Raw genomic sequence first — 72089 nt, 5'->3', positions numbered from 1 at the left:
AATTCATACGAAAAAACTATTAGCCTGATTGCTTTTAAATACAATGCACGAAAAAGAATATGATTTAAAGAAACTAACGACAATACTGATTGATAAGTGATTAGCTTGGGCACATACAGAATGAGGTGCTAGAATTTATGTCATGAGCAACACATCAAAAAACCGAAACTGTTAAGTGTTCCCCAGGCCTTGAAGGCATAAAACTTTGCTCAGTGCTCGGAGCACAAAAATCATGATCGAAACGTGAAATCCAGCAATTTGATTGGTCGATTTTCGAGTCTGAGTACAAAAATCATGCTCGAAAGTTTTATGACCGTGAGGCCAGAACTGAACACCAACTTGAAGTTTAGTGGGGTGGTCATTTGGCTGAATCGTTAGTTTCTCATCATGATTTTTTTATTATTGAATTATTTTCTTGATTTGAAGGGTGTTTATTTTTCTATGTGAAGAGTTATTTACTCCCTTGATGTCTGTAAAAATACATATGGAGTGAATTTGCTGGTAGTATCTATAATCTTTATTGACTTACATTGCTGGATTTTATTATGTCGGTAATAAAGTACACAAACCATACAAACAAAATAAATGACAGGAAAATAAGTATTAATAGCAGCAAAGAATAAGGTTGAATCATTCTCTAAAATAAGTTGTAAAATTTGTTATGATATGTTGGCCAATATTCTCTGACAGTGTATTATGTCGTAATGGCTTTCAAAAAATAATGGAAATCTCAATTTTACCATAAAATATTTTATCGATTGATTGATGCCGTTGACTTCGATCGTGCAATTTGTATAAGAAACACAAAGAGGAAGACAAAGTTAACATATCATATTACAGTGGAGCATTGAAAACACATTGCAATTTTTGTAATCCTGATACTTGCATCTTTACATGATAAACGGTCTGAAACGGTTCTGACTAGATTAAACTGCTATCTTAAAATTATACTATGCAACATATAACAGGCTTGTTTTATATATTTAAAAATAATATAAAGACCCAACGTGATTGAGTATGGCATAATAATACAGAAAGAACAAATGTAGACAGAAGACCTATAAAACTAGATATCAAAGAACATTTTTTATTCCTATAAAATTTACAGACACACATTTTCTAATTGATCAAATTTGATTTAGATTGTAGTTCTAATCCTTGTCATGGGCGTGGTGATTGTTATAATGGAGTAAGAGGACACCTTTGTCAATGTCACGCAGGGTATTCTGGCACCAATTGTCAAACAGGTAACACTAAACTTTTACTGTTATATTTGTTATTCAATTCATATTTATAGTGCTTTCGTTTAGAAGCTTGCAGTAGAGGATTTTCAGTTCAATAGGTAGCTAATGAGGTGGAACTGGTAATATTTTAAAGATGTCTTTTTGCAAGAAACTTTTATTAAAAGATACTTTGTTACAATTACCGTACAAAAGAGGGACGAAAGATACCAGAGGGACAGTCTAAGCAAATAGATCAAAAACAAACTGACAAAGCCATGGATTAAAAAAAAAAGACAAACAGACAAAAAATAGTACAGAAGACAAAACATAGAAAACTAAAGACTAAACAACACAAACCACACCAAAAACTAGGGGTAATATCAGGTGCTCCAGAAGGGTAAGCAGATCATGCTCCACATATGCAAATGTGCTTATGTTATTAGAAATCCGGTAAACAGTCTAATTCGGTAAAGTTATTACAATTAATAGTTATTGTTATATTTCGACACTGTTGGCTTTGATTCTCTAATTATTCTACAAGTACATACATTTGTGTAATTGCAGTTTTAAGTTCAACGCTACAGCCAACACGTGATGTTGGCATTAAACAATTGTATATCATGTTTTCCATTTAACAGCTACAACAAAACAGCCGATCGTTGGGTCAGGCCGTAAGTATACTCAATGTTAGTCCTTGATTGTTTTGTTCTTAAAACTGCTAATGTCATTTATCTGATTGAGGATATGTTTAAATCACAAAAATGAACATGGTTAATCCCAAATTTTACATTTCACATTTCTTCATTAGCATTCATAAAACATGTAAACCAACAAAATAAATCAAATTAACACATGTAAAACCATTTCATTTTTTAAAATACCACACACAGAAATTTACAGGTTTTCCTGTCTACAAATGTACATACGACCTTTATTTATATATTTTTCCATTACAGCAATTTTACCTTTTGGACCTCAACCAACACCCAAAGGTAAAATATATGACGTATGTGTATATATTAATGAAGATCTTGTATTATTGCCAATGTGAAAACTCTCTACAAGAGTCGAAATGAAGAAGAAATAAACAACTACAGGTCATCATACGGCCTTCAAAAATGAGCCAAGCCGAAATGATATACGTAAAACAAATCAAACGAGGAAACTAACTGCCTAATTTATGTACAAAACAATGAACGAAAAACAAATACATTACACATGTGTGTATTATTTTTTCTATATCCTTCCTGATTTAATTCTGAATGTTAAAATCATCAGAGGCACAGTATCTCGGTGTTGTCTACCACTATGAAATTAAAAAAAACAATTCTTAATAAATATACAAATCTTCATCTGATTCATCTTATGTTTCGAATCTTTGTAAGAAAAACGGAAAGGACTGGCTTATTAAGATTAGGGTCAAACGTACCTGTCATGTACCGGAATCGAACCCACAACCTCAGTGTTGACATTCTAGTGATACATTAGTTCGACTGCAATACTATTTGTTCCTATCTTTGCAACGTATGGTGCAAGTTGTGTGTGATAAGTAAGGTGTTAAATGAAAGATATAAATCACGATTAATCAATTTTCTAAAAAGGATAGAGCGCACCTGTTTTTCTCTAATTTACAATTTTAAAGTAAAGGCAGAATGCTCAATTTCAAACGACAAAATGTTTACGATACAAAAAATATCAATAAGTCCACAAAACACTGACAAAATCAAGCGCACGCCCACAGAACCAACGAAAAACAAATGTTACACTTTCGACATGGTACATATAAGTACCCCTTGTTTGTGAAAAAAATTAATTGATCTCAAACTGGACTGTTAAATGTCAAGTGTCGATCGAATATGTAAACTTGTGTATTTTAATGTAAATTTATGTCAGTCATGCACATCTTTTCTTCTTTTGTAAAAAGTAAAAATATATTTGCAGACCATATATGTGATAAGGTGGGACTACTTATGGATCTTGCTACAGGGAAAAGTGTAACCATGCAAAACGCCAACGCTTGTGGTGGTAAATCGCCTGATGCATTAATTCTGAAACACTGCCAAGCTCCAATATTTTCAAAATGGAAAAAGGGAATACAGGTATGAATGTATCCGTTTAAACATAACACATTATCATCATGGAATTTCAAATGGGAGTTACACTTTGTAGGTCTTCTTTTTTTGTGTGGACATTTTGAGTTTTTCTGCATATTTTAATACGGAAAACATAGTACTGTCGCCTTGATTTAGCAATATTAATTTATTACCTGACACAAGCTATATTAACATGGCGATTTTACAAACAAATCTAACGGGTGCTTAATAACAGTGTTTTAATTTTTCTAAGTATTGTAAATATCTTTTGATACATTTTGTACCCTGAAATAATAAATAAAATGGACAATGAAATATTACAGATAGAAACACTTACATTTTATTCTTATGAGGCTGACGCAATACAGAAACTTCTTAGAAAGAAACAAAAGAAGTTAAAATATACTATAACTTTAATTTCCGCTATATAAATGATGTTCTCTCACTAAATAATTAAAAAAATCGGTGACTATGATGAACGCATCTATCCCATCGAACTAGCGATAAAGAAGACAACAGATATAGTTAAGTCTGTCGCATATCTTGACTATCTAGAAATGGACAATGAGAATCGGTTAAATTAAAAACTTTCCGACTAAAGAGATGACAATTGTGAACTTTTATTTAAACAAATCATATTGTTAGCACATAAACAATTATATTTCAACTAAAAGGTGAACAGTCATTGCAGTCAACTGAAACATTATATGCCCATAGCTGAATGGACAGGTCATGGATTCAGTGATACCATTGGTATTTTAGTATCCTGCCAAAATGGTGTTATTGAGGTATGCGTTTTACTACATACAACATATGATTTGTATTACTTTATTTCTTATACTTTCATCGCGTGAAAACTAAATATGTTTTACAATTTCGTTTATTATTTATTGTGTAAAATATGGTGATGCAGCATGATCGCAAGTAAGGCAGCATCATACTGGACCAGGAAGTATTTGTCTTTTGTTTTCTGTGTCAAATTTGTTTGTTTGTTTTAACATCAATCATTTGATTAAAAAGAAAACGAATGGTTAACTGTTGGATTGTCTGTTCGTGTCATTTCCTGGACGAAAAATTTAAATTACAAATATACCAAACTCCGAGGTAATTCCTAATTGAAGACTCTCTAAACAAATAGCAAAATCAAAAGCTCAAACACATCAAACAAAAGGTCAACAAATGTGATATATCTGACTTTGCACAGGTATTTTTTTATGTAGAAAATGGTGGATTAGAACTGGTTTTATAGCTAGCTACACCTCTCACTTGTAAAATAATAGCATACAAATCCATTAAATTGACAACGATGTACATTTAAAAACAATTAAGAAGATGTGTTCAATTACATTTACATTACATGTATATGTTTATGCGTTTACTATATTTGTTTCTTTTTTCGTTATATAGAGATATAGGAAGATGTGGTGTGGGTACCAATAAGACAACTCTCCATCCAAATAACAATTTATAAAAGTAAACCATTATAGGTCAATGTACGGCCTTCAATATATGCATTTACTTTCTTTTTTTTGTTGTTGTTACATAATATGCATTTAATATCTTTGATTTTTGTTCACATATGCATTTTTTTGCTATTGTAGATGATGTCTCAGTCCTGTTCTGGTTCCATGATGGTTCACAATGTAACAGCACCGGCTTCTGATCTTATGTACACTGTTGATTGGATGTAATTAAATGTGATGATAACTAAAATGATGGCTTTGATTTTTCGAAGCTTAAAGGCTATATAGAGTACTGAACTACGAACCAAAGTTCACCTTTTTCTATCATTTTTTAAAATGTCAAACATATTATCATAAAAATCTGCCTCTTCTCGTGGAGGTTTTTGCCCACTGGTATGACCAGCCAAAAATCAGCAATTCTGTGTTAACATGAGTTATCATTAATATCACCATAATTATAAATAAACTGCTTAAAACCGCCTTTGATTGCTCATATATGTTTTGGCACTGAAAAGGACTGTATTACACATACGAAGTTTTGATATGTAAAAATTAAACTGCTTAAATTAAAAAAAAGTGTCTTCCAACTCAATAAATAATGTTTTTCTTGAATCAAATGATCATTGTCAAAACACTTTGAAGAACAAATTGATCTTCATTTGTTTTATTAATTCTCTAAGTTACAATTTTGGTCTCCTTAATTCAAGTACTAATTTTGATGTCAATATTTCATCTTTTCTATCATACTTATGTAATACAGAAACCATAAAACACTACAACCATAACTAATTTAATACACTTATTTGAAAACTGTTCACAAAAAAATCCCCTCGAAAGAGAGATTAAGGTGTCAATGCATTTTGAAAATATGTTGTTTTTAAGAAAGTGTACGGTTAAATGCAGTAAAAATGATAATAATGACAATATTATGTGTTGACGATTTCTTTTGTGTTTTTGTGTTGCTGTATATTTCGACTGAAATTCTTATTTCTGATAATAAAAATAAAATTGTAATTACATCATAATAGTCCATCGATTGCAATATTAAGATATCACTTATAACTATAATCAAATTCCTATGGCAGATAAATAGTTGTTTTCTCAACCAACTCCTAATAAAAAACCCATCCCATACCAAAATTAAAAGATGAATGGTACTGACATTTTATCTTGAATTCTCGTAACTTTTGCATATATTCAATCATTTAACATTTGAGAAAAACGAGTGCAAACATTAAAACTCTAGGCATTTTTGTTGTGCATATCTGTTATGTGGACGCATAATAAGGACACCAATTCATGTGTACATAAAGGGTTTATGACAGTTATATTCATATACCTGATGCAAGAAAAAGTTGCGTTTGGTTCAAAAGGTCCAAAAATACAAGCTCTATAATCATGATAATCTGTCTTTTACAGAAGGTTTCAAAGTTTTTATGCGCAGTTTGTTTTTTGTTTACACACAGTTTTGATTTAGAAGAAAAACCAACATGGTTAGAAAATATAAATATAAATAATTACACCATGACAAACACATTTCCATCTTGATATTCGTATGTTGTTTTCATATTTCAGTTGATACTTAGGGCATGTTATGTTCGTGCATGCTAACACTATAGAGATTTAATATACAGGAGTGTTTTCTATACGCAGAAATTGTTCAAAATAAGTTACGAGGAGGATAGATTGAAAATGACTTGTTGTCGCTTTGACACATTCCCCATTTCCATTCTCAATTTTACTCCGTACATTTTATAGACACCATCACGAATAGCTTGATTCATATTTTTTTTGTGTCTATACTAACTAAGGACATTTTACCACGTCTTAGATTGTGGTTTACCATTTACGTCGTCTGGTCTTTCACATACCAAACGTGACCTATTCCAAAATATGACTGTTTTGCAGAGTGTTAATTTTTATAAGACGTTATCCAACATTCATGTATTTTGTTAGAATGTTTTATTTGTAATTTTTGATCGTATATTATTTATGTCTGATCGTTCGTAGTTCTATTTCTTTTTTTTGAAATTTTCTATTCGTATGCAAAAATAAAGTTAGTAAATCTAACAGTTCATTCAGATGGTTTAAGTTTAAAGCAACTATAAAATACACATGATTATTTGTTTTACAGTTGGATTTAGAAGAAATACCGATATAGTTAGATAATACAATTAATTACAGAAACATAATAACAAACCTAATCTCGATTTATATCCATTTTTTAAAATTTACCTGTGACGTTACTTTTTGTGGCGTTGTCGTTACATTAGAGACGCACAGCTCGTGATTCTATTATGTTTTTGTGGTCAGTAAACTTTCCTAAATTAGTTTAGGTATTCGTTGTTATTCTGAGGCTAACATGTCTCAATGTACTCTTATATTATTTGTGTATGTATGTATCTGACCTTAGTGCTCTTGAATTTATTTGTACTGTATTCCTGTAATACAATGTTTTTATTTTCACGTTTTATTTAGCCCTGCCATAAAACGCGAGGTTTGGCTAGCCACAAAACCTGGTTCAATCCACCATTTGTTTTTCAAATGTCCTGTACAGAGTCAGAAACATGGTGGTTGTGTTGTTATCTAATAGTATCTATGTATATTGTCTAGTTACATTTTTGTAAAGTTGAATGCAATCCTTTTATAATATTGATTTTTCTTATATTAAATAGAACCACAGAACTATGAAAATATCTCTGATTATGGTAGTATGTGTTTCTGCGGACAATCAGTTTTGTGTTAAACAACGTTTACAATAACATGAATAACATTCTTGTAGAATTCTTTAAATAATACTGGATATGCACTTAAGAGGGTGAAAAACCAGACAGTGGATGGCACATGACATATTTTGTTTTCAAATTTTTTTCATCTATTTCATTTCACAAATTCATTCTTTTTCAAAGTTGAATTTTGTTGTTTTTTATTAACTGCAACAAATAAAGAGAAAAAAATACATAGAAAGCACTGAAAATTCATTGAAAAGGGGAGATAACTCTTCATTTTGTACAAAATTTTGTTGCGTTGTTAATGAACTTTCATATCATTTTCTGAGCCATCCACTGTTGATTCAAAAATATCTTTGACATACATATCCTTTGTATGATATAAACATTGCATTGGAACCAAAAATTCAGTGGGAAAAAAATTATGTTGTGCCACCATATCATAGGATTTGCCTGATATTTACTTGGACAGCCTCTTAATACGAAGAGTGATGACCATCCACCAATTGATCAATCAATCTGGTCATCGTTGTACAAATTTATATGTAGTCTTTGTGATAAATTGTTGTTAAAGATTTTTATTTAATTAAAGAAACTTATGTTTCATATTTTATTATTACGAATGTTCTTACAGAAAATACACATAACATTTGATTTGTTATTAAAATGCTTACTAGTATAAGTGGACTTGATTAAGATGAAAAGTCCATTTAACATTTTTCTAGTCCATCAAAAAAGCAAATATAATGACAATAGTGTATTGCTGTGGTGTTGTTTACATATGTAAAACTATCTTATCATATTGATGCTTGGAGAGGTATAATAGATATACATTAAAATACAAAAAGGCGTATTTGATATACTGAAACAAATTTAGAACATGATAATCAATGCGGATCTGAAAGGACATCATGATTCAAAGTACCTTTGTGTGTCAGATGGATAGTATCATGAATATATTTCAACCTCTCGATTATATTTTCTGCATCAGTTCTATTTTTGTCTAGCAGTTTCCTTAGCTGTAGAATGTCGAATTTAACCTCCCTAGGAAATGAATCCGGCTCTAGTAAATGCCTGAAAAGTATGTTATTGGCATAATATATGTTCTGCTTAGCATTATAACCAATGCATATACCAATGTTACAGTCATCAACAGAATGACATTCGCTTATTTGAAAATTCCTTTCATTAACTTTTTGACAAGTTAAATTGAATTCACATTCCTGAAATTTTTCTGTTGCAATGTTACTGCAACCCTTCTCAATATTATTAAAATAATCGAAATCAATGATTTTTATTTTATTGTTAATCATCAGAACATGTTCAAGTTTCAAATCTCCCCATCGCAGAGGTCCCAAAGGAGAATGTTTCAAGTATAAAAGAAAATCAGCAATATCCATGGCATGTCTCAAACGAGATTTCATATCCGATGTAAGCATTTCCATTGTGACTTTTTCCCCATATTCATAAACAGCTGTGAGATCACCATGATTCCACCACTGGTGTTCTCGGTGTAAATGTCGTAAGCAGTACCCGAGTAGGCGTATCAAATTGGAATGTTCTATTTGGTCACGCATTAAGATATCTTTCATGAAATACATATGTGCTGTGTCATACCCTATTACGTTCTGAATATCAGAAAGCCTCTTAATGACAACTTTTGAACCATTGAAAATGCCAACATTGGACGTTTTAGACCTTCCAGATCCAGTATGTGTTTCAATAATTTGGATCTGATCAATATTGGCACAGCTTATTGGATATTTACGAACAGTTAGCATTGCAGGCAGAGTTTTACCCCTTTCGAAGAAGAGTATGTTCCGTTTGTGTCCTTTATGGCTGTGTAACTCTAAGATATCTGGTTTCTCCATTACAAATATTATTATTTGTATGACTAAAAGCAGGAACAACAACTTTTCTATCATTCCAGTATATATTTACTAAAATTTGGTATTCATCAAGTTGTTATGAGGAAATCTTAAACAGCAACTGTAAAAAAAAAACCACATTTATGTCGTCATGCAAGATCATGACAATTGCTTGCAAACAATCGCTTACTGCAATCACAAGTATTCATTGTCTTAGACGTTGTTTGAGTGTTTGATCAATGCATCAAAACGTTGTTAGCATTAATATATTAACATGTTAGAAATGTATTACAAAATTATTAGATTAATGACAATTATAAAAAAAGAGCATATCATTATTAAATTGCTCATTGATGTACATGTGATACAGATGACAGGGATATGCTATGGTGTATTGATAGATAACACCTGTTAACACTCGAAGATCACGTTATAGACTAAGAATACATAAAGAATGAATGATAATCTACTACATATTCAAGTGAACTTATCATGTCATTTTCATATAAACGGCAAAGACACAACATAAAGTTTTGTAGTGATCTCAAGTGCACCGAAAAGGTTAACATATCCTGCTGGTCACGTGGAACACTCGTGTATACTGACATATGCATTTATATAAGACGTTTGTCGGAATCAGATACATAAACGTTGTTGTCAAACAGAATTAAGTTTTTCATATCAACTTCAATCGTGTCTTTATTTCTTTCTTTTATATACGAATGTCATCGATTCGAATAAAAAGATACCATGCACACTGCAAGTATGTGCATGTCTTCGTAAAAATAAGGCATCACTATCTCAATTGTAGACTTCGTCGTCTATATATATAGGCAGCAATAAGTTGACAAACCAAACAAAATGAGTGAATCATATGATCCACTAAATGGAGCGTAATCGGTTACATCACATGATATTCTGTCGAGAGCAGCAAAAAAAAAAAAAAAACTTACAAATTTGTAAAAATTAGATATTTTTGGAAAATTTATCAAAACAATATCATATTAAAAAAAGATGGATTATGCCAGAGAATCCTTTCACGAATGTAGTCTTTGACACAGAAGCATACGTTTATGTGCTTTTTGTCTTATTGCTTTGTTTGAAAGATAAAAAAATATGTTTGTAGAATTTCATGAGAAATAGTTGAATATAAATATTGTGATAAAACTATTCAACATCAAAATTTTAAGCTTATTTTTTAACACAAAACCTGGGAGGGCAATAAAAAAAGTCACATCATATGACATGACGGAGTTTTACAACGATCAATATGTAACAGAGCTGAATTATTATAATGACAGAATTCTAGGAAGAGCACAAACCTTACCATAAGCAACAGCTACAATTCCACTGTTGGTGCAACATGTAAATCCAAAGATTGCATCTCGTATTACCAACAAAACAATCCGATTAAACGTTGAATAATTTCAAATAAGTAAGCAGATTCAAGTATAAACGTGATGACCTTTTTTGTATATCTACAATTAAATTAAGTCATGCTACGGATGTTTCCCCTCTTTAAATCTGCTTTTTCTAGACAAGTAGATTTTAAAATAAAATCAAATAAAAAGATTATGCAAAGCATGCTTAAAAATAGAAAAAAAGATATATGAAAGCAGTATTTACCTTAGGCTACATGTATCAACTATTTCTGATAACATCAACACTAATGATTAACCTTTGTCTTACTATACTTTTTTTCTTACAGATGAAACATGATTTATTGATCCACATTTACATGGTTTTTGTTTTATTTAAATGATAAGAATGTAAATCAATATAATATGTACAATAAGGTATATTTTTGTCACAATAATTTAATCAGCTACATCAGATTGTGTTTGACCCAATCGATAATTATCTATCTTCAAAAAGATTGTTTTTTATTTCTCAGAAGCCCACAAGTACAATTAACATTAAGCATTTTGTTGAGAGAGAAAACCTTAAAAGCTCTATCGAGAATTTTTCAAATGCTTTGTTTGAATTTGTTGTATCTGCTAAGTGTTGTTGTGTTTGTTTGTACAGTATTCCTGTCAGATAGTGTTGTCATTTTAAGATATTTTTCAACATTGCTATATAAGCGGGAGGTTTGGCTTCATAAAAACAACTTCTACCAACAATTCATGTCCTATACTTAGTCAGAAATGCTTTTGTAGCACTTAAATGTTTCTGTTGTTCGATGTTTTCTTCTTTAAGTTGGTGGTTTTATTCGGTTTTGATTAATTAATCGTGTTCCCTTTATCGATGTATAACTTTTGAACAGCAGTATACTACTGTTGCCTTTATTTAAAATCAGGTTTTATGTCTCAAACTTATATGGTTAATTTTCCTTATTATTTTCGCAGTAGAATATTGACAAGGACTATAATCATATCCGAGTGTTCAGATATCAACTAATGTGGATTATTTATTAGTTTTCGAGGGTACCCATTTATGTGGAATTATGATATATTTTTATTTTCTTGGATATTTGATTTCGTTGTTTTGCTTAAGTGTGCATTAATTCTTATAGAATTTTTTTAATTTGTTGGACAATTGAATTCACAGAATTTATTTCACACAATTACTATGTACACATAATAAACCATCCTTCGCTTGGTAATTGAGCAATCCTTCTACTATGATGCCATAGTTAAGGGTTTAAGGTTTTTAAAATTAATTTCATTTAAGTGAGGTTATTTCTATTTCGAAAATTTACAAATAAATGTCTCTACAGCGAATCAAAAATATTTGAAAAGGTTATTAAAGAAGCTCTGATTCCTTTCACGGATTTGGCTATACTTTTTGGACCTTTTGGATTATAGCTCTTCATCGTTTATATAAGCTTTGGATTTCAAATATTTATGCCACGAGCATCACTGAAGAGACATGTATTGTCGAAATGCGCATCTGGTGCCGGAAAATTGGTACCGTTTATGTTATTACTACAACTGGGTCGATGCTTTTGCTGGTGGATGTTAGTACCCAAGGGTATCATCAGCCCAGTAGCCAGTACTTCGGGACTGGCATGAACATACGGATGTTTTTGTGTTATTAAAATTTGCTGTAACAAAATGTTAGAATTTATTATAAATTAAGGAATGTATCTCCCTCATGCTAAGCTCTGAGTCCTTTCACGGATTTGGCTATACTTCTAGACCTTTTGGATTATAGCTCTTCATCTTTTATACAAGCTTTGGATTTCAAATATTTTGGCCACGAGCATCACTGAAGAGACATGTATTGTCGAAATTCGCATATGGTGCAGGAAACTTTGTACCATTAATGGTATTATTAAAGATATGACGAGCCTGTAAACCAAAAAAAAAACACAAAAGGGACAGTCTTAGTCAAATCTTTAGGATGAGGAGACACCTTCCTTTATTTAAACTTATTCATTTTTGTCCAAAATAGCAAATTTGGATAAAACATATCCATATTTTCATGCCATGACCTAAGTATGTTTAATATACGCTTTTTTTAACTGTAAGATTTTATATTTTACAAAATAGTACGTATAATACATTCATTTTGTCACATGTGTAACTCTGATACAAAGAAAACAATTTTATTGCAAAACGGTTGAGCGGACATTATTTAAGTATTGAAATAATGTTCAAGACATAAAACAAACAACAAAGTATTATTACAAAAAATTAAATAAACACTATAATTTTCAAATACTATATAGCAATTGAAATCTATGAAGTATGGGCAGATCTGAAATAATATGTGATGCTTGATTAAGGCGAATGTTGAAATGGACAACATTCGTTTTGATAATAAATCATTAATTTCAAATAATCGAATACACGTGTAAGACATTAAACTATTAATGAAAATTAGTATGCTTTGAACTTTCAATAAAACATTTATCAAACGTGACAGCTGCTTTGACAGAACCTGAAATTAATTTTTTGGCTTTCTTATAATTTAAATCATGTTTAAAAAAAGATGTGGTATGATTGCCAATGCGACAACTCTCCACTTGAGACCAAATGACACAGAAAATTAACAACTTTATGCCACCTTAGTGCCTTCAACAATGAGCAAAGCCCATAACGCAAAAAGGCCCCGAAATTACAATGTAAAACAATTTAATAGGGAAAACTAACTGCTTAATTTATGTACAAAAAATGAACGACAAACAAATATGTAACATAGAAAAAAAACCAACAACCACTGAATTACAAGCTCTTGACAAGGGATAGACACACACGTACATAATGTGGCGGGGTTAAACATGTAAGCGGGATCCAAACCCTCTCCTAATCTGGACAGTGGTGTAACAGTACAACATAAGAACGAACTGTAAAAGTCAGTTGAAAAAGGCCTAACTCATCAGATGGATACTTATACCAATACCACACAGAGTAGACGCGGAAAAAAACATTTTTAAAAGTAAAGAGATATTAGCTGTCGATATGTATTGATGAAGTCCCTTATTCAAACTTTTCATGTCAGTAATAAAAGATAAATATCCGGGAAAATCATGAAAACTGCGTAATTCATGTAATTAGTAATGCATCATTGATAGATTTACCAATTTTATATTATATTTCAAATTTATTAAATCGGCATACATACATTTTGAAATGGAAAACACATCACGAGTTCCATATTACTAATTGTTAACTCAAGTGTTAATACATGTTCATGTTTTTGTATTACGGATATTTTTTCAGTAAGGTTAATGAGTTTTAAATAGTAACATTTATTTGTCACAGTTCTTGTACATCAGATAGTGCATTAGGACATTTATAGAACAATGTGAAGATAACGATTCAATAAATTCGGCATATAGTGTAAATGTCATAAGAAACGCTCATCTAATCTAGAATGGAATTAAATCAAACAAGTTTATTTGACAACCGTAATCGTAAGTTTTGTAAAAGGAGATATCAATTGTTTGTCTTGTTATCAATACCGAATAATGTCTTTCTTAAGAAAATAAGTAAAAATCTCAAACTTAATTATTAGTTCAGAAGATATGCTATCATTATCTTTACAAATTTAAAAGTCTGAACAACTGAACTACGACTTTGTGGTGTAAAGATTATATAACGTACAGAGTCTACACCATATATGATTCATAATATTGTAACGCTGCCTCCCTCGTGCTAGAGTCGGCAACCAGAGAACAAAGAAAAAGAGGGAAAAGAATCTATAAAGTGTAAGGTTCGACGTCCACTGTTTACCGTCGTACCAAAATACGTTATAGAAAGGGAAAACGTATACTTGTGTTAATATATATTCTCAGTTGTGAAATAAAATATCTGAATGAAATAAAGTTTCATATTTCATGTATTTCATTATTATCAAAAATATTCCACGTCGGAGAAAATGGGTCTAACAGGTTCCGTCACCGGTCTGGTCAGGTCCCCGGGAAAGTTGGTCTTACATAGACAAACAAAACTAGTACATGTATATAATTCAACAGTTAAATAACAAGGTTGTCACTTATTTTGAATCGTTCTATAATCCCAATTTAAGGATGTATTCTTCTGACTTTTCAGTCTCGTTCAGTAACGTTGAAATCTTGTTCTTGAATTATTCCCAAAACATGAAATACAAGTGGAAAATATCAATGAATTTTAAAAATATTATAATCAAACATAACATAAAAAATTGTGTATTTACAATGAATGGTTTTTGGGTAATCCAGTTTTCAAGTTCTACGACGAATCAAGTATGTATTTTTAGCCAAAATTTTGAGACAATGGGTGAAGAATAGAAACAATGATTTTACCAGAATCATGTTCATCCCATATCATTTTGGTGTTTTCAAATTTCTTAGATATGTATTTTTTTAATCATCTATAACAAAAAAGTTGAAATAATATGCATTATGCAAAACTGAGAAAACTTACAAAAATACAAAATTTGGTAAATTTTTACACAAAAAAGCGTCAAAAAATGATAAAACTTTCTTATATTAATACCTACCTACAGTTTTTTTCAGTAAAATTTATTCAGATTGGTTCACTTCATCTTTATAGAAAGTATGAAAAAAAGTTTAATTATGGAACTGTAATTGTTTTCACAATAATAGCAAAAAAATAGGTAAAAATCGATAAAAAATGGAAAAATCATCAAAATTGGGCATTTTCAAAGGGTCGTAGCAAAAAAAGTAGTGCACCACCATATAATTATGTACTTCACCGATTTTTTGGTTACAGTCTTCTAAACCCAAATATCATGTTAAGAAAAAAAGTTGAATTGTAGAAATTTTTGGTTCCTCAGAGGTGTACAGCCTTAAGGATAATACCTTCTATATTATAGAAGACAACAACTAAGTGTAACAAATTGAATGACATATTAATCATATCATAACTGCCGACAGAACACTATATGTGCACCTACAATGTCACTTCAATAGTACCATCACAGGCACAGTCACCGTCACCGGTACAGTCACCGTCACTGACACAGTCACCGTCACCTGCAGTCACCGTCACTGGTACAGTCACCATCACCGGGACAGTCACTTGTACAGTCACCGTCACCGCCACAGTCATTGTCACTGGCACAGTCACCGTCAATTAACGATACAAATTTTCTTGCACAAGATGCGCATTTCGACAATACATGTCTCTTCAGTGATGCTCGTGGCCAAAATACTTGAAATCCAAAGCTTATATAAAAGATGAAGAGCTATAATCCTAAGTGTCCAAAAAGCAACCGTATTTAGCACTGTCACCGGCACCGTCACTGGCAGAGTCACTGTCACCGGCAACCGTATTAAGCTCCCTCACCGGCACCGAAAATCTTAAATAAAAGCAAAGTTCACTCTGTATTTCATAGAAATATTCCAGCTTCTACAAAAGTTTGTCACTTTCCATTCTTTGTCAACCCAACACTCCTTAGGTTCTGTTGTTGTTTTTGTCTTTATACTTTCGACTGATCAATGGCAGAGCTTGTTACATATTGTTAACCAATCGTCAACCATGGATCACACAAGGGAAATTCTCGTAATATTGGTATTGTTTTAAACAGATGGGTTTCGACTTAATTGGTCAGTAGATAATAAGATGAGTTTTTGTTGAGTTTATAGACAAATAAGGTAACTACCGCAAAAATACGGAATCAGTACATGAAATAAAACTTCATAACAAACTCACATACACAAATCTGTCGTATCATTGAAACCACAGCCAAAAAAAAAAACACCAGATAACAAGTCTAACATTACTTGCAACATCTCACTAACATTTATCGGTTATCCTAAATAATTTCAAGAAAATGTACATCCATACGTTTACTATAAAAAGGCCGGCATTACAAAATTGCGTTTATAACTTTTAACTCGAACTAACTTTCTACATTAAATGTTTGTATGACATACAAACCTATCTACAATGGTAATATTTAGCATAATGAGTGTTACAAGAATGAATCAGAAGTAAGAAATAATAATGGTCATTTGTATTACAGAAACACACACACACACACACATACACACTCAATAAAGAGCATTAACCATAATCAGCAGGAATGAATGAATAGAAAAAAGCTTGTGAAGATCATTATATGGCACTTACACACACAAACACTACTCTTAACAGGATGATTTATTTATCGTCAGCTACTACATGAATGCTTCAGAAGAAAGAAGACGTTGAAGGTCATTTTTATAACAAACACACACACCCACACCCTGAATAGAAATATTTTAGCATAATCAGTGTTTGACAAATGAATCAGAAGAAAGAAGGTAGCTGTTGAAGATCATTTATATGACACTAACACACACACTCACATCATTAATATAAAGATGTAAGCATGAACAGCTACTACATGAATGAATCAGAAGAATCAAGTTCTTGACGATTATACCTGTCAACTCTGTGACTTAGAAAGAATCAATGAAAGTCGATGATTTTTTTTAGACTTGTTTTTCCTGTTCAATGTTATGGTAGAAGTATCGGCATACTTATTAAATGAAATGATTATAGTACGTCATGAAGTTAATGTTTTTCCTGTGTCATTTTATTTGTTTCGTAATTGCAGAGATTGTTCGTCTCGCCATAGAACCAATTAGGCTATTCATAATTGATAAATATAACTGCAAAATATTATACATTTTATTGTCACGCTATTCTTTTGAAACATACTTTACTTGCTTCTATTTACATGCTTTAGTGAAATGGAGTACCGTGGTATATTTCTTCATAGAAATGATTGGTTTGTCTGAAGCGGTTATCCAATCATGTGTGTTTATTCCAAACGATTCCCAAAGACATAATAATGCATGTTTGAAATACTGGACAACAAGAGATATGACACATGGCTGTATTTTCACACCAGCAAACCTAGTGTTCACTGGTAGGACCAAGACATTTCAAGATGAATATTTAATAACAGTTAACACAACTGACCTTATAACCGAGGTAAGATATGAATGATAAAGGCGTTTAATCCCCCTAAATATGTAGATCATAAATAAATTATTATGTGCATTTTTTTTATGTCACATATTTTTGGTGCCACTTTTATTAATCATCATTGTTTATATCAAACCGAAATTTAGTTCATTTTGACAAATGTTTTAAAACAAACGCTTCTTCAACAATATTCTTCGTTCACGTTAGAAGTGTAGAACCTGTTGTCAAGAACAGTTACATATAATATCCATGTGCTTATATTTGCAGGAGGCTATTGAAATATGGGTACAGAGAAAAGATGGCATTTGTTTAAACAACTGTTGCCGTAAGTGCTTACGTAGTTAGATGATCGCAATTCTGAAGATCTCAATAACGAAAAAACAAAATTATCCATGGAAAGGTAGATAAACGGATATTCAATCTGCGACAGTAAAATCAAGTTTTACGAAAGCCAAGCTTAAAATACAATATATTTCTTTATGTCAAATGGTGGATTTTACCTTAATTGAGGTATAATCCACCAACAATTATTCCTGACCTGTTAAAGCAATACTCGTCTTCTGTGTGGTCTTTTTTTTTAATAATTTTACCTTTATATACTGATATTACATATGAGTATTTTAATACCAACAAGTTATTACTAGCCGATTATCTTTTAAATACATGTACTTGAGATCAAACCACTGTTGATCTGCACTTCTGTAAGGAGACACATTGATAAGGTTGACATTGTCCAGTTTAACAGACATATTATGTCTGTAAGCTGCAACACAAATATATTACATTTCGTTGGATTATGAAATGGAAGATAAAGTTTTTATGTATTTACAACTTTAGATCAACCACCTTTTGAATGCTAAATATTTCTTATTATTTACAGATGTTCCTGTAAAATCTACAAGGTTTCTTTTGGATGGTAAGCAAATACACTTACATGATGTAACGGTAATGTCTCTAAATAACCGATAAATTGATCGACAAATTACTGTCCAAGTATATACCTCATGAAATTGTATAACAAATTAACTTAATAATATCAGTTTATAAATTGCAGTCGTTTTTAATACCGGATGTCAAGATCGTAAAACACGAAGACAAATATTGATGTTAAGTGTTCTTATTTTTCTGACGGTAAGACCATATAAGGGATTTTTTAAAAACAAACTGTATCTGTAAATTTTCAAAGTAAACGTATTTAACGAAATGCTTGTTTATTCTAATCGTAAACAAGTGGTACATGCTAAACACCTTGAGATTATCTGAAGAAACTATAGGTTTAAAAAAAAAGATTATATCATGTCCACATGACACATCACAATCATATTTGAAATCTGATATGACAAAAATACCTGTTTGCGTCCACACATTTTGCAGATTAAATGTGTATTTGTTAATCTGGGGTCAAACCATATAAGGTAAATGCTCAAATAACATTGGATTTGGGTCTAGAATGATAATTAGTATGAGGCAAAGCTTGGTGTGCATACCATTCTGTTACTTTTTGGGGTTAAAATTACCTTCATGATTGAAGGATTTTTTTTCTCTTGTGCGGAATTTAATAAGAATAACAATGACGTATTACAAAATAACGTGTACCCATTAACTGAATTTAAATTTGAAATGAGTAATCAAGATACACATTATGTTTAAAAATACCCGATATGAATCGAGCAAGGTATGTTACGACTTACTGGCAATTATGTCACCTATGTTTAACAATAAAACGTAACTTCGATTTTTTTATTGAGCTAAATGACTTTTTTTTTACAATATAATATGCTTTTTTTTTTATGAAAGTGGATGTACAGTGCGGTTACATCATTATATGGATACTTTCATAACATGCATTAGTTTATTTGTGTTTAGTGTACCTGACTAGTGAAAAGCAGGGCCAAGGATTTTGATATCTATATGAGTTCATGTTTCAACAGTATGTTTTCTTACTATTAATATAAACAAATGTGTCAGTACCAAATACACAGTATCAATAAAATTCATGACTTTTCTTTGTAGCTCGATGCCCTGGAGATTGGTTTTGTCTAAATGGTGGAAACTGTTTTAATCATCATTGCAGTTGCCCACAGGGTTATTATGGAGATTACTGTGGAAAATGTATGTTATAATTGAGCAATACATACGAGTTATTTGTTTACACGTAATGGTTAATGCATAATTGTTTGAACATATTGACTTACAAGCTATCGTTCATCGAATACCCTCAAATGTTGACTATTTAGATACATAGCAATCACGCCCAGTAGTAAACTGAATATTAAATTTCATACCTGTTGTAGGATGAGATTCACAATCACTGCACTTTAAAAAGTCATTGGGACCCGTAGGTGACCCGGATATGGGCAGATGCCATATACAAATTATGATCCATCATACCAATATTAATCAATTATTCAATGGAATTCTACAATTCCAGCCCTACATTCTGTTGCGCCTACTAAGTATATCATATATTTTGTTGATTGCTAATTTTTTCTCGCCTTGAATATGTATGGACGTTCAACAAGCAACAATAAACCAACCATTCTTTCGTTAATTAAAGGGTAGGACATGTAGGACGGTAAATACATTTTTTGTCCATTCGTTTTTTATGCGATTTTGCCATGTGACTATGGACTTTCCGAATGGATTTTCCTCTAAGTTCAGAATTTTGTGATCTTACTTTTTAGATACGAATTTACGTGTTTCGTTTTAAGGTGGTTGATTTATTAACGATTAATCCATATCTTCGTGTTCTCTCTAATAGATAGTAATTTACAATCAGTCTGTATTGATGTTCGAAAGATTAAATCAAAACAAACAAAAACATGTAAACAAATGTGCATAAATCATTCTAACCTATAAATCTGTGCTTACAATATAAACAAGGAGACGAGAAAGGACTGACAATTAGACAACTATCTAACAGGGACCAAATGCAATGGATTTAGCAAATATAGGATACAGTACAGTCTACAACATTGAGCAAACCCAAAGTGGTTTAATCAGCTATCAAAGCCATGAAACCACACACAGTGAACCAAATGAAACAAAGAAAACAAAATTTATGCAAAAAACAAATGTGGACAGACAGCAGCCACCAACAACTCTGGAACTACATCTTCCTGACAAGGGACAAGTACTTACAAAATGTAGCGGGACTAAACATGTTTTCAAGCACTCAAAACCACCATAACCTTGGACAATGGTGTAGCAACACGCAATAGAAAACAATCTGCACAAATAAGATAAGAATTACTTGACTCACCAAATAGACACGAAGCACAAAATAACTTACATACCGACAAACGACACGAAAGGGTTGTAATGGTGTTCGATTTATCAATTGACAAGGATTTTGTGTTAATTGTTAAAAGCAAGTATATGTACTATAAATCATTATTAATAACAGAAAGTAAAATATGAAAAATATTGACCTCAGATGAATTCAAAACGGAAAGTTCCTAATCAAATGGCAAAATCAAGCCACCAAACGAATGGACAACAACTGTCATATGTCTGACTTGGTACAGACATTTTCTTATGTAGAAATTGTTGGATTGAACCTTGCTTTATAGCACTAAACCTCTCGTTTGTTCGACAGTCGCACCAAATTCCATTAAATTGGCAAATATGTGTGAACAAAACAAACATACATAAGTTCACATTTTAAACGATTTAAAAAAAACAATTAAATAATATCGAATTCATTAATTTAATGTGCCTCTGCATTTCTTCATCCATTAATCTAGAACTAGTGAACGAAATATTATATCTCACAATCGAAAAAGTTATAGTTGTATGCATATTTTTAAATGTCAAACAAATAACAAATAAAGAAACTGAAAGCCTACATTGTCTGTTCATGGTCCGTCACCGTACCATATGTTAGACATTATTGAGTCCAAACATTTGTTGCCGGGTTAGTTTAGACACAGTGTGGATTTAAAAGCAATGTACGATATTCACACTAACTTGCGAAACGGTCATTTTGACCTTTTTTTAATTTCATGTTATTGCGCATATAAATTTATGTAGTGCCCATATACTTTTTCAATTGTTTAAAAACACATTAGTTCGCATTATTTCATAAGCTAGACTTAGATATTAAAAAAATGTAATTACGTAAATAAAACTTCATAATCATATAACAATGCATAGATGATCCTTGTCATGGCGTAACCTGTCAGTATGGTGGACACTGCACTTCTGGTAGATGCACTTGTGTATCTGGTTATACTGGTCAGCATTGTGAGAGACGTAAGTTATTTATAACAGTCATTAAAACATTTAAGAAACGTCTCAGACTCAAATAGTTTATAAGGTAAACCAATATGATATACTACACTGCTATTGTTAAATGCATGGATACATGTATCCATATCCCTTATTTTGCTATGACATATAGAATATTTTTATTTCGACGAAAAATAGCACTACATATACACATGATACTCGCGAAAAGCGACGGAATTTTCGAGTCAATAGTATATATACATTTGTAAGTATTGATAAAAATTGCAGAGGGTCCCAAAGTGATTTTTGAATGATGACATATTTGCAAAAGACCTATTTTGATATGTCTGTCAATTTTTAAGAAAATTTAGAAGCCACACAGTAAATATATACATTTTACTACACATTTCAATAATGAAATAGCCGATATTTAATATGCTAGTGTGTAGTAAATAAAAGAATCACACATGATTAGTTTTGATTACCGAATTTATCTTTCTAAGCATATGCATTAATCATATTTTCTTCCAAGATCAAAGTTGTGGTTTTGAGAAGAAAACCCCTAATCAAATGGCAAAATCAAAAGCAAACACATCAAACGAATAAATGAAACACAGTGCGACGAAACGGATTGAACCTTGTTTTATGTGTCTTGTCTTTGTGTTGCATTTTGTTGGGTTATGTAATGTAGTTCGGTTGTTTCCTGTAATTAGTTAATACTTCAGTTTTATCATATATCTTTTGTACAGTCATTTTATAAAATTTACTGTTCGCAAAAGTATAAATTATTCTAAATAATAGGGATGTTCTGGTACCTAAGAGAAAACCCTGGCCGTTTTTTGCACAACTTTTTTGAACTTTTGGTCATCGATGCTGTTCAATTTTGTACTTTTTTCGGCTTTCAAACTTTTGTATCTGGGCGTCACTAGTAAGTCTTGTGTGGACAAAACGCACTTCTGGCGTATTGTAATTTTAAACTTGTTGCCTTTTGTTAGTAGCTATTATTCGTGTGTTTCTTTGTCAATTGTGTTTTCCTATTTATCTATAGTGTAGTCCTGTAATGTTGTGTTGTCATTTTAATGTTATATTTCACATTGCCATAAAAAAGAGAGGTTTGGCATGCCACAAAACCAGGTTCAACCCACCATTTTTTCCTTTAAAAATGTCATGTACCTAGTCAGGAATATGGCCATTGTTAAATTATAGTTCGTTTCTGTGTGTGTTACATTTTAACGTTGTGTTTCCGTTGTGCCGTTTGTTTTCTCTTATTTTTGAGTGTAAATTCACATTACTATAAGACGTGTCACGGTATTTATCTATCCCAAATTCATGTATTTAGTTTTGATGTTATATTTGTTATTCTCATAGGATTTTGTCTAATGCTTAGTCCGTTCCTGTGTGTGTTACATTTTAATATTGTGTCGTTGTTCTCCTCTTATGTTTAATGCGTTTCCTTTAGTTTTAGTTTGTTAGCCCGATTTTATTTTTTGATTCATGGATTTATGAGTTTTGAACAGCGGTATACTATTGTTGCCTTTATTTATAAAGTTAAACCTCTCACTTGTTCGACAGTCGCATGAAATTCCATTAAATTGGCAACAATGTCTGAACAAAACAAACAGACATAATGCGGGAAAATTCAAAATTAGAGGTACAACAGTCAACACTTTAAACGATTTAAATAGTAATTAAACTTATCGCAGCTAGGTTAACTCCATTCACTATGTTTATGTGCCTCTGCATTTCTCAAGTTATCTAGAGCGGGTGAACAAAACATTATGTCTCACAATCGAAAAAAGTTATAGTACTGTTGTATGTAAATTTTTTAATTTAAAAAAATAACAAATAAAAAAACTGTAAGCCTACCTTTCCTTTGTGTGTTCATGGTTCGTAACCGTACTAGATATTAGATACTATTAAGTCCAAACATTTGTTGCCGGGGTAGTAAAGACACAGTGAAGATTTACAAGGCAATGTACGTTTTTCACACTGACGTGCGTAACGGTCATTTTGACATTTTTGTTTTATTTCTTGTTATAGTGCACACGCAATTGATGCATACAAAAGCATGTAGTGTCTATATCATTTTTATCATGTTTATATGAACAATAGTTCACATTATTTCATGAGCTAGAAATAATTATTAACAAAATGTAATCACGTACATAAAACTTAATAATCATATCAAAAATGCATAGATGATCCTTGTCATGACGTCACCTGTCAACATGGAGGACACTGCACTTTCGGTAGATGCACTTGTGTATCTGGTTATACTGGTCAGCATTGTGAGAGACGTAAGCTATTGATTACAGTCATTAAAAACGTTTTAGAAACTTTTCATATTCAAAAAGTGTATAAGGTAAACCAGTATGATATACTGCACTGCTATTGTAAAATGCATGGATACATGTATCCCATGTCCTTTATTTTTTCTATGTCATATAGATTATTTATATTTCGACAAAATATGTTACTACATATCATGACACACGCGAAAAGCGACGGTTTATTCGAGTCAATAGTATAGATAAGTACTGATAAAAATTGCTTAGGGACACTAAGTGATTTTTGAACTATGACATATAGTCCGAAGACCTATTTTGATATGTCTATCAATTTTTCAGAAAATAGAGAAGCCATACAGTCAATATACATTACACATTTCAATAATGAAATAGCTGACATTTGATATACTAGTGTGTTATGAATAAAAGAAACACGCATTTATGTGCAGGATTAGTTTTGATTACCGAATTCATCTATCTAAGCATATACTTTTATCATATTTTCTTCCAAGATCAAAATTGTGGTTTTGAGAAGAAAACCCCGAATCCAATAGTTACCGCAGATCATTTTCTATTTTCATGTGAGGAAAATATATTGAAAGTTGAAGGTCATTTCAAGTTTGGTGCTATGTATAATGATTTTAGAAACTTCGATTTTTCCCACATTCATCTTTTATCAAACTGAATCATGTAAATCTAAACAAACAAAATATGAATAAACTAATCATAGATACCAGGACTAAATTTAGTATATACGCCAGACGCGCGTTTCGTCTACAAAAGACTCATCAGTGACGCTCGAATTCAAAAAAGTTAAAAAGGCCAAATAAAGTACGAAGTTGAAGAGCATTGAGGACCAACATTTCTTAAAGTTTTGCCAAATGCAGCTAAGGTAATCTATGCCTGAGGTAGAAAAGCCTTAGTTTTTCAAAAAAATCAAAAAATTGTAAACAGTAAATTTATAAATATAACCATATCAATGACAATTCATGTCAGCACACATGATTTTTTGAATATAAGCTCAGACCTATTAGACAATGATGCAATATAACTCATATCTAATTTTTCTTTCAGTGATTAATCGTAAGTTATATTTTAATATCTAAATTGATAATAAAATCACAGTCTCAGTTTCGTAAGCTTTTAATATCAGCTTTTAAATGCAATTATGCAAGAAAGGTATACTAGACAGTCAAAGTTATAACGATATTTATTCTAAAATTCTGTAATAAATACACGCTATCACACTTACAATTTTATACTTTTTCATCCATTAAGAATAAAAATAATCTTGGCAATTTATATGTCATATCCTCAAACACACTTAACTCTTTACCGTTCCTATGACCCGAATTCCTATGAGTTTCAGCTACACGTTAAAATACCAGTTGTGTATTTTGGGGTTGGTCTTTGTGGTTAAATAAAGCAATTAAGCTATCATCGTTTTTAAAAAAATCAGCTAAAATTAAACATGTTAAATAGAAAAAACTTTACAATTGTGTATATCTCAAATTATGAAAATATTATGTTTGGTTTCTATAAACCGCAAAAATCGGTCCATTATGAATTGTTTTCTTTCAGTTTTGTGTTGAGCTTTATAAAATTAAGGTTCATTAAGTTATTTTTTTATCATATTTTACGTGAAACGAATCTAAACAGTAAACATTGTCAACAGGTCGGTAATTTTCAGCAACTATTTCTTAGAATTTTTGTCCATTCCAGAAAAAAAACGTGCATATTGTGGTTCCAGAGGCTAAATAGTATACATAAAATGCATTTCTTACTACTTGTGTTTATTGTTTTTGAAATAAAATCATAATTACCCCCCTTCCTCCCGTTTTCCCATTTGTTCCCCTGGTTTTCACTCTATCCCACATTGTGTGTTCTTTTAAAGATGTAAAAAATGCAGTTTTACGTCTTTCTGAATATCTTATTAAAATCTAATATTTGTATGTGAAAGGTTATCTTAAAAATAAATCTTACAAAAAACATTGAAAATAAGTATGAATTTAATCAATTTTAACCGTCTGGTTCCGTAACTGAAAGGATGCATCTGAGGCTAGTAATCAAGCGATCCGGGTTCGCATCCCACAAGGGTGAATGTCCGGTTTAAAAAAAAACCCAATACCAATACTAAATAACTTGACTTGACTTAATTATAATTTCAAATTGAAAATACTTTTTCTTGTGACAAAGTTAATTGTCTGTCTTTTATCTATAGTCGTTTATAGAACAATAGAGACATACATTTTAAGATGATCTATTACAAATCGGTAACTAAGGGATGGTGAAGCTGCAAGACTTTTGTTTTTCTGTCGTTTAAATGGTTGTGGGAATTCAAGTGTGGATGCACTTCGGTTGTACAGTTTAGCTACGTTTTTTCCCAGAAAGCTCGAAAATATCAATTTTGACCCAAATCACCCACAAAGCATGTTTGGCTATAAAAACTGCTGTTTCTCGCATAAATAGACCATGCAGGGTTCTTTTTCGTTGATATGTTATTCCTAACATTGTATTTGAATGCTCTGTTGGTACTATTTGAATAAATAAACTTCCAAAAAGGACATTTGGTATCGAAATTTTACAATTTTCCGAGTTTTTTGGACATTGAACTGATTATCACGTGATCAAAGATAATATTTTGTTTTACAAACCTGTCATTAATATTACTGAAAAACTATTTTCTATAAAAAGTCTTTTAGGTCATTTTTTAGTAGCAATAAACAAAAGAACTATGTCAATTGGACATGCTTTGATACTATATATAATATTGGAATTCCAATGGGGACTAACTGTGCACCACTTATTGCGGGACTGTTTTTGTATTGTTATGAGTTACAATTTATGACTAAAATTAACAAAGACCCGTCGAACAAAAATTTAACAATACTTTTAGATATTTAGATGATACATTGGCTCTCAATAATGACGACTTCAGTATGTATACTAAAGAAATTTATCCTGTTGAAGTTACTTTGAATAAAGCTAATACTAACAATGACCACTGCCCTATCCTCGATCTTGATATCTATATCTTTAACGGGAAGCTTATACACAAATTTATGATAAAAGAGATGATTTTTCATGTCCTATCGTTAATTATGCATTTTTAGATGGTGACGTTCCCTTGTCACCATTTTATGGTGTTTATATATCTCAACTTGTACGATTCGCTCGTGTATGTAACAACGTATTAGATTTTAGCGAGATAAATTTATGTATTACTGAAAAATTATTAAACCAGGGTTTTCGATATCACAAACTGGTTAAAACATTTACTAAATTTTATCACCGGTATAAGGAAATAATTCGTAATTTATAACTCAACATGCAGACATCTTATACGTTCAGGTATTTCACCTCCAATTTGTTATGGTAATATTCTTTACAAAGCACAAAAATGTCATTATTCACCCCAAAAGCTTACAAAACCTGTAAACAGACTTATTAAGAAGGGATACAGTTACGATACTGTTGTCAGGTCATTAAAGATTGCATATTTTGGCTTTAATATTGATTCATTCATAGGGTCTTTGCAACTAAACACATTTATTTAAAAAAAACAACAGTTATTAGCATGACACGGGTTATGTTCTTCTCATATATTTTATGATAGTATGATACTAAACCCCTAACGGGAGGGATTGTGCCTGATATTCATATGATGAAGACATAATCTTTCAATCAGTTTAATTGAGGTCTGAGCTGGCATGTCAGTTAACTGCTAGTAGTCTGTTGTTATTTATGTATTATTGTCATTTTATTTATTTTCTTTTGTTACATCTTTTGACATCGGACTCGGACTTCTCTTGAACTGAATTTTAATGTGCGTATTGTTATGCGTTTACTTTTCTACATTGGCTAGAGGTATAGGGGGAGGGTTGAGATCTCATAAACATGTTTAACCCCGCCGCAATTTTGCGCCTGTCCCAAGTCAGGAGCCTCTGGCCTTTGTTAGTCTTTGTTAGTATGATTTTTAATTTTAGTTTCTTGTGTATAATTCGGAGTTTAGTATGACGTCCATTATCACTGTACTAGTGTGCATATTTTTAGGGGCCAACTGAAGGACACCTACGGGTGCGGGAATTCTCGCTACATTGAAGACCCATTGGTGGCCTTCGGCTGTTGTCTGCTCTATGGTCGGGTTTTTGTCGCTTTGACACATTCCCCATTTCCTTTCTCAATTTTATTAGTTGATAAGTCTACTAACAGTAATAAGAAAGTTATGATTGATTGCAATTTTATCGTTCATCTGCGGCAAAAATAGTGCATTTTTGGCCGAATGGTAACGAGTTAAGAATATCTAATGCATATCATTTTTGTGGAAGCATTGTTTAAATCCCTTTCTTTGACGCTGTACAACTCGTGTTTATGCAGTCAAATAATAAAATGGATGACATACAATCGTTATGAGGAAGATTATAGTCAAATAGATTAAAAAAAAACAATTGTCTTAATCTGAAGTAATTTATCTAAATGAGTACTTTTAATAAAAGTATGATCTGAACTTAGCTCACACTTTTAGAAAATATGGTACTTTAACAGATTTTTACATAGTTATTCGTAGATTATCGGATTTATCCAATCTCGATAGTTAAATTATAAATTTTAAAGTCCTCGCCGAGGCTCGGACTTTAAAATTGATAATTTAGCTATCTCGATTGGATAAATCCGATAATCCACTCGTATCAATGTAGGAATCTATATGTCTTAAACAATGGTATCTATAATTATGCCAATTCACAATGAGATTATAACACAATAATTGATTATTTGTAAACAATTTGTATAACGTTGTATAATTCAAACGTCGGTCGAACGAAGGTAAAGCATGCAAATTTCTTTCATTTGCAATAAAAACACACCAGTCAGAAAGTCACCATGACGGTTAACATCATATCTTTCTACAACGTAACATTTCAAATTTAATATATATCAATAAAACAAATTTATCACTTCAAAATGATTCATTTATAACGCTTTGTGCCGCATTTTACCATATTCATTTGGTGATTATTCTGCGAGAGTGTTTTATTACGTCTTTTCGTGATTTTGGTTATTTATGCATAGTTTGCTTTCCAATGTTTGGATTTGATCGTTCCAAAATCCAGCACCCAATCAAACTACAAAGTGTTACTTTAAATTTATTTGACCGTCGAAATCAAATACAAAATTATAAACTAGTTATATGCAATATGCTCTCTTTTCACAGATCGAATATTTTATCTAAAAAAAAAAAAACTATGCGCAGCGCTTTTCAAATTGCAAACTAATATCCTAGAACACGAAAAGGTAATGGGAAATATGTGCCTTATAAAGAAAGGCAATCACATTTAACTAGTTGATTGATACAGTCTGCTGATCAGGAGCCAGTCAATTATATCAATTGAAGTCTTATTCAAATCACATTAATGCAAAACAATATATATAAAATATATATATACATTTTGTATTGAGTATGTCAGGTATGTGATTGATCTGAAATAACCTTTTTTTCTAAATTTGTCAGAATTTTGTCTTGACATTCTGAAAAGTATTATCAATGTCTCATTTTTCTCTCATTTTTTTTAACATTCTAAACTTTCAAAACAAATTCTTAACCTTTTAAATTTCAAAACATATTTTTAACATTCTACATTTTTAAAACAATTTCTAAACACTTCAATTCTTATAAAACATTTTAAATATTCTTAATTTTTCTTACCAAATTCTTGATATTCTGAATTTGTCTAATCATATTCTTAATACTTTATATATGTCTTAAGCAATGCAATAAGTTTCACAAATGAATAATGTTGAGTTTTAAAGATCATCCATCTTTTGGAGGTTTGAGAAGTAGGCATAGATTTTTATCTTGGGACGTACAACAATTTTTGGCATAAAAAGCAGTAATTTGGCGAGTAACTGTCTTCGCCATGAACGTCAATCATATAAATGTTTGAAGACAAGGATGTAACCCTTCCTTAACACCTGAAAACATCCCCGGTTTTTTTTGGCGTTTGTGTTGCTAATACTTTAGTTTCCTATATTTTGTATTATATATTGTTGTTTGTCTTTTGTTTGTTTTTCTGTTGTTGCCATGGCGTTGCCAGTTTGTTTAATACATTGGAGTTTAAATGTTGTATCTTTCGCATCTCTTTTAAAGACAACAATGTATATAATGTACACATTCCTAAATTCTCAAGAAGTTTTATGATTATGATACGGCAGTATTGTTCAATATTTAATACACTTATTTTAATGACCCTTTCCAAAAAACAAAAACAAATAACTAAGAACTTTGTTCATTCACAAAATTCACTTTACTTTTCTTTTTCTTTTGATTTTTTAAGTCAATGATTAAACACCAACAGGGAAGACGCACAAAAAGAAAAAGAGAAATATGTGTCTCATAAAATATAGTTTTTTTTAATTAAATTATTATTTGGTCACAGTACCCCAAGGTTAAAGGCCTTTAGTTAACTGGTTAATAAGTAGAAATTAAAATCAAGAGGAACACCAAATAAAAATGGAAGTTCCCAATAAAGAAAAGAGGTTTCAATAATTATTTGTGTTCTACTAAGACTGTAGTCCTGATCCTTGTAACAACCATGGGAGATGTAGTAATAGTGCCGCAGGGTATACATGTACATGTAATGTTGGATACAATGGAAGGACATGCGGTCGAGGTAAATAACATTACAGAAAATAATATTTTCCTCTGTAAATTTTTAAACAATTTATAGGTAATTCCTATCAACATCAAAAAAGAGAAACATGGAAGATACAGGTGAAAACTCAACACCGGATGATGAAGAAAAAAAAAATACACAACTTTCGCTTAATATTTTAAATCTATAAGTCTTAACGCATAGACAACGTTGTACCAAAATATATCAGAACATAGATTAAAATTAAAATAATAAGATTTTGAGCATCAATAATGTGTTTTTTTACTGTGTCTTTTTCCATGTACAAGAAATAATATGTAAATAGTGATATATTGTCCCTCATTGATTAACCCTTTGTTTATTTAATCAGATAATAAAAAAAGATGTTTACAAATGAAAATATATATATTTATTAAACTAACAGTCTTCTCAATATCTATTACAGTGGTTGATCGTGAGTATTTTTTTCTTTCAAAAACCTACATGTATTTCATTGATATAACGTATACTATATGCAATGAGGTGCCATTTGAATACTAAAATCATATACAGTCTTTTTGTATTTTGTACGTCTGTCATCTTAATAGTATAAGATTTAAAAGTATTTTAAATGCACAACGTAAATAATGATTTCCAAAATCAACTTTACAGTTTTTGTGACCAAAATCAAATATTAGATTGATTAAAATGTCCAACAGCATTATTCCGAATAGACCATTCAGCTACCGAACAAGACGCAGAGAGGCAATGAAAAACCTGTGATTTTTGGAGAAAGACAAACATTTCAGATAATGGTGAACTAGGATCTATTTGTATATGAGTTGTCAGTTTCCTTCAATTACAAGTGTGTTAGCAAATTTATCTTAGGCATGATCATGACAGATTAATGATTCGCGGCAGGTAACTTTTGGTTGCACAAATATTTTACATTATAACCTAAAACAATAAAAGGATCTGACAAAAACAGAAATCTAAATATTAGTGAAACATAAAGTAAATGTAAAAGGAAAGACACACTATTTTCTTCATTTTTCCCTGTTTTGTCAAGACTGTAGTCCTGACCCCTGTAGCGGCCATGGGACATGCGGTAATAGTGCTTCAGGCTATACATGTACATGTCATGTTGGATACAGTGGAACAAAGTGTGACAAAGGTAAATATAATCACGGAAAAGAATGAATGAAATACTAATATAAATAAGAAGATGTGAATTGAGTGCCAATGAAACAACTATTCATCCTAGTCACAATGCGTCAAAAGTAAACATATATAGGTCAAAGGACGGACTTCAACGCGGAGTCGTGCCTCAAACCTAACAGCAAGATATAATGAGCCCCCAAAATGACTAGACAGTGTAAAACAATTCAAACAGGAAAACCAACGGTAATATCCACCTAAAAAACTAGAACGAGAAAACTAGTGAACCACATTAACAATCTACAACCACTGAAGAACAAGCTTTTTTCTAACCCAATTTTTTTCAATATAACGGAACAACTAGAAAAAGTTGTCATATAAGTAGAATGTTTACCTAGCTAAAAAAACAGTTGTATGACAGCTGTTTGTCACTTGTCCCTTCGATTGATAATGTTTAATTATGTCAGTTTTTATGGACTTGCCACTTTTTTTAATTAACCATGGAGTTTTGTATTTTTTGTTAAAATTTTTCCCCAACAATAAATTACCTTAGCTGTATTTGGCAAATTTCGGGGTTTCGATGCTTATCACCTTCATAATTTAATTGACCTTTTCTAATTGTTTTATTCGAGCGTTACTGATGAGTCTTGAAATACTGATATCTTAAATAACTTTACAGAACAAAACCTTTTGAAATTTGGTTCCTCAATGTTCTCCAACTATGTACTTGATTTAGGTGTCACTTATATCTGCTTACCCTTCCGGAGCACCTGAGATCACCCCTAGTTTTTGGAGGGGTTCGTGTTGCTTATTCTTTAGTTTTCTATGTTGTGTCGTGTGCACTATTGTTTGTCTGTTTGTCTTTTTTATTTTTAGCCATGGCGTTCTCATTTTTTTTTCTCGATTTATGAGTTAAACTGTCCCTCTGGTATCTTTCGTCCCTCTTTTATAATTGTTTTGTAGACGACAAAAGGCGTTCAGCGTGAAGACACAAGACACTATCCTAATCTTGTTTAACGACATAATGACATACCATTATATCTTTTAAATCAGCTATAATGGGCTTGCACGAACCACCAGATCAGCACAAACCCACAATTCAACCAGAAAAATAAGAACAATGAAGGAGAAAAAAACCAAATATATTTTACTGTTTTTAAAACTTCTGTTATTACATGAAGAAAATTCCCACTAAGGTGTTTATAGCTTACTGTTCTATATTATGAGAGCAAAAGAGAAAACAAGCGTTAAAATTTTGACTCCACTATCAAACTGGTTCTTTGATTTGAAAATGATAATAAAAAAATTGATCACATCATTTGTAACCAAAGTCTAAAATTATTTCAATACTACCATATCTACTAGAACGTTTGTCATATCTTCAGATTGATAAAAGAAAACCCGGTTGTTACAAAATTTTAACTGGTGTCTAAGAAATAACGTTTTACGCATACCACCCAATATACATTAATTCAATTTACATGATTTGCAATTACAATTGTCTCTACAGAAAACAAATGCCAACAATAACAACTTTTAGCTTTAAATTTATTTTATGAATTTATTTCAATCGTTCATTACATGTATCAATTTCTTTGTCTGTTGAATCCTTTCAGGTTTCTTTTTTTTATTTGAAAGGGAATTAACCATTTATGCCAACAATAACAACTTTTAAGCTTTAATTATGTTTTATGAACTTACTTCAACCTTTCATCATCAATTTCTTCTTCGCTGAGTCCTTTCAGAATTTTTCTCAACGCCGTGTTGTTTTTATAAAGGGTTGTGGCATCTTTTAATTTTGAAAGGAAAGCAACTCTTTCCTAACCCCATATGGTAACTAACCATGTATGGTAACTAACCCTATATTTTTTAGGACACCCTATATCAAATATGCAGTCACCACGTGTAGTCCTTTAACCAATTAAATATCTTTAAATCTATAGGACGTAAGATAACAATATTATATGTCTATTTGTTGATAATATAATGTGATTGGTTTCTTTTATCTAATTTTCGAAATCGTTTAGTTCGAAATACATTGTATATAACTTATTTTATGTAAAACATATGTTCACTGCCTTTATTTGAAGTTGTTTCTGCTAGTTTGAATACGGCCGCTACGGTCATAAACATACGTGTATTGCAACATTACCGTTATTATCCTAAACAGTTCATCATTTCTTTTTAATGTATCACCAATATTATTTAATACTTAAATTTTGGATGTGACACGTCTTCTGTTTGGCTGACGTTGTTTACTTTAACAGCCAATAGGCATAATTTAGTCATGTGACCGTGACGTCATCAACGATTTTTCATGGTTTACTCTGGTTTAAAATGGAATTAGAATTAAGTTATAAGAAATAATGTAATATTTTATCTGTCTGTTCCAAATAACATAACAAATGTGGTACTCTTAAAAATAACCCATTACGTTGTTATTCAGTGTGCACCATGCACATTTTTGATGTTATTTCTTCATACAGTCTTTCCATAAACAAATATTTGGTCTCTTGAAACGAACATTGTTATTCCTATTTATTTTTTTTTCCTTTTTACTTTTCAGTCATAAATTGTAAGTACCAATACAGTATTGCATATATTTTCGTTTTCGTTTGAACTGAAACATTTCGCATTTAGAGAGAATCAGGTTTCCTTATAAATGTTGTTTTTAAACATATAACATATAGACTAAAATATATATATACTAGTATACTGATATTTTGCATTGAATTAGATAGACCCTATGCATGGTCGCAATTGTTATGGTTTAAATATATGGTACTTTGAGTTTGGTCTTGTTATATCATTTTATACATACTTATCCGGTCGTTTGAGCTCTATGTAAAGGAGAAAAACATGTTCCAAATCTTCAATATTATTTAAATCTTTAAATTTTAAAATATTCTAACTCGATTCTATGAGGTCACACACATTTCACTGTGACATTTGACACTCTTTTCTGCATTGATCACCAACTAATGATGACGTCCGTAAATGTACAACTTTTTCGTGGTAACTTCAAGTTCAATATCTGGAATCCCTGGTTCATATGCCTTTGTTTAAATCAGCCACCTTCTGCCAACAAACTAATTCTTGAAAATGATATAAACTTAGAGATACATATGACATTTGCAAACCCAGCTGACTGCATGAATAAAAAACCCAATGAAAAATATAAAAGGATGTCGTTTGACGAAAAGATATTGGCGCTTTATCATATGTAACTGAAGGTCACCATGTGAAGTAGTTTAGGCTGTATCTGTGGTGTCATTCACTTCAATTTTAATCAGATGCAATTACAAAACATTGGATTTACATTGATAGCTATTTGAAACCCAGCAGCCAATGTAATATACTGATTTCATTTGCATGTCAATAAGACATACACAGCCATACGTATACGCTGTGTCACAGAGTATATGCGCGTTGAAGCAACGTTGTAGTGTGTTAAAAGATACATCATAGACAAAAAGACAAAATAAATGATTCAAAGCAAATCAGTCATTGCAGTTAATTTTAAACACAAATACTAGATGACAAAAAAACCCTAACCTTTTAAGGTACTTGCCTTTTCCCAAGATTTATAATATTTCTAAATTGATGTCACCAATGAAAATGCAAACATGCTACCTTTATTCGAAGTGATTAGCATTTATAATTAAAAGGAATTGCTATATTGTTCTGTGATATGACATACAAGGCAATGTTGATAAATGTACGGAACTGATATGCAACATTAAAATTTTCAGATTGTCTATCAAATCGGTGCAGTGGACACGGAAGGTGTCATAATAGAATAAACGGATATAGCTGCAGTTGTAATACTGGTTATGAAGGAACTCACTGCGAACGTGGTATGCAAATTATTGTTTTTGTTATTTTTGAAGAAATAACGGATTTATAAATGGTATTATTGAAACTGATAGTTTGTCCTATTATCAAACGAAGAGAAAAGAGAAAGAACATGTATTTTCCTGGATCACATAAGTCTCATATAACATTTTTTAGGTCATAAGAAATCTCAATCCTATCTTTAGTTTTTTGTAAATTTTCAAAAACGTGTATATAATAATGATTTCCACAACCCAATATAATAGACAAACAGTTGTTTTTGCCGTTAATTGTTTCCGTTGATTTTGAAATTCTACTATTTACCTTTGCTACTGTTTATTGTTTATTTTATGAATTCATTGGAAGATTAAAAAAAAATCTGTACTTTTAATTCTACTTCAGTAACTGATCGTAAGTATTATAAACGTTAGTGCCAGCTTTTTGGAACAACATGGTCTATTAATAGTCTTATTTTTTGGTACTTGTATTCACATGTTAATTTTTTTATTCTATTTTTTATTGTGTTTTTTTTTCTTCCAAAAATCTTACGTTATCTTTCTTTCAAAGACAGTATCATAAAAATTAAACGCCTTTTTGAAGGAATTTATTCGTGTATAAACTCGACCAATTCACTCACAAACAAATAAAATTACGAAGGACTATTATGATATGTTTGTAAGTGACTTGGGTCAGACACCAACAAATTCCTTTCAAAGGGTGTTTAATCCTTTTAATTCTTTAAACTTGGTGATAAGGATTTTTTTATCGCAAGGAAATTGTAAATATGTGTTATAAAATTGGTCTGGCGCATGAATATATTTGTTTGTTAACGCAAAAATATGTAGTCCAAGAAATTTGCTATATAATTAAAAAGTAAACTAATAAAATATCTTTTTATCATGTTTATCATTCAAATGAATGTTTGGTGTTTATCAATAAATTTAACGATTAAAACAAAGTGAAAATGAATAATTTCAACGTCAAACCGGATTCATTTATTATCGCCGCCATCTTGTTTACATTGATTACAAAAAATAGTTCGGTCAACGTTGTCTATTGAAAAAAAAAACCCGTCAAGGTCCACTAACGGAAGTCCTCTCGACCAATCATATACTTGAATTCCCTAATACACTAATCAAATAAGACTTATTACCAAAGAGAGACAAATAATACCAAAGTGATACTGAAACTCATGAGTCAATGAAAACTGACAACGCAATGGCGAAAAACGTAAAACGACCAATAGACAACGACAGCATAGAAAACTTAAAATAGTTGAGGGAGTTGGAACATTTTTGAAATACGTTATAAATGTCACAACACAAGATTTAGTGATGAAATGTTATGAAACATGTTAGTACCGACGCATTTACTACAAATTTAAAGTATATGATACCATCTAGGACTAGCTGTCAACTGACAGCGGTATTGATATGATGCTAGAAAAAACAAATCAGATCGGAACTGTACTTTAATATTTTTGTTTGTAAATGTATTTTTCAAATCAGTGTTTGTTGTGCTGTTTCCAGTATAACATGTATATTAAGGGAGTAGACCTAGGTTAAGGGAAATTCATTAGTACGTTTGTGTCAGAATTTTCATAAATGTTTTCTAAGCTTCTATGATACATAGATAATTTCCAATCTGTTTCAGGTAAATACTTAAAATACATTGCCCAAACTTGACTTTTACAAATGCATAACTGATTTAATGAGTAATCTCCCTGGACCAAGGTCTACCCCCTGAAGAACATTATTTTTACATTAAATGCTACCAAAGTATAATACTTATTCAATGTTTAATTTATGTATACCATTTTCGAGTATATTGTAATCACTAATCATATGGAACAAAAACAAAAAAGAAAAAAAGTTTGGAGTATATTTGAACGTATTGAAATTGGAATAAACACATGATCGTCATACTTGAGAAATTCGATGTGTTTTTGAAAATAAATTTAACATATAACACGATACAAGTGATGATACATTAAGGAGATGTTGCATGATTGCAAGACACCAGAGGTTAAATGACGATTATGTCAGTACTATAAGACACTGCAGGAACTTCAACAGTTAATTTACCCAGAAATTTTGGAAAGCTTTAACATGTTTAAAGGAAACTTCAAACGATAAAAGCAATATGTATCATAAATCAAGCTAATAAATTAAAAACAAATATAACAGTAGTAATCCATTCGTTTGATGTGTTTGAGCTTTTGATTTTGCCATTTGATTAGGAACTTTTCGTTTTGAATTTTCATCAGAGCTCGTTTTTTTTTGTTATTTTGCTATTAACCATAAAAAACATTGACTTACAGGCAGGTACAGAAAACTTCGATGGAGTAAAGCATGTTTAGTAAAATTTAATTAAGGTGTTACTTAACACATTGACGAAAATTAATTTGGCTCCTTTAATTTTCATAAAATTTTGACAAAATATTTACTTTGACACTTTGTCAAAAACATAAAAATAAAAAAAATAAAAACTTGAACCACTCACTTTATCGGAAAAATTTAATTGGATACATAGCAGTTTGACAAACACTAATTTTGATAATTGGGAAGCCTAATTTATCATTAACAATAGAACGTAGTTAAAACGTTCGGCTGATTTTTTCAGAGTTATCTCCCTGTAGTGTAATTTACCACTTTATCACTTCGAACGCACGAAATTATAAAAAGTTGTATTTTCATTCGTATGCGCTTACCTCTTATATTTGTGTAGATTGCTTACCAGACCCTTGCCACGGACATGGGAGTTGTTTTAACAGTATAACTGGTTACCTATGTAGTTGTCATGCTGGTTATACAGGAACGAGTTGTAATAATCGTAAGAAACGTATTTTTCATGCATTTAGTTATAGTTAAATATATAGGAAAGATACAGCAATATATAAAGTTTTGTCAAATGTGTCGTATAAAAAATAATTATCAAAATGTAAATTTCTATTGATCATACATCCAAATTATTTCAATACATATTTTAACTACTGGTACGTAAAAATGTATCTAGTGTAGTTTCAAATAACGCAATGACTAAAGTTTGAATATTTCTATTAGCAATAACGCAATGGTATTTCGATCAATGACGACTCAAATGTTCAAAGTTCATTTATTTAAAAAATACAAACATATTATACTCTTTCAGGTGCACATCGTAAGTTCGATTGAAGAAGATTTCTAATATTGTAGTACGATAAGTAACGCATGCTTTAATTATTAGATGTATGATTACAGTTTATAAGAGCCTTTGTCATGGTATAAATATCGGTTTATACATCATAATTCAGACACATTTTTCCGAACAACTAATTTTTGCTGAGAGTTGCCGTATTGTGGGTTATTTTCGTGGGTGTAAAATTTCGCGATTTTCATTGAATAAGGTATACGACATATTTTTTTGGGAAATATTTTGGCGGATTCAAATCTTTAATAAATTCCTTTACATGTAGTCTTTTAAATTGGCGTAGTTATTTTGGCCATGTTCTATCCACGAAAATAAGCGAAAATTTACACCCTGCGAAAATAACCCACTACACGGTATTTGTCTATGCCTTACAAAATCAAACAACTGGAACAGGATGATACACTTTCAATACTGATTGCATTTTAAATGTATTTCAATCGCAGAGAAAAACAAAAACCGGATTTGTCAATTTTTAATTCTATTAATCCCTGCTTCTCTTTTGGGTTGGATACATTTAAATTTAAAGTCTTCATATCTGCAAAAGTTAAACATGACATTGAAAATAAGTACTAACATTTTAAAATTTGACATGACTTAACAGTTCATTTAACATGTTTAAGCTTCAGTCCTTCAACAAAATGTATAAAAATCCGCAACGCCAAAATTGTATTTTGTAGTGCAATGTTCATCAAAATACGTACCTTACAATATATATTTCAGATTGTTCACCTGATCCTTGCAATGGTCACGGTATTTGCCATTATACCCAGATAGGATTTACATGTACATGCAACAAAGGATACACAGGTCCAACATGTGCTTCAGGTAAGCATGGAAACAAACTAAATTAATAATCCTTTTTCGAAATCCTTTTTTGTTTTGTTTTGTTATTACATGTCTTATTTATATAGAGTGTTTGTGGTGTTGTAAATTACATATTCTATAAAAAAAAATCAACTGTATTTGGTATATAAAATGATTACAATGTATACATGTTGTCTGACAGGGTTTATCTGACCTTGTCCTCATTTTCATGGTCAAATTATTTTCATAGTTATGCTTGTTTTTCAGAAATTGCATGTTTCTCAATAGTGATATTTAACATGAGCAATCATAATTAGTTTGTTTGTATGATATGATTGCAGATTATACATGCTTTTGCCCATTGACCTGACTTGACCTGGACCATATTTCCATCGACCATTGGTCATGTTACGTTTATGCTTTACATGTAGTACACTATTTATATTACGGGATATCAATATACTTGTTATCAAAGGTACCAGGCTTGTAATTTAATACGCAAAAAAATGCGCGTTTCGTCTAAATAACACTAATCAGTGACACTTAGATCTAAATAGTAATAAAGCCAAACAAGTATAAAGTTGAAGAGCACTGATGACCCAAAAATCCAAAACATTATGCCGAATACGGCTAAGGTAATCTATGCCTGGGATAAGATACATTAAGTTTGTTAACGATAATTTAAGCAGGCGAAAATCTTGTTATCTTATTTTATAATTTTACCTCTTTTTTTTTTTAGACTTAATCATATAAGTAATTCATTTTTTTCATTTCAGTTATTGATTGTAAGTATGGAAATCATCTATGACAATAATACGATGTGGTATAATTCCTTATGAGACAACGTTTCACCAGAGAAACAATAAAATAGGAATATCATACAATTATCACCACATGGCCTTCGACAATGAGCAAAACATCTACCGTAGAGTCAGCTATAAAAGGCCCTGCCAAGAAATTATATTAAAAAGGGTGATATGTAGTTATTACAAAATTGAAGATAGAAATATAAATATAATTCGCAGTAAGGAACGCGGTAAATTCACTACCCGTAATGATGAATTATAATTTGTTTTTTAATATTATATAACTGTGTATCATTTTGTAATGGAATTTTAAAAGCTTAATCTATAGATCTCAGTTTATAGGATTAAGTTGATTTCAAGCATCTAATTTATATAAGAAACACTCAAATGTAGGTTGAGTTCAAATATCATATTATGGTACAACAATTAACTCCAGTTGTCCTTTTGTATGCCTGATGATAGCAACTGTACATAATAATCCACCATTTTCTACATAGGAAAATGCTTGTACCAAGTCAGGAATATGACAGTTGTTATCCATTCGTTTGATGCGTTTGAACTCTTGATTTTGCCATTTGATTTCGGACTTTCCTTTTTGAATTTTCCTCGGAGTTCATTATTTTTGTGTTTTTACTTTTTTCATAGCTTAAAAAATTTCTATCTCGATGTAGTTGCTATCTCAAATTTTTACATTGCATTATTTAAAAAGTTCGTTTACCTTGGCATCAAAGTAAAAAAATAAATAATTGAGTATGATATATTAATTCACAAAGAACAAGTCTAGACAGTAAACTAAACATTATAAAAACAGCTAGATAGAATAAAACATTTGTACATTCCTATTGAATTCAGAGAAAAATATTATTTTAATTATCAAATTTGATTTAGATTGTAGTTCTAATCCATGTCACGGGCATGGTGATTGTTATAATGGAGCAGGAGGACACCTTTGTCAGTGTCATTCAGGATATTCTGGAATTAATTGCCAAACAGGTAACACGAAATATTCACTGTCATTTTTATTATTAGGTTTTGCATTCGACAGGGGATTTTCAATTCAATAGTTAAATAATGAGCTGGCACTGGTAAGTTGTTTATCGCTAGTATGCCCATGACGTCGCTGATGTGTACTTATGCAATGGCATGCATACCCCTAGTTTCTAACAACACTTTTATATCACTAGCGAGTAGCATGATAGGAAGATTTATCACAACAAATGTCAAAGGAAAAAAGCAAAAAATACTTATAATTGTCGGATATCGTTTAAATCATGGAAAAAACCCATATTGCATACAACATGGAATCTGTTGTGAGAAGGAAAAAAAACATATAGGTCAACAGGAATATTTCACTGTATCTTGTTAAATTGTGGTATTTTTTAAATTGTTTGAATTTGATATTAGAATTAATAATGTCTTTATTGTTTATGAAAATATTTGACTGTTTGATTTTTTCACAACAATGACAAGGAATAGAAATGAAAGATGATATTTTATTTATCACAACAAAGTGAAACACGATTCTTTTAAGGAGGTGTTAAAATCCTTATAATCCATATGGTAAATCACGTTTTACATTTCCAATATATTCTTAAGCATTCATGAAAAATGAAAATAATCAAAGTTACACATGTAAAACCTTTTTAATTTTTGAAAATACCCTTTCAGACATTAACAAGCTCTGCCTGTGGACAAATTTTTACTACGATCTTCATTTTTAAATTCTTGTTTTCTATTTAACAGCAGCAACAAAACAGCCTATCGTTGGATCAGGTCGTAAGTATGCGGAAAGTAATTCCTGAAATGTTGAAGCGTTTTTAACGATTGATAATTCCACATATTGACTCAAGGATATGTTTCAATCACTTTAATCAACATGGTTAATCACATATATATAATTTCCCAAGTATTGATTTGCATTCATAAAAACAAAATAATCAGAGTAACACAAAGTCAGGCAAAACCATTCATTTTTTGAAAATACTCTGCATAGACAATACCATGAATGACAAGCCTTGACTGTCTACAGTTGGACATATAACTTTATTAAATACGAAGTTATAATCTACAATACAATACTACATGTTTATCACATTATAATATGTGAACTTTGTGCATATCATCAGCATGTGTCGTCCTGTTTCTATTATAGAAGGATATACCGCTCTATGTATGCTATACTTAGTTTTATTCTAATACTTATAAGGTGAAAATAAACTTATCGCTTATGCTAAAATCTGAAATATACGGGGGCAATACACGAGAATATTATTTTGGTGTTATCTATATAAAATGTAAGACTTGGGTACTACAAATAGACCCTCTAAACAAGGCAAATATTGACTTCAAAGCTGTAAATCGTCCCAAAAAAAGTTTTGTATACATGTCGTTTTTGAGAAGGTGCGTATCGAAAATATGTTAACATACACTAAAAGATGGTAAGTTGAAGTGTAACACATTGAATGGTAAACAACATGAAATTTAAATAATCTGTTTTTTTCTTTCAAATTTTTCACATAGCTCTAATTGTGTTTCCCCTAACAATACATGTTTTTTCCCGATTTGTGCTTATTCACTGCAATTCATGTATTTGTCATAACTGTATGTTGGAGTCTAAACTTGGAACGAAATGATTACAAAGTAGTGTTTGTAATTTCAGCAATTTTACCTTTTGGACCTCAAACAACAACCAAAGGTAAAATATATCATTTTTTGAATATCTATTAATTAAAATGTATTTTATCCTGTATCCTTTATGGGTAAACTCTTAATGCATTGGAGGCCTGTATGTTATATGAATTTCTTGCAATAACAAGTCTATGTTGTTTATACAACATGAGAAATTGGAATGCAAAATTGTGAAAAGGGAGCAATGGCTTGTACTGCTAATTAGGCAAAACACATGAGTAAACCGTCAATTAATCTTTTTATTATTCGAATTGTATAATTTAAAGATGTCCCACGAGTATGTTCAATTTTCATTTTTCAATGACATTATTTTTTTTATTACGCGGTATAGTATCTCGACGTTTTCAGGCGTTGAATTTTCTTGCCGTGTTGAAGGCCCACTAGTGGCATTCGACCGTTACCTGTTCGTCGGTCGGGTTGTTGTCTCCTTGACATATTTTCCATTACTATTCTCAATTTTATAAATTTTTATTTATTTTTGTAAATCTCTCTCCAGATCTCCATTTTAATTCAATATTTTTCGAATCTTCTGTTTTTTGTCAAATTTAATTTGCGTTATCTCGTACATCATGTACATATATCCTCTATCATTAGTTTTTATGTCGTTTTTTAAATTTTTATTTCAACCTATAGACTTGTGGACAGATAAAACACCTTTTAATGTAATGATTGATTGATTGAATGATTCGTGTATAGCGGAACTTTGAGAACTAATGAACAATTTTGTGGCGGTCTAACTCCTAACTTGGCACAGATAAGTGCCCCGTGTTTGTTAAAACATAGATAAACTAAAACTGAACTGTTAAGTGTCAAGTATAAATTGACCTGTACATTTACAAATTGATAAACATATGTAAAACATTACTGAAAATGGTTAAAAATAAATACATATTTTAGATCATGTCTGTGATAAGATGGGACTTCTTATGGATCTAGCTACAGGCAAAAGTGTCACCATGCAAAACGCCAATGCCTGTGGTGGTAAATCGTCTGACGCAGTTATCCTCAAACACTGCCAGTCTCCAATATTTTCAAAATGGAAGAAAGGAATACAGGTTTTTATTTTGAACTCTTTATCGTACATGTAGCTTGTCATTTCGTGATATAAAGTTAATAATAATTTTGTAACTCCTTCCTTATAAAATGGCAACGACTGAAACCATAAATGAATCCTTTTAAACAAAACACATTTTCATTTTGTAATTTGTAATGGGAGGAATATTTAGTATTTGATATTTAACATTTCTCTATATATCTAAACAATCAGCAAACATGTTGTACGTACTGTTGTCTTGTTATCAATGCTACTTTATGAACTGACAACATCATTGCGATGTTACATACAAATTAAACAGTTATTTAGTCTTATAAATAAGTATGGTAAAATTCTTTTAACATGTTGAATAGAATTATCAACTTTACCTTGAAATAATAAATAAAATTTTAAAATTTGGCCTTATAAACATTTTTCGAGCGTTTCTGATGAGTCTTTTGTAGACGAAACGCGCGTCTGGTGTATATATAAAATTTTAATCCTGTTATCTATGAAGAGTTTAATTGTAGACATCCACGAGCGCAATGTAGTAGTATTACGAAACACACAGAAACATATTATCCACGTGTTGAAATTTAAAGGAGTTAAATGATTATCAATTTATGTTCCTCTACAATTTCTGTCTTTATGGAAATCTTTTGAGGAGTAATTTATAGTGAAAAGGCAATTCTAATATCATCTCATATATACACAAAAAATGGATCTTAAATTGTTTTGAAAAGTTATAAATAACATCTAAATATCGACAACAGGGAAACTAGGAATACGCTATTATCTTGATTTAAATCACATTTAAATATGACAAAAAGGTATAAAATGTTGCTCCACATTTGTATACCAACACTGCTAAGTTATAGGCATGTCAGGTAGATTTTCGAAATTTTTCGATTTATCTGTCTCTCTTAGGAATACATAATCACGCTTTTTAAATGACTACATATTGTTTTTTTTTCACATTCTGTCAATTATCTTAAATGAGAATAAATATATGTTTAGTAAAATTAAAGTTTATACAACTTACATTATTTGCAACTGTTTGCAATAGTCCCTCTGGTATCTTTCGTCCCTCTTTTATTAATGACCTTAGTTAATCGTATTAATATTTCAAGCGTTTATGGCATACCCATCAGTTGAATTGTTGTCACAGCTATTACACAATGTTCATAATGTTCGAAAGGAAATATTTTAACCACCATTTCAAACTTCAGATTTTTTTTAAACGTTATCGTTTTATATGTACAATGTAAATTCTAATTTTTTCAATTGATCAATTAAAAGACAGTTTTACAAGTAATGATGACGTCGCAAGATACTGGTTTGTTGATAGCATTATCAAATGCAAGCGACGTATACTGTGTATGTTTTCATAATATTCTTAATTGTTTTCACCTTGATTTTGTATTTCAACTAAAGGTGAACAGACATTGCAGTCAATTGGAACATTATATACCTATAGCTGAATGGACAGGTCATGGATTCAGTGATAGCATTGGTATTTTAGTATCCTGCCAAAATGGTGTAATTGAGGTACGTATTTTTCTACCTACTACTTTAATATTTGTAACTTCATTTCACATAATTGAATATCGTAACAATTAAACTTTTTATACAATTTCGTTTATTATTCAAATATGATGAAAATGTTTAAATAAGGGGACGCAACTTGATTGCAAGTGAGACAGTACTACACTGGAAATATTAAGAACATTTGTGTTTGTTTGCGCCTTCCTTTTTGTCATGATTGTTTTCAGTGTCGAATTTGTTTGATTTTTTCGTTCCTGTTCACAAGCAAAGGACAAAAAATGATTGCAAGACTTTCATGAAATACAAAGCGATTGTCTTGCACCCGTAGGACTTTCTCTATTTTGTTTTACTCCAACACATGATACATATTATATATTTTGTTTGATTTTAAACGCTTTTGGTCTGGAAAACAAGAATAATATCGATATTGTGTGTGCAGATCCTTTGTTCGTTTTTCTCTCTGAGAATGCATATTTTATTTTTATTTTTGAAATTCAATTCCATTCAATGTTGAAAATACATTTATATGTGTATTTACTATATTTTTTTGTTACATATGCATTTACTCTTATATTTGATTTTGTTGTTACATATGCATGCATTTACTATAATATTTGATTTTGTTGTTTCATATACATTAACAATAATATTTGATTTTTGTTTTGACATATGCATTTGTTTTTACTATTGAAGATGATGTATCAGTCCTGTTCTCGTAACTTGATGGTTCACAATGTAACAGCACCCGCATCTGATCTAATATACACTGTTGATTGGATGTAAATAAATGTGATGATTAAAGACTTTAAAGAGAGAATTATGAATTAACATTCACTTTGTCTATTTAAAATTTTAGATTACAAATTTATTATAATACAAGTATGCATCTTCTGGTGGAAGTATGTCACCAATGGTATATAAAAAAGAAGATGTGGTATGATTGCCAATGAGACAACTATCCACAAAAGACCAAAATGACACAGACATTAACTTGTATAGGTCACCGTACGGCCTTCAACAATGAGCAAAGCCAATACCGCATAGTCAGATATAAAAGGCCCGGATAAGACAATATATAACAATTCAAACGAGAAAACTAACGGCCTTATTTTTGTTAGAAAAATGAACGAAAAACAAATATGTAACACATCAACAAACCACAACCACTGAATTACAGGCTCCTGACTTGGGACAGGCACATACATAAATAATGTGGCGGGGTTTAACATGTCAGCGGGATCCCAACCCTCCCCTAACCTAGGACAGTGGTATAACAGTACAACATATTAAGAACGAACTATAAAAATCAGATGCACAAAAATACAAGTGGACGTGGTCCGGTACTTATACATCCCGACACAGAAAGACACAATGAACAGATCTGAGAGTACTCGCAGTTATCTGACAGCTATTTCAAAGCCACTAACAACTAATAAAAAAATCATGCATCTAAGACTAAACTATCAATCCGTACACATCCATCATCCAATGGATTTAGTATAAAGACGTCAAATACAGCCAGAGAAAAACATGACCTTCTGCAATGCCAAGTTACAGGTATCGACAGATTGTAGATACATGAATATGTATATGCATATAACATACTAGTAATATTTAGTTAGCTTTTAATTTACTGATAACAAAATCAATACCAATAAAAACAATATTCAATGATCTTATTACAGTGTTGAATAGGTAACCTTTTAGAATAAGTTAATTTAAAGGAGCGGCAGGCTTACATGGATCATTTCTAAATTTCCGGGCACGGTTAACAACATTTCCGTAAAAATCAGGATGTGCTATCCCGTTTGAAATAAGTTTTCTACAGGTACAACCAAACTTCAAAACCAAATTTTTATATCTATGGAAAAATTTAGTAAAGGTTTTAAGTAATTTATGGTAACGATATCCCTGGTTTAATAATTTACCAGTAATACATAGGTTGCGTTCGTTAAAATCAAAAACGTCACAACAGACACGACGAACAACTTGTGAAATATAAAACACCGTAAGATGGTGCCAAAGGAACATAACCATCTTTATATGGAAAATTAACAATAGAGAACGAAAAATCGTCTCTTTTGTCGTAAATTTTAGTGTGGAGTTTCCCGTTTAAAACCGAAATATCTAAATCCAGTAAAGGACAGTTACTACCGAATAAACTTGATTTATTTAAAGTAAGTTCCTTGGGGTAAATTTCAGCAGTATATTGAGAAAATTCTTGATTATTTAACGAAAAAAATATCATCAAGATAACGGTAAGTGTTGTTGAATTTATTAATTAAATGCAGTTTCGACGGGTCTTTACTGAGTTTAGTCATGAACTGTGATTCGTAACAGTACAAAAACAAGTCTGATATTAAAGGGGCACTAATTCATGGGGATACATACAACCTGTCATTAAACTTTGTTACCGAAACGTACATAAATATTATCAAGGAGAAAATTTACAGTTTCAATCATTTCATCACACCTCCAGTAAGTATATCTAGCATATTCACCTTTCTCATTAGAGAAGAAGGCTTTAAATGGGTTGCAGCAAATATATCTACATTCAGCTTTACCAAACGACCATTTAATTGAATAGGACAACTTTTGTTTAATAAGATAGTGTGGAAGTGTAGTGTAAAGAGTAGAAAAATCAGAACTATTAACAAAATCAAAAGGACCATCAAAAGCATGTAATTTATCTAAAACATCCAAAGAATTTTTTACACTCCAAAAATGGTTTATACCACTGTGTTCATATATTTTATTACAATAGTTGATGATAAGCTCTTTAATAGTAGTTAATGAACTAGTTAAGAGCACTGAAAGATTAGTTGTATGCTCACCAAAACAGTAAGCAACTCTATGTTGACATTAGTTATCAGTGAAATTATGATAATATTATTGTATAATTATTAACTTACTGTTTAATAAAATAAATACATTTGGTTTATTTACTGTTTATTTACTGTCTTCCGATTGGTTAAAATTATTATTTTTATATTTTCAATGTTGTCAATTTTGATGGTGATACGCCCACTCTGACGTTAAGTATTCATACGCCAACATGTGTGTACGTTGTTTTGTTAATACAAATTATATTAAAAGTTCTTTGAGCCTTATTTTTGATAGAAATTTATTTATAATGAATGGCAATAATTTATTTTGATTTTATTGAACCATAAAACTAATTTTTGACTCTTCACATTTTACATAATCCGCTTCGCGGATTATTCAATTTGAAGAGTCAAAAATTAGTTTTATGGTTCAATAAATTCAAAATAGATAATAGCCATTCATTAAATGATGGTTTTGATTTGAAAAGAGCTGCATTACAGATACTTAGTTTCAATGTGTCAAAATTAAGCTGCTTAAATTAAAAAAAAAGTGTTTTCCAAACCAGTAGATAACCACTCTAAATGTTTTCCTTGAAAGGACTACACAATTTGGATCAACTTTGCACTACCTATTAATATTTATTTGTTTTATTAATTCAGTAAGTCACAATTGTAGTCCTCTCATTAATACTAACTTTGCTGTCAATATTTCATCTTGTTTTTATCATATTAATGTGATGCAAAAATTATTGCAACCATAACTACACCATTTCATTAAACTGAAATTGTTTTATTTGAGAGAACAAGGTGTCGCAGCATTTTAGAAATATAGTATTTTAGGGTAACTACATGGTTAAAAGCAGTAAAAAATGATAATGTGGACAATATTAGTATGAGGAAAAAGAGATGTTTTCAAGATTGATTAAATGAGGGAAGTTTTTCTGTGGGAACACCTAATATCCCTGGTGTGTTTTATGGCAGGAAAACGGATATATATGCACTATCTGACTTATATGCGATAAAAAAAAGTGGAGAATGAGCATCCTATTTTACCGACCACATTAAATTGTGATATTCCTCGCCGATGTGTTCAGATTTTAATATGCCATATGGCTCATTCAGATTGTGAAATAAGACTGACAGAATGATTTAGATATAAATGTTAGAAATCATTATTCAGACACAATAAAATATAGCTGTAACTTCAAGAAGAAAAACAGTGTTTGAAAGATACAAGTCACTTTTGTAGTAATTTATTGTATCAACTTAGTTTATGGAAGGGGTGCTATGTTAATTTTTTCTATTTGTAATTACAATTTTACCGCGGAAAAGTGATTATTTTTTTTTAACAATTTCTAATGAATGAACTGTTCAGAATAATCTTTTTTGAATGACAAAACTTTTTTTAACACAGAATCAGGATTTAATTCTTTACTCTCCCGACTCCATTGCGATGTACGTTGCTTGAACGCGAATATTATTCAATATAATATAAGCATATTTTATCAGTTGATCATTTGATAAAGTAAAAGGTACTATGTAAAAAGTTAAAAACGTACACGAAGAGAGCAAACAATGGTAAATCATGTACACGTAAAAAAGAATATCAATACATTTAGTTCACAGTATGATTTTCTATTCAGTGTAAATCAATAAGATTTTAAAAATCTTACATACGAATATGCCTTGTTTTAAAATTGATATAAAAACTAATCTTATATATATGATCCAGACCCTTTATTGTAGTGACAAATAGACAAAACATTACTTTTTTTAAAGTTTAAATGAGCAAGGATGACGATTATTTTTGATAAAATTATCAAAGATGGAAATAAAAAAATATCCCTATTAAGGTAGATGGGGTGTCTAATTAATCCATAGATTTTTTTAATAATTTGCCAAAATGTAGTTTATATCATGCTTTTTTGAAAAAAATAATAAAAAGAATGGGTCACCGGGCTTATTTTCACGCTACACGGTGTTCAAAATTGACAAATTTTGTATAGATTATGCATGGAAAACCCAATTTTCTGCAATAAAACGTAATCTACACCATAGAATTTTGAGATAACATATGAGAAGATGGCTTTAATAGTATGCTTTCAGTTAAGAAAAAGAAACAATGGGGTCACCGGACCCGTTTTCTTGCTACATTATAAAATAGGTAAATTCCTAACACATTCTATAGTAAAAGTACCTTAATCTGAATTATCTGCCCTTGCATTTGAGTTGCCTCCCCTTATGTTGCAAAGTTGGAAAAAAAATGATTAAACAATTTTTTTCTGTTTTTTGTAAAATACAACCATAAATATGATAAAACATGTCATTTTCTATATCGAAGTGGAAGTTCTTACACATGAATTACCTACTACTCTAAAAAATTGCACATTCTATTAAAGAATTAGACCTTGTTTTCTGGTATTTTCAAATCCAAGATGGAGGAAGACACCCTATCTACCTTAAACGAATTAAAGGTTGGAATAAAACAAAGTTTGCATTTTATCAATGAAAATAACGACTTTTTACATGTCATTATGTCATACCTTCATTTGTGATTGCTTATCAATGACAACTATCAGGGGACTTTATTCAGATTGTCAATTGTATAAGGCATTACATTACATTTAACTTCTCAATATTATTAAAATAATCGAAATCAATGATTTTTATCTTATTGTTTATCATCATAACATGTTTAAGTTTCAAATCTCGCCATCGCAGAGGTCCCAAAGGAGAATGTTTCAAATATAACAGAAAATCAGCTATATCCATGGCATGTCTCAAACGAGATTTCATATCCGATGTAAGCATTTCCATTGTGACTTTTCCCCCATATTCATAAACGGCTGTGAGATCACCATGATTTCACCACTGGTGTTCTCGGTGTAAATGTCGTAAGCAGTACCCGAGTAGACGTATCAAATTGGAATGTTATATCTGGTCACGCAGTAATATATCTTTCATAAAATACATATGTGCTGTGTTATACCCTATCACGTTCTGAATATCAGAAAGCCTCTCAATTACAACCTTTGATCATTGAAAAAATGCCAATATTGGACGTGTTCGACCTTCCAGATCCCGTATGTGTTTCAATGAGTTGAATCTGATCAATATTGGTACATCTTATTGGATATTTATGAACAGTTTGCATAGTAGGCAGTATTTTAACCTTTGCGAAGAAGGCTATGTTTCGTTGATGTCCATTAAAGCTGTGTGACTCCGGATAATCAGGCTTCTCCATTACAAATATCAAATCACTACTTGTAAGACTAAAAGCAATAACAACAACTTTTCTATCATTCCAGCTTGTATTTACAGAGGTATTCATCAAGTTGTACTGAGGAAATCTAAAAACTGTAAAAAAATAAACACAAAAACGCTTCATGCATGATCGTGACAATTGCTGGCCTACACTCGCTTACTGTTAACACAGGTATTCATTGTCTTGGATGTTGTTTGAGGGTTTGAACAATGTATCAAAACATTGTTAGCATTAATATATTAATATGTTAGAAATGTATTACAAAAGTTATCAGATTAATGACAATTATAAAAAAAAAATTGCATATCATTATCAAATTGCTCATACATATAAATGTAATCGGTAACAAAGATGACAGGTATATGGTATGGTGTATGGATACATGTAGATCACATAATAGACTAAGAATATATAAAGCATGCATGCTAATCAACTACATATTTAAGAGTTATTTTGATATAAACGGCTCATAAAACACTTAACGTTAAATTACAAAATTTTGGGGTGATCTGAAGTGTACCGAAAAGGTTAATTAGCATATCCTGCTCTATCATATAACATGTATAAGGATAAACTGTTTTAATAATAGTTTAACTCCGTTTTCCGGAATCAATCCTAATTGATTTTTAATTTAATTACATCAATAATACGTCATTTTGTGACGTCATTCATGCGTTATCAAACAAGTGCAAAACTGCCATCATAACTAACGAAAATTATCAGCAGCAACATGAAGCCACCAAAAAGACAAAGAAAACCTAGGGGGATGACCGGAAAATCACAGAAAAAAGAAGAAAACACAAGGGACCCTACCAGAACTAGCGGGAGTAACGGACAAAGAGAATGGTACCATTTCAGTCCGATATAGGCAGTGATTCTTTGGCCAGTGGCAGTGACCAACCTGAAATTGACCAAACCCCAGGACAACATATGGCTTCTGTGATGACCAGAAATGACCAACACCAAGTACCTAGACAACCTACTACCGGTATGTTTAACAATACAGGTTTAAGTGATTGTAATAGGGGTTATTCGAAGTGTCTTAATTTAGAGATCGTACACAAAAGTGTAACACCAGTGTACACATCAAGTGTGTTTGACTCTGTAGGTGCCCATATTCCGGTAAAAATTAAGGAAAAGATTTGGGCTGGAGAATATATTGATTTAAATATTTTATTTAAATCTGCAAAAGATTTAGCCACAGACTCCCAGTTAAATTGCGATCTTTCATTAAAAGGGGGGTTATTAACTATAACTCCACAAAGACAGAGCATCATTACACATTTGCACGTATGGACATCTGCATTCATCATCTTTATTGATATAGTGCTAGAAAAATGGCCCAATAAGTGGAAAGAGTTCCTGAAATACATGTTTAACGTTCGACTAGCTTCATCTAGAGGGTGTGGCTCAGATTGGGCTATATATGATGAACAATACCGCCTTCGTAAGGCAAGATGTCCACAATCGTCTTGGGTAGAGCTAGAAATGGAGCTGTGGGTTATGTACGTCTCTACTCCTCCAAGATTTGCTCATTCAGAAACTAATTCTTTTGGGGGGTCATAAGGGTTCACAGTATGTCCAAAATACTAAATCAGAACAGGTACAAAGACCCACGGCATCATGCAAGGGTTACAACTGCGGTAGATGTACTTATGGGGCAGCATGTAAATTTGAACATAAATGTTTCAGGTGCTCTGGAAACCACCCTATTGGGGCCTGCAAAAAGAGGTAAGGATTACGAGTTGTACTCTTTGGGATACTCCCCTATTTGTGTGAATGAAGTAGCATAGTCTTAAAATTTTATCCGTATAAGGTAATAGCAAACGAACTAATACATGGTCTTCGATTTGGTTTTAAATTACAATATTCCGGTTCACGTTTACCAGTTAATGCAAACAATTTAAAAAGTGTGACTATTCATGCAGATCTTGTTAGAGAAAAAATAAATAAAGAGGGACGAAAGATACCAAAGGGACAGTCAAACTCATAAATCTAAAACAAACTGACAACGCCATGGCTAAAAATGAAAAAGACAAACAGAAAAAAAATAGTACACATGACACAACATAGAAAACTAAAGAATAAACAACACGAACCCCACCAAAAACTAGGGGTGATCTCAGGTGCTCCGGAAGGGTAAGCAGATCCTGCTCCACATGTGGCACCCGTCGTGTTGCTTATGTGATTACAAATCCGGTAAATAGTCTAATTCGGTAGGTCACATTTATGAAAGGGAAGGGGATTGTAGTTACGACGTAAGGAATATATCCGATATCATTTGTGAAACGGTTATTCCATAACGGTCAACCAACTCGTGATGGCGTCCTTAAAATTTACGAAGGTATGATTTCAACTTCACCATTTGGAACTTTTGGTTTAATAGCTTGCTTGTGAGCAGTAACCCTCTATCAAGAAAATCATGATAGGAAACGCAAGCACGGGAATATCGTATCAATTGGGAGATATATACCCCGTATGCAGGTGCTGCTGGAATGTTGCTACTTAGAAATGGAAAGTTCACAATTGGAAAGCTGAAATCATCTCTTTTGTCGTAAAGTTTTGTTTTCAACCGACCCTCATTGTCAATTTCTAGATGTAAGTCAAGATATGAAGCCGACTTAACTGTATCTATAGTATCCTTTATCTCCAATTCGATGGGATAGATGCGTTCCACATAGTCACCAAATTTTGAATTGTTTAGTGAAAGAACGTCATCTATATAGCGGAAAGTAGAGTTAAAGGATATTGCTAACTTCTTATCTTTCTTCCTAAGAAGTTCCTGCATGAAGTCAGCCTCATAATAATAAAGAAACAAGTCGGCAAGTAGAGGGGCACAGTTTGTTCCCATTGGGATGCCGACAGTCTGTTGAAAAACACGTCCTCCGAACGTTACAAATATGTTGTCAATCATGAAATCAAGCATCTTGATAATATCGGTTTCAGAGAATTTTTTGTTTGAATCAGAGTGATTCTTTACAAAGTATGATTTATCCCTCCCTAAGACAAGATACTTGTATCTACGTTGGCCATTCTTTTTTATGAAGCAAAGTAATACCAACTCTTTCAATTTGTCTTTTAGTTTGGAATGTGGAATACTTGTTTAAAGAGTAGAAAAGTCAAATGTTTTAATACTGTTACAAGCTGAAAAAGAGTTAGATTGTATGTACTCTGAAAGATTTTTGGAATTTTTAAGTATGCACATCTGATTCACGCCAGATTACTCTAGGTAGAATGGCCGGTCCTTTTGATCACACACCTTTGCCAACTCTACGCATTCTCCTATATTTTTGACCGAAAAGAAGAACGGGGACTCCCGTTTAATTCATAATCTTTCCTATCCCCTACATAACTCTGTGAATGACTTTATAGATGAGAAATATTGCTCGGTGCAGTATTCGTGTATTAACGACGCTGTTCGTTTGGTCCAAAATATAGGAATAGCCGGAAAACTTTCAAAGTCCGACGTGAAAAGTGCATTTCGTTTATTAAGGGTTTCACCTTCTGATTTTAACCAGTTGGGTTTCATTTTTGATGGTAAATATTATTTTGATCGTTGTTAACCACAGGGAGCCTCAATCAGCTGTTCGCTCTTTGAAAAATCCTCAACAGCACTTCATTGGGTCATGGAACTTACCAGTGGAAATTCAAATATACTTCATTATCTAGACGATTTCCTTTTTGAAGGTGAAGCAAATAGTCCAACTTGTCAGGAAACACTTGAAACGTTCAAGAAAATTTGTTCAGATGGGGGGGTTCTATTAGCCTAAGACAAAACCGTTCAACCCACCGAAATTTTGACCTTTTTAGGTATTGAATTTGATACCTTAAAAATGGAAATGAGGCTCCCTGGCGAAAAACTGACTAATAGAAGGTTTAAAAAGGTCAAATCCAATTTTAATTGATTTATTACGAAAATTTATCAGGTCACTTCAACATGTCTGTTTTCCGCCGTATGAATCCGCCATGTTTGCTTCAGCTTTTAATCTAAGTTTTTTCGCTTTACTTCACTTGGGTGAGATAGCTGCGGAAAGTAAAACTGATTTAGGGGCAAATGTTATACAAATATCTGACGTTTCAGTTGTAAAATTTGACCACAAAGAAGAGCTTCGTCTGTGTTTACGAAGTTCCAAAACAGATCAATTACACTCATCTTTAACTTTTATTATTAGTGAGCAATTCGACAAATCTTTATGTCCCATTCACTTACTAAAGCAATTTTTACAAATTCGATATCCTTCGTCCGGGAGTAATTTATACATACATTTTGATGGATCAAGTCTCACTCGTTATCAATTTTCGTCTATTTTACAAAAGAGTTTGTCATTCTCCGAAATCAATGAACATTTCAGAGCACATTCTTTCAGAATCGGGGGAGCAACTGAAGCAAAAAGGCTAGGAGTAGATGACGAAACATTAGAGAAATGGGGTCGTTGGACATCGGATGCTTACACAAAATACATCCGTTTGAACATTTAAAACTATAGGCTATACTTTTTAAACCGCAATAGCTTAATGAAATAATACATACATCAATTATAGGTGTCAAAACAATTTGGTTAATAGGATCATCCATAGTATATTGGGCCAATGAAGAAGCTTAGTCTAGACCTGGGGGACTTCACCTTGGCCTACAGAATACAAATGCTCATATGATTTTTATTGGTCAAAGGAGTATGAAGTGGTGTGATTTAAACAAAGGTTGCTTAACCGCCCCTTTCCGAGTTTCCTTAAGCTTGTTATTCAACTTGGGTCTAATGATTTGGGTATATTGACATCATAAAAATTATTCTGTGATATAGAATGTGACCTGCTTCGGTTACATGCATTGTATCCAGCTTTAAAAATAATATGGTCAGACATATTAATGAGACGGTACTGGCACAATGCCAATTGTGGTCAAGCTATTGAAAAGGTTCGTAAACGAGTAAACCTCCGGGTCAAAAACTTAATTTTTGAGCATCGGTGGATGTGCAATTAGGCACAGTAATATACGTGCTAAAGAAAGTAATTTATTTAGATATGACGGAACACATTTATCAAAGATTGGTAATGATATTTATCTAAATAATTTACAAGGATACATTGAAAAGTTCATGACATCCGGAGGACCAGCTGTTTTTCCTCACTGAAATTAATATTGTTATGAGAACTGTCTTAAATTTAGATTATTTTGATAACAAGTGAAACTCGGTCGGGACTTTTAAGGGGCACCAATGAGTTTAGTTTGGGGTTGTTTCAGGGGTAATTTCTTAGGCAGTGAGTGGGTATGCCCCACTCATTTGGCGGGATATGGCAAGATGAAAATGGAACATGTCCCCACATTGTACGCTAGCTTATATTTGGGGTTATATTCTTCTGTGTTCACATAGAGATAAGATTGGGTCTTCTTTGAATGTACCAAAGAGACCGGTTCCTGAATTGGTCCTTGTTTGGAACTAAAGGTGTTCTCTTTGAAATTTATACGTAATAAGCTGCAATGGAAACCAAAGAGTTCGTGGGGGAATATTTGCTACTAATCGGGGTTCATTTTTCATACGATCTCTCTATTTAGCATTTAACGTAGAGGATTGTAGCTTTCATTGCCTACCAGTGAAGCACAGGCTTGCCAAAAATAATGGTTCGGCGGTTTGTACGTTCACCTTGTCTTATCTTGTCTGCGCAAACAATTTAATACTGTAGCCATTTCATTCCAAATTCTTTGTTGATTATATATTTATCTTTGAAAACAAAAGGATCCGGTTTTACATTTCACACATACTACTGTGGTAAAGAGAGGGTTTGATTGCACATGAGACATAATTAAGAAGAAAGCAAAAATTGATTGATCGCCCATGAGACATGTATATAATATGAAGCAGTTCGGATCTTTGATTAAATTGACACATTAATAAAATATTTATCGCAATTAAATACATATAATTCTACATGTCTAAGACAAAAAATTTAGTTTCCATATACATGTAAACCTCAATCGTGCCTTTTGTTTTTCTTTAATATTAAAATTTCATCTGCCCCATTGTATTTGAAATGAAATATACTGTGAAGACTTCAGCATTCCTTATAAAGAAGACATCAATACTGCACTTGTAGACGTTACCGTCTTAATACACCTGAAATACAGGCAACAATAAATTGACAAACCCAAGAAATGAGGGAATTGTATGAACTACAACCGTGCGTAACCGGTTGCATCACTAGGTTAATCGTCATCTGCATTGTATATACCGCCATGCGTATCCATGCGTATCCACACCCAGTACACATGTGACAATCTGGAATAAGACACCATCGATAACAATACAGATAAGACGAATTCAATGGAAACCAAAGACTTAAGGACGGGAAAATAGTTTACAATACATCATCAAGCCATGTTAAGATGCATCTTAACTAAGAATAGCTCCAACAATTTGCATACAGTCAATCATGATTGGGTTAATATCTGCGTATACTGTTCAGTTGTTGTGAGTTACCTTTACAGAAACGTTTTCTCGAAAAATGGCAAACTTGGTTCAGATGAGATTTTTCTCCTTATCATTTACACAGAATTGTATAAACACCACCGTCTGCCAAAGTTTTATCCTCTAGCATGTCCAAGCTTGGAAATAACCTCGCGGTCACTGCAACAAAAGTATACGACTGTCCTTTTGACCAAATAAGGAGCAACACAAGTAAATGATAATTTCAACTTCATAATCTCAACAAAAGCTCAAAAAAATTTAGTCACATATCCATTTACATTACCCTCTGTTTTGATGATCAGTCTTAAATTTTCTTTTTGCGTGTTGTATACTATTTTTTGTCTGTTTTTGTTTTAGCCATGACGTTGTCAGTTTTTTTTTTCGACTTAGGTTTGAATGACCCCTGGTATCTTTTGCTTTAGTTTTTTAATCTCTGGTTTAGATTTTGCGGAAGTCTGCTTTTATGCCTACAGGGGGGTTGTCATTCATTGAATATTTAATTTTGTAGTTAATCTTTACTGACGAAGTCAACAAAAATTGGTATCAAACAAATGATGATAAATCTTCAGTATAATGAACTTAAAATGACATTATTATACGATGGACCAGATGGTGCAAACATTGTAAATTATTTATGATATGATACATCATGAATCTTGAATAATTAAAAATGAATTTCTTACATTGTTCAATAGATTTAAGTGACAATAAACGATGAAGGTAAACAAAATGAAGCAATATGATAAGCTTCTGTTCTATCCAAGGACAACAGGTAAAATCAAAGACTTTTTGTTGTATTGTATCAAAGTTATGCGACATATGTTCTTGCAAACTGTTACCTTGTGATCCAGCATGTTATCTTGTCAAGGTAACATTATATATTTTGTTATCCTGAATATACATTAAATCCGCCACAATGATAAAAAACACCAAACCATCTATAATGTCTATGTCAACACGTCATGCCTCGTTATTCATTATGAAAAGTACAGTAATTTTTTTTATTCTAAAGCGAAAGCCCATAAGCAAATGGCAAATTCAAATCTCAAACATATCACACGAATGGATAACAGTTGTCATATTCCTGATGAGGTTCAAATATTTTATTATTTAGAAAATGGTGAATTAAACCTGGTTTTATAGCTTGCCAAACCTCTCACTTATATTACATTATTTGATGTATGGACAAAAAAACCCAGAGATAATAAATAAAATGTACAGCAGTCAACAATATGTTATACACTTTATTACTATATAAATAAACAAACGAAAAGCAAAAAAAGAATGTAGACAAAGCACATTAGCTAATACAAAAGACAAGAATACAAATATTTACCATAGCAAAATAACACAATGATGGTATGTATAAGTACTGAGCCACGTCAATATATATTACCAAACCTAAACTAAACAGTAAAAGTAATAATTTACAACGGCAAATAGAGGAATACTATAACACGTTATTTTAAAAGATGATAAACAAAACAACTTTGTGCATTTCATTTTCGGTGCAGTGTTAAATGTCCTTTGCAATTACCTGTTTAAATAGATTGTATACATCAGAATTTAAAATAGGATCTTACCAGGTGGATTGAAAGAGGGAAAAGAGCAAGTATTAAGTATATCGATTTTCAGTACGTTGGTTTTTTTTCTGCATGCTACTTTAAAAAGATACTGAGATAAGATAATATGTCGAGGGCAGCAAAGAAAACTTACACAATTTTTATACTTGGGGCATCATCATGAAGAAAATGTATCGAAACAGTATTATATTCCAAAAATAGGATACTGCCAGATAATCCCTTCACGTATGTAGTCTTTGACACAGACGCAGCTGTTAGGAGGAGAACCTGATATTACAGATTGCCGCAGAAGATAATTTCAAAGTGTATGCTTAACGCCGTTGTAATATTTATGATGAGATTAAAATACACTTCAATAATTCGTGGACAATTTTAATGTTCTATAAAGGTTCTATAATCATGGTCAAAACCATTACAAGACCTTGTAGACTTTATTAAGTGCATGCAGAAGAAATTTTCCCTGTCGGTACTTGTAGGACACAATGCCTGTAGCTTTTACATTGTTATTCTTTAAACGTAGTACCTGTGTTCAAGGAAACGAGATAGGAACATATGATTTTTTATTAGAATGAAAATTTGTTATTCAACGAGCTATCGATTTTCTTTATATAGTTATATAGGGGAACAGGATATTTCTTTCTTTTTATTGCCATATAAACGTTTCAATTTTGGCAAGGACATATTAAAAACTTACGTGTCTTAGCTTTTCAAACAAGTTTTATGGTTTATGTTTGAAAGATAATATGTTTGTAAAATTTCATAGGAAATAGTTGAATAGACATATTGTGATAAAACTATTTTTTATAAGTTTTAATTTTCAGCTTAATTTTCAACAACAAATCTGGAAGGGCAATTTCAAAATACAAAAACAAACATCATATGACTTGACAGAGTTTCACAATGTTACAGAACTGAACTATTATATTGACAGAATTCTATGAAAAACACAAACCTTACCTTAAGCTACAGCTACATTTCCCCTGTTGGTGCTATATCTAAAAATTGCATCTCTTATCACAAACCAAACAATATGATTAAACGTTGAATTAATTCCAATAAGTTAACCGATTCAAACATAAACGTGATGATCTGTCTTGTTTATCTATAATTAATTTAAGCCATGCTACGGATGTTTGCCCTCTTTAATTTTACTTTTTCTGGACTAGTAGAATCCAAACATTAAATCCAATAAAAAGGTTATGTAAAGCATGCTTTAAAATAGAAAATAAGTTTATTAGCAGTATTTACCTTAGGCTGTCAATTATTTCTGATAACATAAAAACGGATTATTAAACTTTGTCTTACTATACTTTTTTTTCTTACATACAAAACATGAATATTGATCTGCATGGTTTTTGTTTTATTAAATGATTAAATGTAAATCAATATGATCATGATGATATGTACAATATGGTATATTTTTGTTTTTATCAGCAACATCAGATTGTTTTGACGCGATAGATTATTGTTTATCTTCAAAAAGAGTTTTTTTCCCTGAAGCCCGCAGGCTGAATTAATGTGAATAAATTTATGGAGATAGACAACCTTTACAATTATATTAAGAATTTTTCAAATGCTCTGTTTGCATCAGTTGCATCTGATTGTTTGAACTGTATTCCTGTCAGGTAGTGTTAGGGATAATATTTTAACATTGCCATATAAGCGGGAGGTTTGGCTATATAACCATTTTTCTAAAATGTCCTGTACCAAGTCAGGAATATAGCAGTTCTTATAAAACAAATCCGTTTTTATGTATGTTGACGTTTGTTTTTGTTGCACTTCAGTGTTTCTGTTGTTCCGTTGTTTTCCTCTTTTGGTTGATGTGTTTCTTCGGTTTAAATCAATAACCTGGATTCTCTCAATCGATGTATGAATTCTGAACAGCGGTATACTACTGCTGCCTTTATTTAACATCGGCGTTTTTTATTTCATACACACATTATCAATTCCCCTTGTTATTTTCGTAGTAGAGCATTGGCGAGGACTATAATCCTATCTCTGTGTTCATTTAATGTGGATTCATTAATTTTCGTGGGTACCAATTTGTGTGGATTTACAAAAAAAATTATTTTCGTGGATATTTGTTTTCGTAGTTAGTTTGCCAAAGTGTGCATACATTACTATAGAAAATTTGTAATTTGTTGGACAATGGAATTCATGGTTCTGTGTTAACCTCAAAATACACGAAAATTGCTATCGAACGAATAATAATGCATCCACAGTAATGTAATGCTCACATTTACAATGTACACATTTTTAAACCATACTTTGCTTGGAAGGGAGTATACAGTTTGTTGAGCGTTCATTCTACTATGAGGCCTGTATCATAGTGAAAGGTTTAAGTTTTTTGAAAACTGATTTTGATTTAATTATGAAAATTCGAATTTCTACAAATAAATGGCTCTACAGTGATGCTCGAGACACAAATATTTGAAAATCAAAAGATTATTAAAGATAACTAAAAATGACATAAAAGGTATAGCCTCCGTCAAATCTTTGGGTTAAGGAGACACATTCCTTAATTTAAAATAATTTTCCAAAACAGCACATTTTGAAAATACAAAATCTGTATGTTCATGCCAGGACTGTCGTACGTACAAAAGAAGCCTTTTGAAATTTGGTTTAATTTTTATTTTACAAAATAATGCGTATAATACAATCCTTTTGTCACATGTGTAACTCTGATACAAAGAAAATAATTCTATTTCAAAACAGTTCAGTGGACATTATTTCCATATGTAAATAATTTTTAAAACATCAAATAAACAATAAAAGAATTATTGCAAAAAAATCAAACAAAATATATAATTTTCAAATACAATATATCAATTGAAATCTATGCACATTGATCAGATCTGAAATAATATATAATGCCTGATTAGAGCGAGTGTTGTAATGGTAAAATTTGTTTTGATAACAATTCATTTACTTCCAATAATCGAATACACGTGTAAAACATTAAACTATAGATGAAAGTTAGTATGCTTTGAACTTTCAATAATTCATTTATCAAACGTGACAGCTGCTTTGACAGAAGTTTTTTTTTGTTTTTTCATTTCTTAAAATTTACATCATGTTTAGTTTAAGGGTCATTTGGGTATTAATTTTATCCATACAAGGCTTTTTTTATAAGTAAAGAGATATTAAATGACGATATGTATTAATGAAGTCTCTTATTCAAACCTTTTCGTATTCGTAAAGATGAACATCCGGGAAAATCATGATTACTTCGTATTAAGTGATGCGTCATTGATGATTTACCTATTTCAAATTATTTTTAAATTTAAAAATCAGCAAACAAACATTTAGAATTGGAAAACACATTACTTGTTTCAGATTTAAAATGGTTAACTAAAATATTTACTTATTCATCATTATATAAATGTATGAAAATATATTATTAATCAGTGGCGGATCCAGAAATTTGCATAAGTTGGGGCCCACAAACTGCCTAAGACGGAGCCCACTTCTTTCATGCTTCAGTGATTCCCTATATAACCAACCAAAATGTTCCCACAAAAGGAGGGGGCGGGCCTCCTAGGCCTCTGTTAATCTAGTATTGAACAATCAGGTTGCTTGTACAAGTAGAACATCAATATGAACGGTTTATACAAACTAATAGAAACGGAAGACTGACAGAATAATATACACTGCAAATCGAGAATTTGTCGATATTTTTTTTACGTTTACAACCTAAGTTTATAATTAGTAGGTAGTACATGAAATTCAGATATTCTTTAACAGAAAATATCCGTTTATATTGCATCAAGATAGATGACAAGAGTTTACGCCCGTTTGACATCATTTGTATTCAGAGTATTTGTTGAAATTTTCATCATTCGAACAGTTTTTTATACTTATAAAAACATATTCAAACTAACTTTAAGCCTAGTTGAAAAACAATAATTTTCAAAATTCTTCAATTAGTTTATTTATTAACAGAACAGACACAATTGATAAATTAAAAACAAGCTACAGTTGTTGGCAAAATAGTGAAAAGGAAATATCTATTATATGGCTTGATGTTTTTCTCGAATAACATGTTTTGTTTGCTGTTAGTTTTCTAATCAGACACACATGACATAAAACATTGATATATAAAGATTTTATGTTTTACATATACATCAATATCGATACTTTCTACCACGTACTTCTCTCCATTGGTAATATCACCAAAATGACGATGGCAATATCATCAATATCGATAGGTATCCTTTCTATCAAGTACTTCTTTCCATTGGTAATATCACCAAAATAAAAACGATGGCAATCTCCAATCTTTATTCTGGATACCTACACTACACAGTGCGGTTAATTTGTAATTTTACCGATTGTGTCCAATTCTCAATTATGACATTTTCACTGTGTGTGAATCGAATGGCGGGTAATGCATTTGTAGAAGGAGACGTATTGCTGGAAGGTATAATACACGGGAAAACGTTTTTCATTCTTATCTTCACCGTGAAAAAGGACAAATCTACATTGCATCAACTATCCGGGCACTTCATAGACTCAGCGTTGGACATAACATATTCATACAGGTATGACATTGTGCAAAAAGTTGATTTATAAATAAAGATATTAGAAGAGATTAATATAATTGCCAACGAAAAGAAAATAAACCATTAAACAAATAACAGACAAAGTAAAAATATATAATACAAAAGGCTGATGAAAGATGCCAAACCAAATGTGGGTTCCATTCTCAATTTTGTTCCTTCTTAATAAACATTTGTTCATCTCATATGACAGTTCAATATAAAAGGTATAAAAATGACCAAACCGTGGACATTAATATAGTATAAGACTATAAAATATAAATTGCTGTTGATTTATTTTTTGTTGTGAGGTTTGTAATGTATGACTGGTGTCATTTATACAGATATTCAATGTAACATCCAAACAAAAAAAAGGTTAAGAAACAATGGTTACAAAAATTGAAACCAATGTTTACATGGCAACAGATGCAAGAGCATTTGAATAAGTATGTTTTTAACTCTTTTATTTGTTTATTACTTTGTTTATAATACTTTAAACGTAAAGCAGTTTCTATCTGCCAGTTATAAAAACAAATAACAAAATGAAATCCATGTTCATGTGTAATAAACCTGCCTAGGCGACTTATGCAAGTTATATTATTCAATTTCTCATCATTTTATTGTGTGCATCTAAAATTAGTTCGAAAAAATAAGTTGTTGCACATGCCAGTAATGTTTGAGACTAAACCGATTGATTGAGGTTTTTTTTTATTGTTTAACGCCACATTCAACAGACGTTTCTAGATAGTGTCGCACTGTTTGTGTTTGTGAACTGGATAACTGTATTAGACAACTTGGCAACCCAGATCATTTACATCGACATAATTTTCATGCTATGTACACAAACAAGCAACTGACGCAATTTATGATTGATTTGCATGGTAATGAAAATAAACTCATCATAGATACCAGGATTAAATTTTGTATTTACGCCAGACGCGCGTTTCGTCTACAAAAAGTCATCGGAATGTGCAATTTACTTGTTAATTTTACTCTATTGGTAAACAGCTAATTTCATTGCATTATATTCTGTCAAAAAATACAATAGTGAAACGTGGGCATTAAATTTACTGATTGACTATAAAATGAAAATCACTTTTGGTTATTTTTTTTTTATGTTTTTTTACGATGTTTTACGTATATAGCTGGTAACATTTGAAACAGATATGTATAACACTTCTCCATTAATCCATACAGAAAACAATAAAACAGATGTAAAACAATAAAAAAATGCTTTGTTTTATCAACTATCAAGTAAACAGATATTGGTATAGTATAAACGTAATATCTTAATATCTTTATTGATGGGTTTATTTAGTAAAACGTATTTATTTCAGTCACTCAGTGGTCACTGGTGACACACAGAAAACAACACCAGATTTATGTCAGTTTTATCTTTAGTGCCCTTTCCTTATACACTCGGTGTTTTTGTTATATTGTTTCTATTTGTATCCATCTAATGTGATAATATAAAAAAGAAGATGTGGTATGATTGCCAGAGAGACCAAATGACAGAGATATTAACAACTATCTTTTTCAACTGATTTTTATAATTTGTTCTAATGTGTACTGTTACACTACTGTCCCAGGTTAGGCGGCAGTTTGGGCTCCCGCAAACATGTTTAACCCCGCCACTTAATGTATGTATGTTCCTGTACGAAGTCAGGAACCTGTAATTTTGTACAGAAATTTAGCCGTAAGTTTTTTGTTTGAATTATACTACATTTGTCATTTCGGGGCCTTTTATAGCTGACTATGCGGTATGGGCTTTGCTCACTGTTGGTGAACGTACGGTGACCCATAGCTGTTAATTTCTGTGTCATTTGGACTCATGTGAAGAGTTGTCTCTTTGGAAATCATACCACATATTCTTTTTTATGTTTACCTTTGGTTGTATAACATTACAATTTAGAACTTCAATAGACAGGATTTTTTTCAAAATTGCAGTTTTTACCTAAATCTTCGAAGTAATCAACTTGTGGAAGAGAGTTCGTTCATAAGCTTAAATAGTGGAAGATATTAGCAAGTAAAATCAAGGGAATTGTGCAAATGATGATACAAGCATGAAAATTAGCACAAAGCATCATACTTATATACATTTTGAGAAAAAACTGCTGGCCATAAGAAAATTATTTTTTTTCAAGATTGCCACCACATTTTCTAAAATGGCTGATTTTTCCAGATTAAAATACTTATTTTTTCTGGAAAACGTTTTCTTTGTACTTCTTTGAATAAAAAATATTATCAGGTTTGGTTGATACCTTCTTTACATGTGACGTATATACTAGAAATGAATATTTGACATGTTTTCGGTTTGCGCATGCGTGAAAATGTTACAAAATCCACACACAAACATTTGAACTATTTATTACATGCTAAGCGCTTTTGAATTTTTAATGATGTTATGAATTTGTTTCCTGACATTTTTTAAGGTTATGATACACATGCGTTTAACAATTTCGTGCATGCGCAAGCTGTTTATCAATACAGGTAGTGCCAGCCGTCATGAAAGCGTAAACACAGAAAATATAGTTCATGACTCTTTGACGTAAGAATGTGATCAACGGGTGTAAGGAAATAAAGTCGTATCGACAACTGTTTAATTTCTGGCGTTCAATTATGAATTAAGAACTTCAGTGTGTTCGGTAGTACGCTCATTTCACGAGTCAGATATCGTACTTTAGAACCAGTTCATTCCAGGCATGATACCAATCTTGGTCTTGATCGTGTAAATTATGCTTGATTGCTACCGGTCCATCTCCAAGATATGGCTTCCCTTGACAAACATCAACCACATGGAATTTGCAAATGGTAATTTTAACTGTACTATGGACGGTGGCTGGACAAGAAGTCAGTAGACTGGTAGATGAATTTGAAAGATTTAGTGGTTTCAGTCATTCTACAACAGATGAACGATGTCATGAAGACTCTGCGAGTACACAAAAGGATTTCTTCGAAAATAGTGATGAGCGAGTTTGGAAATCCATTGCTAGAAGAGTCGTCAGATTTGTACAAAATTTACTCTTTTAAGGAAATTGTTGATTCAGAAGTAGGTAAGATATGTATAGAGACTCCAAGATATTGTTCCAAACAGTACTATCTTTTGAAGCAAATGCGAAATGAAGGAGAATCTGCTTTTTTAACCAGATGAAAAATAACGTTTCCATATAAAAGCCGTAAAATGAAACTGGAAACCTCTTGTCAAAAAACAAAGCTTGATAACCCGAACACTGATTGCGATCTCTTTTCTAGACTTTTCATTTCTTCTTTAGCCATGAAAACCAAACTGCTTGTCCGTCCTTGTGTCAGGATGTGGTATTAAATCGAAGCAAATGGGTATACTTGGAACATTCAGCGATTTACCATCAACTGGTCCAAATTCTGACGCATTTATCTTTTGTGGGGCAGAAATGGTTAATTTATTGCCACCACTTGGGGCAAACATATTTAATGATTATGCAAATGATATCATATTGCCTTACATACAATCTTCCTTCGATAAGTATCCAAGAGTAAACATCGAATTAATGTTTACTAAATTAATTCTTTAAAGGCTGGAACGAAAACAAAAGGCAAAGTACCGGTGCTAGACGGAAAGTTGTTTGTTCTGGTAGAACGCCAAGGGTTTGGAGTAGTTTTCTCTGTGAAGATGACAACAAAACGGAATTGTTCAAGTTTCTTGCCGACAGAATTGCTTCTTCAGAGACTAATGAAAATGCTTATGCTACTCAAGGTGGAAATATTCTTTGCAATTTAAATACGGATACTTTCAACTATCCCCTTGTAACCACGAAAAAGCAATTGATACACGAATGATTGTCCATGATAAGCTAGCTGCTGAAAATGGTTGTAAAATGTAATTTTCAGTAGTACTGACATAGATGTAGTAGTATTAGCGATTGCAGTACTCGCAAGATAAGGTGCGGACAAATTGTGGATAGGTATTTGAAGGAATAAAAACTTTCGATGGCTTACTTTACATGTCATATCAAATGCGTTTCGTCCTTTTGTAGCAGCTTTTCCTTTCTTTCATGCACTTAGTGGGTGTGACACGTTTCATCGGAAAGTGAAGAGGTTAGCTTTGCAGACATTGGAAGTATTCTCAGATGTAACGGACATGTTTTCCCGATTTTGTATGAAGACACAGACATGAACATCATAGAAGTATTTGTTTGCATCATCTACGGAAACATCACCGTTTAAGGAGGCACGATTTAAATCATTTGCAAGGAAGCACCAGCCTTATGATGCTATTCCACCTACCACAAAAACATTATCATTACATGTGGTAGGCATATAGCATCTTAAGACCGCTGCTTCCTTGCAAACGATTGTAATCTTCTGACGCACATCAAAAGAGAAGCATATCAAGGTGGACATGATTGGGCTCGTCCTGACTTATGCATTCGACAGGTTCATGTACCAAGTCATGAACACAGGTGTTGGGTTAAATTAAAAAAAAAAACAATGACAATTGGAAACCAAAATGGACGTCTTTGGTGTCGCGTTTCCGTATTCTTTGAACATGTATCTATATTATAGAACCTGATCCTCGTGTCATGAATTTCTTTCTAAACAATTATTTATGCATTTGAACTTCACAAAGTCAGTGATATTTCTTTCTTAGTTAATAGAAATGAGAAAATTGACATTTTCCAAGTTTTTGTAGCCATTTTTGGGACCGGAAGTTCTTTTTTTCTTCATGTAGGTATTGTTTTTTCGTACTTTAGGACTTGTTATATAAGTTTTATCAAAACTTACATTGTATTATACCTATTACACAGCTTTCAAAAGATTTACGAAATGTAACCAATTTGATATGACGCCATTTGCAAAATGAGCGATGGCCATCTTGAAAAAAAAAAAATTCTGGCCAGCAGCTGATTTTTTTTAATTAAGATTTAGTCCAACCACATACCAAATTTCATACTTGTATCACGATTTGCACAATTATGTCCATAATATCTCCCACTAAAACTAAAAACATGTACTGTTATATATTTATAAATGTTATTTTCATTTGCTTCATTAAAACATATTCTAGGAAGGTTTTCTTTCATCTTTGCAGATATTCAATACATTGATACACTGTAAAACAATTCTAGAAAATGGTGTCGACCATTTTGATTACCTATTAAGCATGTTATAATTGTTTTTTTTAAATAAGTTTACTGCATAAGAAAAAAATATAAGTGATTATTCTTTGTACAAAAAGCGACAATAAAATGCATTTTAATTGTATAAAGTATATGTTTTCTTTTTTAATCAATAAAGAGTATTGATTAATTTATAGATCGACGATTACAAATATACATTATAATGAAGAAAATACAAGATATAATTTTTGGTCACTAGTTCTGAAACGACGTGAAAAACTTCTACTTATGTATAACATTTATGATATAACATTAAATAAACAGGAAAAACATACATTTATTTAAATCGATCAGCAGTGATGAGTCTTTTGTAGACAAAACGCGCGTCTGGCGTACAAAAAAACTTAAACCTGGTATCTTTGATGAGTTGATAAAAAAATTCAATCACAGATCCCTATATATATATATATATATATATATTGTTAATTCAACGGAATGCAACAATACCTTCGATTCCGTGATATCATCAACATGTAACGAATGTAAAAAAAAAAAAAAAACGGTTCAGCTTTAACATTATTCTATCCTTTTCCGACAGGGTATAAATGTACACACAGCTGCTTACAAAAATTACAACATTATGACAATGGATATTTTCTCTTTAACTTTTTATGCTAATTCTCAGAAATACTAAGTCGAGTTTAAAGTGCTTTATTGGTGTTATCATTTTTTATTTCCTTCTACTTATATAACAGTTTTACAATGAATTGTTCATGTGAAGATGAAAAAGAGGGTGTTCAAAATAGAGTCCCTGACGAGAGTGATTTTTTTGCCACCTGACGAATATACAGTGGTAATTATATGTTGTATCACAGGCATAACACACTCACAATCAGACACATATACCTCAACATACATCATCAGACAATAATACACCAACACATACATATCTTAGTCATGATAATACAATCAACGTAATGGAAAACGCTAATATAAATTACTCAACAAAATGTCAATCTTTGTACTTCTTGTTTGAATTGTATTACGATTTTCATTTCGATGCCTGTTATAGCTGACTTTGCGGTATGAATCAATTTTGGCACAGCTAGAGTTATCTTTTGTATCATATCCAACTGTCTGTAGACGAATAAGATAAATATTTTATCATTTATTGGTCCACACTATATTATATAATGGTGCGGCTTGGTTTGGATTTTAGCTTGACTCGCTGTTGATCTCGTCTTATATTATACTAGATTTTTCTCAAACTATTGAACTGATTATGACAAAACTTGAGAGTAATGCTTGAAATAACCAGTTTTACAAAGGAAAAAATCACATTCAGTGTATTCAACAAACACATCTTTTTGGGTGCTATACCAACAAATCACATTACGTCACATCCGGTTGCATACGAAAAAGGGTCGAAAGAAAATATTCCCTTAAATTTAACAGTTGTCGGAAATTGATCCTACATTTCATTGCAGTAATATTGTATTGGTTAACTTCCAGTGATGGTTATTATGAAAGGGTGACAAAGGCTATTTTGGGCTCCACCTCCAAATTTAATTCTAATTATTATGTTGCAACCCAATACTCAGGACAGTCTGGAAATGGTACCATTTTGAATCTGTATTATATATCATGTTGCTTAGCAACATTTAAAATGGCGGGGATGAAATCGATAAATTAGTGGTAATAAACAGCTAATTTTATGTATGTTTCAGATTCAACCAGTTAATAGGGACGATTTGTATCATTGTTATGCACAATTCAACAAAAATTGCAATAAGTGCATTTTTTTCTTGAAATGTTGTTATCACTTCCAAGCAATAAATATAATTTGAATTATATATCGACCAAGAGTGACCCATAAAATGCAAGATTGTTATGTTTTAAGTGTTTAGAACAAGTATGAATTTGGGTGGACTAAAAAAGGATTGAATTTCCTTACACATGAGACCTTAAAAAACTCTACAGGTATATAGCGTTATTGTTACAGAAGTAAGAACAGTACGATAGTCACTTACTGTCTTCCTATCCTTCTAGTATGAAAGTCTTTACACAAAAGGCTTTTACGATGTTGTGTATTACAGATGGAGAGTAGTATTCATGTATCGTAGGTTCAACAATAGCCTACTTAAATGTTTAGTATATTATAAAAATAAAAATTGAGTTGGCAGAGTCGTGCTTAACTTTATACAATTTTGTTCCTCTAACATTGTTATTTCAAAATGAAGTCTTGCCAATGTTATTTCTTACCTTGAAGAAATAACAGATACCTTGCCAGGCTAGATCTATAAGATATCTAAATCACACATACTATTTCGATCGCTAAAAATTCCCAGCAAAAAACAAGTTAGTCTCAATGATGA

At 31.5% G+C, this 72089-nt stretch overlaps 2 protein-coding genes across 2 annotated transcripts in view; both read left to right on the top strand.

Annotated features, from left to right (window-relative positions):
• Positions 1 to 5029, top strand: part of LOC139482020 (fibropellin-3-like) — a 10186-nt gene extending 5157 nt beyond the window's left edge. Inside the window, exons 4-8 of the mRNA XM_071265655.1 lie at positions 1862 to 1894; positions 2180 to 2215; positions 3165 to 3322; positions 3991 to 4104; positions 4918 to 5029. Coding sequence (XP_071121756.1) covers positions 1862 to 1894; positions 2180 to 2215; positions 3165 to 3322; positions 3991 to 4104; positions 4918 to 5007 — 431 coding nt within the window. The 3' untranslated portion in view covers positions 5008 to 5029. The remainder of the gene's footprint in view (positions 1 to 1861; positions 1895 to 2179; positions 2216 to 3164; positions 3323 to 3990; positions 4105 to 4917) is intronic.
• A 9052-nt stretch (positions 5030 to 14081) lies between these two features.
• On the top strand, positions 14082 to 46777 carry LOC139483345 (neurogenic locus notch homolog protein 1-like). The gene is made up of 14 exons (XM_071267368.1): positions 14082 to 14234; positions 17498 to 17745; positions 18007 to 18064; positions 18620 to 18655; positions 19753 to 19851; positions 21895 to 21993; positions 24168 to 24266; positions 39788 to 39892; positions 41530 to 41670; positions 42421 to 42453; positions 43337 to 43372; positions 44263 to 44420; positions 45833 to 45946; positions 46637 to 46777. The coding sequence occupies exons 1-14, from the start codon at positions 14195 to 14197 to the stop codon at positions 46724 to 46726; spliced, it is 1356 nt and encodes a 451-aa protein (XP_071123469.1). The 5' UTR covers positions 14082 to 14194; the 3' UTR covers positions 46727 to 46777.
• Positions 46778 to 72089: the final 25312 nt, after the last annotated feature.

The sequence above is a fragment of the Mytilus edulis genome, chromosome 7 (assembly GCF_963676685.1).
Source record: "Mytilus edulis chromosome 7, xbMytEdul2.2, whole genome shotgun sequence".
NCBI classification, from domain to species: Eukaryota; Metazoa; Mollusca; class Bivalvia; order Mytilida; family Mytilidae; genus Mytilus; species Mytilus edulis.
This window is presented reverse-complemented; position numbering and strand designations above follow the sequence as displayed.

Bases quoted from the DNA above. Each gene is read 5' to 3' on its own strand.
- LOC139483345 (XM_071267368.1), top strand. From the start codon at position 14,195: ATGGAATTAAATCAAACAAGTTTATTTGACAACCGTAATC. The intron at 41,671-42,420 runs GTAACACGAAAT...TCTATTTAACAG, and splicing joins TGGAATTAATTGCCAAACAG to CAGCAACAAAACAGCCTATC. The intron at 42,454-43,336 runs GTAAGTATGCGG...TTGTAATTTCAG, and splicing joins GCCTATCGTTGGATCAGGTC to CAATTTTACCTTTTGGACCT.